The 72,089-nt window shown below is 37.7% G+C and overlaps 1 protein-coding gene across 1 annotated transcript; it reads left to right on the top strand.

The window, feature by feature from the left end:
- Positions 1–15,261: 15,261 nt before the first annotated feature.
- On the top strand, positions 15,262–71,182 carry LOC149814984 (lysine-specific demethylase JMJ27-like). Its single transcript, XM_089989728.1, has 13 exons — positions 15,262–15,968; positions 16,153–16,292; positions 18,318–18,423; positions 18,517–18,649; positions 18,718–18,781; positions 18,907–19,684; positions 20,291–20,620; positions 49,941–51,149; positions 51,227–51,299; positions 51,395–51,480; positions 68,778–68,897; positions 69,058–69,140; positions 70,683–71,182. The coding sequence occupies exons 1-13, from the start codon at positions 15,447–15,449 to the stop codon at positions 70,798–70,800; spliced, it is 3,762 nt and encodes a 1,253-aa protein (XP_089845854.1). The 5' UTR covers positions 15,262–15,446; the 3' UTR covers positions 70,801–71,182.
- The last annotated feature ends 907 nt before the right edge of the window (positions 71,183–72,089 follow it).

Raw genomic sequence — 72,089 nt, 5'->3', positions numbered from 1 at the left:
GAGCCGCTTGTCCATTCTAGCCACCTGAAGATCAGTCAGTCTTTACATTAATCAAAATGGTACAAATATCAAATCAAGACAAACTTGCAATTTCACACTACAAAATATGAACCATTCAAAGTTTCAAACCCAGAACAAAAAGCTGCCAAACTATCAGCATGATGCACAATATCCTTCATACATCCACAACTCAGAAACATGAAGCTAATCAAGAGTTGTGCTGGTCAACCATTATCTAACAAAAATTAACAAGGCAAGTTACCTTCTTGCAGAAAGTCTGTGAACGCAATAAAGAGGACACATAATAATAGCCATAACAACAAGCAATATCAAGTTGCCTTGCACTGTTTATCACTTGAAATAGTATTTTACAGGAACTAATATTTCAAATTTCCAAACTAGAGTTGAAAGGATGAGAGAGAGTAATCCATGACATGAATACTGGCATGTAGGATTCTGCTGGGAAGATCACCAAAATTCATCGGGTTCACATAGCAGGGGTACATGCTAGTTACCACGAAGTCTACTACGTGATTGCACCAAACTTCAAAATAGAGTTCGAATCAGAAGGCTACGACTGGACGATGCACTACTATCAAAATACACTAAAGACAACAGAAGAGAGAAACAAGAAGCCGGATGGCTGACATGAAGATAGACACCTTATTCACTGGCTCCCTTTCAATCAGGTCAAGCAACAAAAGATGGTTAAATGGATCAAGGTTGAAGCTTGGAACATAGATCCTGGGAAAACCCATGGGTAGGTCCGGAAACTAAATGAGCTGCTTGTGCTCAGCTTGTAATAAGCTTGTTCAAACAAGTAAAATATGTTTGGCAGGCCAAACATGAAAAATAGGTGTTACGCTCATAGAAGCTCATCAAGTATTAATAGATACTTTATAGATATATTTTATATCACATAATGTACTATAAAAGACAAAGTGTTTAGCTTGTAAGCAATAGGTTTAGGTTTCAAATTAATTCTATTGCTTTCAACATTGAAACAATGCTCTTTCTGTAAATGAGTCAGCTTGTGTTACAGCCTGATTTTCTAGGAGACGTTTCGGGATCCATGCTCCAAATCCCAGACGCTATCTCATGCTCATAGGATGAGATAAAAAACCAGGAACCGCCGACTGTGCCGGGTGGTGCTGCATGAGGAAATCGACTGCAGAGGAGAGAGGACTTCCTTCGGAAGGCCATCCCCATCGGACAACCGTTCCCAGTGGAGATGCAAATGCAGAAAAACCCATGAACCGCCGAGCTCGATCGATGGTGCTGCATGAGGAAAGAGGCTGCAGTGGAGATTGAAGCCCTCCATCGTGCGACTACGAAGAGAGGCCACTGCAGAGAGGATCCCTTCATCGGGCGGCTGCCAGAGAGAGGCAGCCAGAGAGGGTTGACCGTAGCCGACAGCCTTTGCTGCTGGTGTGAGGCTGCGAGAAAAAAAAAGGTGCAAACTCTGCCGGACGACCGAGCCTCCCGATCGGCTGGGTCCGGCAGAGCCACCAGAGAGGCAGGGGCTGCATAGGAGGTTGAAGAAAAAAATCAAATGTAAAAAGGGGAGGAGGAGAACCCCCTTTACGGATTCAGGCGGTCAGCCGCCTGCGTCAGGGGCAGAGCAAAACCCCCCTCTCCGTCAAGTTTTTTGCCTGTCTCAGGGGCAACAGCCCCCTGCTTCAAGAGCAGAGGAGTTGCAGGAGGTCAGCACCGGTGCTGGCATCAGGGGCGGAGGAGACTCGCTTCGTCGGGTTGTCATGGCCAGAGGAAGACTGCCCTCTCATTGTCAGAGCAAGAGGAAGCGGAGGAAACCCCTCTATAGGTTGCAAGCCAATTGGTATCGAGCAAATTGACACTTATAAATAATTAAAGCCTTTTATCAATTATTACTTAAATCGCTATAGAAATATAGCTCGTAAAAATAAATCATAATTTTTATAATACACTATGTTAAATGCTTTTTCAAATTTTTTTTATGAAGATGGAACATTACAACGATTAGTTGAGTAATACTTGTGTGTTACACTTATTAAAAAAAAAATTATACATTTAAAAAATGTCATGTTACAAAAAAAATTTATAAAATTACAACAAAAAAATTTAAAATTATAGTAAATAATTATAGGGATATAAAAATTACATAATGTTTATTCAGTGACACTTGACGACTTAAATGAACTATGCCATACAAATCGTATCTTTCTTTTTTCTTTGGACTCTCTTTCCTCGGTGGCCTCTTGGTTCTCTTGATCTTATTAAAACCATTGGTAATCTTCTCTACCAGTGTACCATTTTGTGACCACATTTATCTTTCCAAATTCTGCACCTACTTTCGTAACTCCTTATTCTTCCTCTCCAACATCTTTAACCTTGTGGTGGAGACTACCTTCTTTTTTGTGAGTTGTGTTGGCTCCTCATTGTGTACTATAACTGAGAGAATCGTAGTTGTAGCCGGAGGGACACAATGGATAATTTTTCTATGCTGAGAGACAATATACTAGGGGTAAGGAGGGACGCAGGGGTTTCCAATATTTTCATGTTGCTTCTTCTCAATCTCTAGATTTGGACGCATGGGTTTCTAATATTTTTTGAAATAGTTGGGGTCATATTGTCGTTCTTTATAATCATATGTTATGGCAAGAACACCTCCTTTGTTCCAGCTATCCAATTATTTTCTAAAGTGTTTGTGCTAATTCGCGTTCCTGGCCCTACCACTATTCATCTTCATTCTCACTTTCATAGACTGCTTTGGAGTAGATTGTTCCAAGCTAGCTTATAGGAGAACTCGACTACCATGCTGCAACTCGGCTTCAAACTTGCTAAACAGCCAAATATCACAATCAGACAGTCTCGCAGCCTCAACAACATCTTAGTCATTGTCCTCCTCATCTCCATGTGGTCTCCACACAACCTGTACATTGGAGATTGTAGTTTAGGTATAGACATAATTATTCATGCTAATAAATGCTAAATATTAAAATGATTTATAATAACGAGTGCTAAATATATTACAATGATTGTTATTAATGAGTGCTTTGTATTAAAATGATTTACACTAATGAATGTTATATATTACAACAATTTATAATAATGAAAGCTAAATACTAAAGCGATAACACTTTGTACTAACAAAGACAAAATCCTACAACGATCATTACTTAAGAATGCTAAAGATTACAATGGTTTACACTAATGAAAGTTAAATGTTAAAGCGATAATGATTTGTACTAAGGAATATAAAATCCTGCAACGATCATTACTTAAAAATGTTAACCATTAAAACGATTCATACTAATGAATGTTAAATGCTAATGCAATAACGATTTATATAAAAAAAAATCCTGCAGCAATGATTACTTAACAATGTTAAACATTTCAAAGATTTACACTAATGAAAGTTAAATACTAAAGCGATAACAATTTGTACTAAGAAATACAAAATCCTGCAACGATCATTACTTTAGAATGCTAAACATTAGAACGATTTATACTAATGAATGCTAAATATTAATGCTATGATGATTTATACTAATGAAGACAAAATTCTGCAATGATGATTACTTAAAAATGCTAAACATTTCAACGATTTATACTAATGAATGATAAATGCTAAAATGATTGTAAACGATTTAAAACTATTTACCTTGTTTAATTGCAGACCATCTAAAATGAACTTAGCATTATCCTCCTTGATATTTATTGTAGCCTAGAGGCCGATTTTGAGAAAACCATGAATTGTAGGGTCACACTGAAGATGCAAGGCGACAATATGCTCTCACGCATGGGCTTACAAAAATAATATATTAGTAAGAGTATAACCTTCAACGATCTTAGTCTATAACTACTAAATATGTAATAAACAATTACTAAGACAAATAGCCAAAATTCTCTGACGGTTTTTATACCCTTACTCGCACAATAAAATTGATTATACAAGTGTGTGAACATATCAACACCCCATGCATAGTTGTCGACTTCATCTAAGTCTTCTAAGAATCGCAACCATAGGTAACTTAACCTCGAACCAGACAAATCTGAAAATAAAGTGAGTCCAAAAAAATAAAAAGGAAGCCGTGAAACTCTTGGTCAGCTCTTTCATATACACATGTAGTGGACCAGCCTTTCTATTTATTACGGAAGGAAGAAACTTTTATCAATATAGAATTTCTTTCACCAGAAATACATTGACCTTAGTCCTCCATCGATATTCCTAGAAGGGTCGTGCACTTGTCCCTTTCGTTATAGTTTGAATCCCGTGCTAAGACAATACTTTCATGGCACTTAAGACCCATAATCCGTGCCACATCTTTTAGGGTTATGGTGATCTCAAAACAATCAAACTGAAATGTGTTCGTCTTATGATTCAACTTAGTGACTAGGTGGGTCATGGTGTTCCAGCACGTTTCAAAAAATGTTGGTCCAGAAGGCCGCCGAAGTGCATATTTTGTAATTGATTCTTCTGATATTCACTCAGTTGTCCATACCACGACTGAACTATATGCAACTGACACTGCCCTCTAAGTTTTTCACCTGGTGCTCTACTTCTCTTCTGACCTTCCTATAATACAAAATTATGATATTATTCGTATCAAATCAAAATTAGTCTCAGTTGTACTTCTACACATCGTTGTACACAGTAATCGCTATATATAATAATCATTGAATACTCATTATTACTGTAATCGTATACACAATAATCGATATCAAAGTAATCAATATCAAATTAATTGTTATACGTACTAATCGCTATACATAGGTCACAGTAATCGCTATGTATAATAATCGCTATCACAGTAATCGATATACATAGTAATCGCTATCATAGTAATCGTTATACATAATAATACATATCACAGTAAATCATTACATAATCGCTATATGTACTAATCGATATATATAGGTCACAATAATCGCTATACATAGTAATCAGTATCACAATAACCACTATATATAGTAATCGTTATCATAGTAATAATTATACATAGTAATCGCTATCACGGTAATCGTTATACATAATAATACCTATTAGAGTAAATCATGATAGACATGATCGATTTACGTACCTTGATCACACTTTTCTCCTCTTCATCCCCTCCCTCCCTCCTCTGCCTTTCCTGATGCTCCATCATTCGCTCCTCCTCCTCCCTCCTCTGCCTATCTTGTTCCCTATTCATTCTCTCTGCCTCTACCTTTCTTGTTGCTTATTCGCTATGTCGCCTCCCTCCTCTGTTTTTCTACTTCTTCATTCCTTCGCTCCTTTGCCTCCCTCCTCTACTTTTCTATTACTTCCTTCTCTTTCTCATCCTGTTTTTTCCTTTTCCTTTCCTTCTTTTCTTCCTCCTGCTTCTTCCTTTCCTTTTCTTTATCTTTCTCATCCTCCTTCTCCTTCATTTGTCTTTCCTTCTCTTCCCTATCATCTTTCTCCTTCCTTTGTCTTTCATTCTCTTATTCTTCCTCGTCCTCATTCTCCTTCCTTTGCCTTCCATTCTCTTCCTTCCTCCTTCTTCTTTATTTGCCTTTACTTCTCTTCCTCATCCTGATTCTTCTTCTTTTGCCTTTCCTCTTCCATCTTCATTTTCTTCCTCCTCCTCCTTCTTCTTCTTTGATTATCTTTCCTTCTCTTCTTTCTTATTCTTCATTTGCCTTTCCCTCTTCCCTTCCTCCTCCTCCTCCTCCTCCTTCTCTTTCTTATTCAATTGCCTTTCCTTCTCTTTCTCATTTTTCTCCTTCTTCATTTGCCTTTCTCTCTCCTCCTCCTCCTTCTTCATTTACCTTTTCATTCTCCTCCTCCTTCTTTCTTCACCTTTCTCTCTCCTCCTCCTCCTCCTTCTTTATTTGTCTTTTCTTCCTTTGCTTTTCAATCTCCTCCTCCGCTTTTCCTTCTCTTCGTTATTATTCTTCTTCTTTATCTTTAGTTTTTCTTCATCCGTCTTCCTTTGCTCTTCATCTTTAATATCTGATAGATAATGCCCTGCATTATACAATTCCAATGCTTTGTCCATGTCTTTATCATTCTCAATTTTTATTATATTTTGGTATATTTTATAACGCTCATATATATCGGATTGACTGATAATTTCTCCAATAGTCATCCCATCGAATGTCGGGGGCTTTCTTGTCTTATGAATTTTAGTTATTGCTAACCTGCACAATACATAAATTTGTGACAAATTATATTCTGCCACTAATCTGTTGCTAAAATAGCGACGGTATTAGCGATGGAATATAATCTGTCACAAAACATAAAAAATTCATCGCTGAATATTAGCGATAGATATTATCTATCTCTAATCCATCACAAAATTTAAAATAAAAAATAAAAAAGAGCCCCGAGGCGTGTGCCTTGAGGCGAGGCGCGCCTCATACGCCTTAAGGCGCGCCTCAAGCCGAGTCCTACACGCCTTGAATTTTTAGTCAAATAAGAGTCAAAGTCCTTATTTGACCAAAAAATAGGGTTTTTTATGCCGTTTTAACTAAACTGCTAGAAAAAAATCGAATCTGATCCATAAGACACCGGGTCTCAAACATAAGCCCAAAAAAATCTTTCGGCCATGGCCCCCCGTTCGCTGAATGTGCAGTAGGACCCACGTCGGGAGGGGGGAGCCCCCGGACCCCCTTTACTACAAGGGCAAAAACTCTGAATCAGGCTAATGGCACATAACATGAATGCATCATAAATTATGTGTGCTTCTCCCAGTTGCTATGTGACAGTTAACACCAAAAAACAAAACGACTAACCAGTCCACCATCAACAAGATGATCAAGCATGCCAGGAAAAGTGGGCTTCAGGTTGCTTCTTTTTCCAATCCAAAGGAACTTTTCTCCTTCTCTACATAGCCATTCCTATGGACACCATAGGCCTTCAGAATCGCAAAAATTGAAGCAACCAGCGTTACAACTGAGTACAAGTTGCTCTAGAGAATAATCCAAAAGTGACGTAGAACTAAATAAAAAACTGGACAGGAAAAATGGTGTATAGTTAAGAAATATTTATAAGTGTGACATGTATCTGTGGCAACGCACATATCTTTTTCAATGATCTGTCACAGACACTAATGATGGGTAACATGTATATTGTTCAGCTCTATCTATGTCCAGAAACAACAATTTTCTTTGAGCGATGTCCGAGCATTAGTGTTTAAAAGGATATCCCAGCAATCGTTGCTAATTTCCATAAGAAACAAAAAGATGATGAATAACCAACCATAATTTCCCTTTTCTTCTGTAAGCCAATGGCACTATCACAATTTGAAATTACAAACCTTAACGCCAAATAAAGGGGCAGCAGCGTGCTCCAGAGAGAAGAAGATTGTCATCCCAAATGCTGAAGTTACAGGGTATAACTGATTGGCAATAGTGACAACACAATAAGCACTAAATGGAGAATCCAAATCGGACACATGATATATTTTCAGAATATCAACATAAATGCCACATTTTGTATTTATTATACAGTAATGACTAATGATGATTAAGTTTAAGGCACATAGATTCGCTTAAGACCTTAATCACTAGTCAAAATACGTGATAATGGCATGAAAAAAAAACTGTTAAGAGATTTCACACATTCAAAACCTTATCTAAACAAGCTCACAAATCCAAATGATCTCAGAAAATATTACTCCCATATGTAAATTGGGGATCCTGATTTCAGGTAGACAGAGTCCATTTCAAAACTGGGGATACAATGTGCAATTGTTTGGCCACCGGCTGCAATTGATCAAACAATCAAGAGGCCTGGGTAAAATGAATCATTATCACAGTCAACTTGCAACCTGGATAAGTTAAGAATAAGGACCCACGGTCACAAGTTAACTGGCCAATTCTTCAAATCATGTTTAAACATCTTAAACATTTTTTTACTTTAAAGAAAACAAAATCATTTAGGCCGACAAAATGGATGACGAGCAATGCACCAAGACCTGCAAAACATGTCCCCTTCATATACCAGGAAAAGTAACATCAATTATACAAGGATGCTGACGGAGAAAGGGGGGCAGCTTTCTCGCCGACGACCATTGGGTTGTCGGACCGTCGAAGACGGCAGCGACGCTTTCTGAGGAAGGGAGAGAGAGGAAGACAAAAGACCGAGAAATAGGGTTTCTGAAATCCTATTTCGTAAATTGGGTTTCTTATTGATTCAGGTCGGGTCCATTTTTAGATCCAGACCTGCCCCACCCGAACCGATCCATAAGGCTCATTTGGATCGGATCTAGGATTCGGGTGGGGGACCCAGTTGTGTTAGGATCCATGACCCGTAGATATTTGGGTCTAGATCGGGTCCATAACTGCATCTGATCCATATTACCCGATCTCATCCATAAAAGCCTCTTTGGATCAGTTCTGGTTCTCAGGTAATGGATCCTAAATCTTTTTGACCTCGACCCGTTATGTTTTTGGATTCAGGTCAGGTCTGTGAGATCAGTTTTGGATTTCTGGAATCCTACCCAATCCACTAAGTTCTTTTTGGATCAGGTTGCAGTTCATACCCATATCTGATGACCTGTACTGACCCATGATATCGATCCAGGTCGGATCCGGATATAGATCTTCAGATCTTAGATCCTGAATCCGAAGATCACTCTCTGGATCAAATCTGGGTAAGTCGAACCTGGTTCTTTCAGTGGCAGATCCAGAATCCGATTTTAAAACTGGATTATACGGTTTTGGATCTGTCAGCCTAACAAAATCATATACAAATAGTCTGTAACATAGCCCGAACCGGCTAAGCCAGTTCAGCCTATTTCTGAACTGATCTGGGTCTCTCTGGAAGCGGTTCTCAGACAACTGAGATCGGTTCACTATAGCAAAGACCGATTCAAAGTATTACGGACCCGATTTAGTGTATTCCGAACTGATTCAGAGCTTGTTTTGACCGGTTCATTTTGGATTTGGGACCGGTTCATGGGTCTTGAGACCGATTCATTCGGTTTTGAGACCGGTTCAGGGGTCCTTTTGACCGATTCTTTGCGTTTTGAGACCGATTCAAGGGATTATGTCACCAGTTCGAAGGTTTTATACTCGATTCATAAGGATTGAGAACCAAATTAATAAATTGGTGATTGGTTCAAGCTATCATTTAATCGGTTTATCAATTTTTTATATGGATATTGATTTTTTCTTTGGTCTATGGGCATAAGCATTAAGTTACAACATGTTTAAAGTGTTATTTCATTATTTTATGAATATTCAATATTGGCATTAAGGATAGTTAGATGATTTAGTGTATTCACGTCACCAAAGTGACTGAATACACGTATGTTGTCGAAAATTTTTTATTACTATCATACAGTTTTAGCCAATATAAATATTGCACTTAGATTCGTGAAATGATAAATGACGCAAAGAAAGTTTTATCGTGTTTGGAATTTAAGTAGGGTAAAATAAGGTAAATGTGTCAAGATACATCACACATGTGTATCCAAAGGTACCTTGTGTTAATGTTCTAACTTCACAAGAACCTTAGTTTTATCAAATATGGTCAGTAGGCAAAGTGGTTTCGCGTGTTGGAGCTCTTATTAAAGTAAGGCTTCAATGACCCTCTAGACTCGCCTGAAAATAAGCATATTAAGGGCCTTTATTCATTTGCTTTTTCTATTAAGTCTTGTCCCATACGAATATTTTTTGATACATATCTTTTGTCGTGCAGTTTCTAGTCCTATGATTTTAGATGAATCTAGTTGTATTCCCTTTCTAGAGGGATCAAACTTTAGTAATTGAAAAAAGATTGTTCTCTTTACATTATGGTATATGAATTTAGATCTGGTCCTAAGGATAGATGAACCTGCTGCCCTGACTGATCAAAGTACTGCTGAACAAAAGAGTGCTTTTGAGAAGTGAAAGCGCTCGAATAGACTTAGCCTATTGCTTCTGCAATCTAAGGTGGCTAAGAATATTTAAAGTGTCATCCCGCAATGCAGAACATTGAGAGAATTCCTTAGTGCTATTGAAGCACAATTCGTGAGTTCAAACAAGGCCAAAGCCAGTACCCTGATGTCAAAGCTCATATCTATGAAATATATTGGATGGAGAAACATTCACCAACACATTTTGGAGATGAGAAACATAGCGTCTCAACTGAATGATATGAAGCTGACAATTTTTTATTCTTTCCCAGTGCATTTAGTTCTAGCATCCTTACTCTTGGAATACAGACCTTTCAAAATCTCTTATAACACACATAATGATGAATGACCGTTTAATGAACTTATGTTCAAGTGTGTTAAAGAAGAAGATAGATTGAAAAGAGTGAAGGTGCAGAGTGCACATATGACTTCTCATGCACTCAAGATAAGACTGAAGAATAATGTATTTAAGATAAATGTTAGGAAGAAGCCAACAGAGAATAAGACATCCCAAGGCAAGCAATCTGGCTTTGCTCCCATAAAGTGCTTCTTTTGCAAGAAGAATGGATATAGGAAGGCGGATTGCATAAAGTACAAGAAATGATTGAAAAAAAAGATAATTTGTTATTTATTTCTTATGAATGTAATTTATTACAAATTTTTAAAAATAACTAGTGAATTGATTTCGATGCTACTGTTTATATTTCCAACTGTCTATAGTTGTTCTTGAGCAGAAGGGAACAATCAATGTATGAGAAGAGCATCTATTCGAGAAACAAAACGTGTTCGCATGTGAAGGGTGTTAGGACCTGCTGGATTACTTTAGATACAAGCATACATTTGGATCTTCATAATATCTTTTATATTTCATCATATAGTAAAAACTTAATTCCAATTTCAAAATTGGATAAAATTGGATATTGTTTTAAGATTGAAAATTCTAAATTGTTCATTTATAGAAATTCTGTTGAAATTGGTTCTACATCAGTTTATGATGGTTGGTATAAATTGAACGTGAAGATTCAAACTCAAGAGTCTTTGATTTCTGAATACGCATTGGTTGAGAATAAATATATCATGATTAATGATAAATCCTACATGCTTTGACATTGAAGGTTGGGTCATATATCTGAAAAAAGAATAAAGAGACTCGTAAATGAAGGGATATTGAAATCTCTAGATTTTATCGACAATGACCCATGTGTTGATTGCATAAAGGCTAAGCATACAAACACATATAAAGAGGGTGCCAAACGTAGTAGTGAGATTTTGAAGATAGTCCATACGGATATATGTGGATCTTTTTCTCCCTGTTACACAGGCAAAAAATATTTTATCACTTTTATTGATGACTATTCACGGTATATGTATCTCTACTTGATCTTTGAAAAATCTGATATTTTCAGATGTTCAAAAATTTTAAGAAAGAAGTAAATAAATAAACTGATAAAGTTATTAAAATAGTCAGGTCTAATAGAGGTAATGAATATTATGATAGGTATACATAGATGAGGCAAAGGGAATGACCATTAGCATAATTTCTAAAAGAGGAAGGCATCGTACCTCAGTATACCATGCCTGGTAGTGCCTACCAAAATGGTGTAGCTGAAAGAAGAAATCGTACGCTTAAAGAAATGATTAGAACCATGTTGAATTATTCAACGCTTCACATTAAGTTGTGGGGTGAAGCCTTAAGAACAATTGTGTATATTTTAAATAAGGTACCTACAAAATCTATGCCTAAAACTCTCTACGAGTTATGGACAGGTAGAAAACCATCATTGTCTTATATGCACATATAGGGATGTCCTGTAGAGGCTAAGTTGTATACCCCCCACATTAAAGCCTTTGATCCAAGAACAACTAGTGGATATTTCATTGGTTATCTAGAGAGATTAAAATGATACAAGTTTTATTACCCATCTCATTCACCATAAATTGTTAAAACAGATAAGGAGAAATTCCTAAAAGATGGTTCAGTAGGATTAAGTGCACTTCAAAACCTTGGTTTTGAGGAAATACATGATCTAATTTTACCACTTGTTAAAGAAAACACCGAAAGATACCACATTATTATTTTAAATGATGATGTGGTTGATCACCCGGTTATTGATGCATAAATCCAAAGTGAACCTATTGTGGGCAATGCGGAAGAACACAAGCAGAGTGATCAGGTTTAATCTGAGCCTGAAGAATGACCTATTTGGAGATCCACAAGAATTAGAAGATCTGCCATATATCTTGATTATGTGATGTACCTTTAGGAACCTAGTGATTTCATAGATATAAATGATAACCCGTTGACTTTTATGAAAGTTGTTGAAAACAAATAATCTTTGCACTGGATAAAAGCCATGAAAGAAGAGTTGGACTTTATGGCTAAGAATCAAGTGTGGGATCTTATCAAATTACCTAAGAGAGTAAAACCAGTAAGGTGTAAATGGGTCTTTAAGACCAAGAAGAACTTCAAAGATAACATAGAGAGACAAAAGGCAAGATTGATTGCTAAATGATTTACCTAGATGGAGAGCATTGATTATAATGATAGATTTTCTCCTATCTCAACTAAAGAGTCAATGAGAATAATTTTAGCCCTCGTAGCTCATTATGACTTGGAGCTACATCAGATGGATGTGAAAACAACGTTTCCCAATGGGGATCCGAATGAAGAGGTATCCATGAGTTTGTCTGAAGATGATTGCTTGGTTTACAAGCTTAACAAATCAATATATGGACTTAAATAGGCTTCCTGATAGTGGTATATTAAAATTTTCTAAGTCATTGTGACTTTCAGGTTTAAAGAAAATATTATTGATCAATATATATACCATAAGAAAAGTGACAGTTTGTGCATTATATTGATGTTGTATGTGGATGACATTTTGCTTGCAACCAACGATATAAAATTACTTTCAGAGACAAAACAGTTTCTTGCATCACATTTTGATATGAAATATATGAGTGAGACTGCTTATGTACTTGGCATTGAGATCCGCCAAGACAGAACAAAAGGTTTTCTAGGCATCTCCCAAAGATCCTACATAAATAAGGTGTTAAAGCGATATGGAAGAATTATTCTCCTAGTTCAACACCCATATCAAAAAGTGACAAGCTGAGCATAAAGGTTTATCCACAGGACGATATTGACAAAGCACAGATGAGTGCTTATCCATATGCATTAGTTGTTGGTAGCTTGAAATACGCGCATACTTTTTTCTCGTCCAGATATCTCTTTTGCAGTAGATGTGCTTGGTTGATTTCAGTCTAACTGAAGCATACCCTATTGAAAGGTTGTCAAGAAAGTCTTGTGGTTGATTTCAGTCTATCTGAGACATACCCTATTGGCTACTAGCTCACCAGTAACCCCTCTTTATTTCAAGCAGTCAGAACAGGGTAGGATGGCCCTTTTTCTGCCAGCTCGCTAATCTGGCTGTTCTTCTTTGGCCGCTGTTCCTTTCTCTACTTTAACATGTGTTACGTTTTGATTGATAAGTAATATTTTTAATTAATTTTTGTACAATTCAAAAGGATTCACTTTGAGAATCAGTATATGCCGATTCATTATTTGGGCAAGCACAATTTGGGTCTTGGGGTTGGTCCGGCTGTCATATGTGCATCGCGGTCGGTCAATCCATCATTTTTAATGGTATTTTCATCGCACTTTACATATGTCTAAGCATCCGTTGCCAATATTGTACTGCACCACGTTTGTGAACGTGCCACACACTTTGCACAGCCAGTGTTGAACCTAAGCATAAGGCATACTCCTTGGCTTGCACCTTTCTCTTTCACACCATACATGGTGCCAAGTCCCATATCATAACACTACAAGGCTCTTTAAGGTTTTTTGTGCAACAATCACAATGCTTTTTTTAATTAAACAGTCAAAATTTTTCTTATTTGTACCAGTTTTGAGTTGCTGTTCGATGCTTGAGGAAGGCCGATGAGAGGGGGTTTTGTATGAGTATGTTTGATAGCTTGTCCAGGGTTGGACGAAATGGACAAAAAAAAGAAACAAAACATTAGTTCTGTTCATTTTGTAACAACTTTTTCAAGTCCAACGTTTGTTTGGACTGTACTTAGATGTTATGTTCCAAATGTTCGTTGTTTGATGACGATGAGCAAACAACTTGGACATAGATAATTCCGGCCGATTTGGTGAAGCACTCGGCTGCCGCCGACCCGCGCGAACATCATTGACGATGAAATCCTGATAATCCTCCAAGTTTGGGCAAAAAACTAGAAACTTCAAAAATGGCCGAGACCATCGCCACTCGACGATGAGACCACCACTCAAAGTTTGGAAAAGGAAATCCATCTGCAAAATGCAATACCGAAGAAAAAAAAAATTCATCACACCAAACTAAACACCAAGAGAAATAGAGATGGGGACTTCATAGTTTTAATGCTCACATTGGTTCATCTGTGGTGTGTGGCCGTTGCTCCAGTTGTTTGTCTCAAGAAAGTAGCTCTGCTGCCACACGCTATTGCTCAGAGGACGGGGCACGAGAGGAAACGGATGCCGACATCGCTCTGGTGCCCACCCGCCATTGTTCTGAGGATGAAGTGCTGCCAGCAGAACCCGAATCTGTGAACCTCTCTGCCCTGAAAATTCAAAGTTGGGATTCCACTGACCCCATTCTCTCCTGAACAGGACAAGCCCCCTCCTCCAAGGTCGATCACTAAACTGAAGAACTCGTCTAATGCCCAAGTTTGTAATTTTCCATCATCAGAAGATCTTTAGCTTATATCATTTCCTTTAAAATCACAATAACTTTTCTATCATCGTAATTGTTTCTCCCTTTCTTTCCAAAAAAACAAAAGAATACGAGATACCCACAAATTAAAAACCGAAAATACAGAAAATCAAACCAGTTGACCCCAAACACAACTCAACAAAAGTCAGATCAACTGCCGTGGAGACTGTGGGAATTGCAAAGGCAACTGAATTTGCTGAAAGCTTGATCCGATCAAACAGAGAAAACGCGAAAAAAACCGTGCAAGATAACAAAGAGAAAGAAGAAGAAAAAAATCTTGGCCGGTGAGTTTCTTCGATCTGCGAAAACTTTGAGATGACTTCATGCTTGTGGGGGTGTGAAGACTCGAGCAGTGTCATCCTCTTTCTCCTCCTGAGGCGTATGGGGAAGAGAACAAGGGAAGGAGAGGGAGATAACAAAGAGAAAGAAGAAAAAAATCTTGGCCGGTGAGCTTCTTCGATCTGCGAAAACGCCGTCAGCAGCGTGTCCTATCTTTCCCGACCTATCTTAAAGAGCCAAAATCATAGGACAGCGCTTCAGATTCGGTCGGAGTTCAATCCGGATCTGATCCGTTTCACCGAATTCAGGACGCCAATACGGGTCCGGTTCAACAAATACCCGATTAATAAGACGACCCACGCCCACGGGAAACCACCTCTCCGCATGGAAACAAGTTGCTGCCATTTTTCGTGCAAAATTTCCCTCTTTCCGACTCTCTTCCCGCCGGTTTAAAAAAACCGCCCTACACCCACAGGAAATAACAAGGGTTCCCGCCGGTGCAGACCTCCAGAGGAAGGAGCGAAAAAACGAGAGGTTCTCCGGCACCATTACCCGGATTTGCATCATGGAGGACGACGACCACTCTTTCATCTTCCCGCCGGAGGAGCTCCGCTGCAGGAGGAGCGACGGTAAAGCGTGGCGATGCCAAAACTGGCGGATCCACGGGAAAACGTACTGCCAGGATCACTACCTATACGCGAAGAAGAAGTCGGCGAAGTTGAGGGTTCGGGATTTGGAGACGAAGGAGATGGAGCAAAGGGCGGGGAAGAAGCGGAAGCGGGGGAGGAAGGCTAGGGCTAGAGAAGAAGGCGTCTATGCGGCCGAGGATTCCACCGGTAAAGAGGCCAGGCGCCCGAGGAAGGAGGGCGATTCGGACGGCAATGCGAAGAAGGGTGAGGACCGGAAGAATGCAAAGAGAAGGGGCAGGAAACGGAAGAGAGGGAAGGTTGCTGCTGATGAGGGTTCGAAGGTGGAAATAGGCGTCGTCTCCGCCCCGGGTTCGAATGCAGGGAATGAGATGGATTGTAGCGACGACGGGACGAGAGTTGCTCGGTCTCAGGTGAAGAAGGTTTCCGAAGTGCCCCAGGTAACCTTCTGTTTCCTTCATCATGGATATCTTCTTGCAGTCTTTTTTTCTGCTGATCAGTGTTTTGTTAACCGTGTTTCTTGATTTTCCTTATTGCTCCTTTTTATCTTTTCTTTTGTATTGTTGTTATTTATTTTTTAATTGGTTTGGATAGGTGATGATTATGCACTTTTTCTTGGTTTAGGTTTCTGGAGTGAAGCGTGTGAAGGCGAAACCGGGAGAGAGTAACATGTGCCATCAGTGCCAAAGGAGCGACAAGGAGAGGGTCGTCCATTGCAAGAAATGTAAACGAAAGCGCTACTGCATACATTGTGTACGATCCTGGTACGTGTATTTTCTGTGACCCGAATTCTCTAATCTAGAAATATAAAATTGGACATTTTCACTATTTATTTAATGTACCAGAAAAGATGGTTCTTTCTTTGCCTTTCCTTTCCTTTTATTCCTTTTTTTTTGGTTAAAATTCATATCGTTCTTTCTTGTTTTCTTTTTGGTTGATTAATTTAAATATGGTGGTAAAAGTGTTCCTCTTGAGTTCATGCGGTTACCAACCTACTCTTAGAAGTTACTTGTTTGGTAACTTTTTCCATAGTTACCGGAAGCTTCTTGCTTCATGGGGAAGTTTGCTTCCTTGGAAGCTCGCTTCGAGTTCCTCCCTTTCCGAAAGGAGGGGAAACTCTGGGGAACCCGCTTCCGAATTATGGTAAACTTGATTTCCTTTAGTGGGAAGTTTGCTTCCTTTTCATTTCCCAAATCGGTTCCTTTTCATTTTCTTAATGTTTCCTTCTCGCTTCTTGTCATTTCTCACTTGTTTCCCCTTCACTTTGTATGTTTTTTATTTTAGAAAATTATAAATTTTAATAACATGCTTTCATGTTGGTTTTATATCATTTTATATTTGTATTCACGTCACATCTTAATTGCTTTTGCTTGTGCTTCATGTTGCTCTCTCTGTGTTTCCTTTTTATTTTTTCATGCACTTGTATAATCACTTCATAACCGTATCCCGTATCCTGCTTCTGCCATTTTTTAACACTAGCTTCCTTGCTTTCGCTTAAGGTATCTCTTCTCGTATCCATTTCATTTCTTGGTATGTCCTTGGTGTTCGGGGAGTTACTTTTGTTGGGGATCTTGCTCTGCACGTGATTGCATCCCCCCACTGTTTGATGCATTTTTTAACCTGATCAAGAGAATATGTTTTATCTGTTGCATGAAAACATTATTTGTTAAACAGTCTTATGTGGAAGTTCCTAATGGATACTGGTCCTTCCATTTTTGTCCATGCTTATATGAATGTTTCTCCTCTCAATGCTTGAGCGGAAGCTTGCTGATCTTACTTGGTCCCTGGTTACCACGTATATCTTACATTTCTCATAGAAACTATCACTCGGTATCTGATTGCTTTTGTACTTGCCAATTATCCCTGCATTTATCACTAGACAGCTTCCCTTAAACCCAGCCTATTTGGTGCAGTCCGGGGCATGGGTTGTTGGGACTTTTTTGTTGAAACCCATCATATGATAGATTGGTGTGCCCTGTTGATTGGGCAGCCTTTCACCTATTTAACTATTCCGGTCCTTTAGGTTCCTAGGCTTATCCAGTCATCCCAAATGTATTTATATAATGGTTAAGTAGGTAACTGAACTGTTTAGGTGGTTGAAACTTGAAAGACTGGATAGGTATGATCAGTACCAGCGTCGTTGAGAAAGCCTGGTCTCTAACATTACAGGTGAGTCGACTTTATCATCTTTATTGCCAACCAAATACTGAATTTTACAAGCCACCTATGGGCCTTTGCAAATAATGCACGATGCCTTTCTTTGTTGATAGCTTTATTATTTGTTCCTAAGGCCTTTAGATAGTTGAAAATTTATGTAATGACAGTCTTGAAATGGGAATTTTAAACAGCACTTTTCTTGCTCAATTTTTCTTTCACAAAGTAATGATTTGCTGAGAATTCATGCTTCTGTGTGCTGTAAAGCCATTGAAATTTCTACAGCCTCTATGAGTTTATTAAATTCATATTTTTGTGGTTCTCTATTTTTTCCCTGTTGATGCCTTCATTTATTTGTATGTATTTTTTTCATCTCATTTTTTACATTCGAAGTAGCCATTTCTTTCTTGAAGCTGTGAAAATTAAGTAACTTTTGGTGAAACCAGCTTTTTCTCAAGCACTTAACAGTTATCTTAGTTGTGCTATAAATTAAGTCAAATTTGAAACTAACTTGTATTTTTGCCCCTCTATGCATTCTTTATTATCGAGAAATCAATGGCTTACAATTTTAGTTCCATCTTCTCGCCATTAGATTTTCTGATCTCACAGCCTTTCTTTTTGGTTGTCAACTACAGGTATCCTAAGATGTCAGAGGATGAGATTGCAATGTGCTGTCCTTTCTGTCGTGGGAACTGCAACTGCAAAGCATGCTTGCGCGCTGATGGAAAGCTGAATTGCATGGTAATTGATACATAGTCCCATTATATGCACTTTAATGGGGATGTCTGAATACGTTGTCTTATCTCATCTGACTCATCTCTTATTTGTCTGCAGGCTTCTCTCAGAGAGCAGAGGCCTGATGATAAATCTCTGCATATTCGCTACTTTTTAAGTGTGGTTCTTCCATTGCTGAGGCAAATGAAGTGGGAACAGAATGTTGAGAAAGAGGTTGAAGCAAAAATTCAAGGTATGAGTTATTTTTTTTTTTAGTTTTGTTCAATATATATTTTTAACACTTTTACTCTGTTACAACAGGTGTTGCATCGTATGAGGTGCAGCTACAAGAGGCAGTTTGTTCCTATGATGAACGTTTGTACTGGTGGTTATTCTTCCTTCTTATCTTTACCTCCTTTGGAGCAGTTCATTGATTTGCTGCTTAGATTTTAATGAAGTCTTGTAATTGGTTGATTAACCTGACTAGTTTTTTTTATGGGTTTGGTGCAGTGACAACTGCAGTACTTCTATAATGGATTTTCACAGGAACTGTCCAAAGTGCTCCTATGATCTCTGTTTAAGTTGTTGCAGAGAGATTCGTGAAGGGCGGTTGCTTGGTAAAGGTGAAGTAGCATCATTGAACCGTTCCAAAATGCAAGAATCTAGTGCACACAATGAAGACCTTTCAGGGATTCTCGTGGAGGAGGAAAATCCAGATATAACAAAATCCTGTTCTGACAAAACAGGTGTCATTGATGCCCGTGCAATTGATGGTACCATTCAACTGCCTGAATGGAAGGCTAACAATGAAGGTGGAATTCCTTGCCCACCAAAGGAAATGGGTGGTTGTGGTGATTGTCTTTTGGAGTTGAAGCATATTCTCCCAGAAACAGAGGTTGCTGAGCTGTTAAGAGAAGCTGAAAAAATATCTGATGGCAATGGATTTTCTTTGCTGTCAGGTGCTTCTTCTCGGTGCCATGTTTGTGATGAAATGGATAGTCTAGCTGGTGATGGGTGGAAAATATTAAGAAAAGCAGCTGAGAGAGATGGTTCTGATGACAACTATTTATATTGCCCTGATGCAAGAGACCTTCAACCTGAAGATCTCAAGCATTTCCAGTGGCATTGGTTGAAAGGTGAGCCAGTGATAGTACACAATGTTCTCAATATGGCATCTGGTTTGAGCTGGGAACCAATGGTTATGTGGCGTGCCCTTCGTGAAGTGCATAATTCTAAGGGTACTGATTATAGAGAAGTGAAGGCTATTGATTGTCTTGATTGGTGTGAGGTTAGTTTTTCAATTGGCTTGGAAGTTTATTATGGCTGGGGTGTGGTATTGCTGTTGGCTTCAATTCCTGGATTTTATAGTCTGTGGCCAATGCTTTGTTTTCTCTCTTTTTATTCCCTACCTGGTGTAGTTTTTCCTGCCAATTTTTATTAAGGACTACTGTTGTATGTGGAGAAGATGCCTTATGTATTATGATTGCTTTGACACCAGAAAAGAAATTGCTGACTGTTGCAGTGATTTTCTAATAATCCTTCTAAACAGGTCAATTTTGAAGTTTATTCACAAACAAGTGGTGAACTTCTTGAAAATTCTCTGTGTGCGTCATAGTTGCATAATTATCCTTCTCAAGTCATTATAGGTTCTCCTCTTGTTTTTTTAACAATATTTTCCCAAATGTTTGCTTTTTTTTGGTTGGAGTGTTCCTTCAAGTTCCTCGAGTTTGTAACTTAAAGCCCTGTTCTAGATGTTTTTATTTGTTTGTATTGTGTATTTTTCTTTCAAGGTCTATGTGTGTGTGTGCACATCTTAACCTGTTACTTGTTTTCAGTTGTTAGGCTTTATTTGATTATTTGTTTTTGATATAATGGTTTGTCATATAATCTGCAGGTTGAGATCAACATTCACCAATTTTTTAAAGGTTATACAGATGGAAGAACACACAGGAATTTATGGCCAGAAATGCTGAAGTTGAAAGATTGGCCGCCTTCAAATTTCTTTGAAGAACGCCTCCCTCGTCATGGTGCTGAGTTCATTAGTTCCTTGCCTTTTCAGGAGTACACTAACCCAAGAAGTGGTATTCTTAATCTTGCTGCAAGTCTTCCAGAGGGGATCTTGAGGCCAGACCTGGGACCAAAGACATATATTGCTTATGGGCTTGCTGGAGAGCTTGGCAGGGGTGATTCTGTAACTAAGCTTCATTGCGACATGTCTGATGCGGTATGCTTTCTTGTTTCAGTATGCCTTCACACTTCCACATTTGAGGATGTGTAACATGGGTACTTCTGGAAGGGTTCCGTACACGTGGACTCGTATCGACATGAGTACGTGTACTGGTACTTGATGGGCATGGGTTAGACAAATTTTGGATATGACTTGATCCAGACCAAACTCCTTGTTATCTGGGATCATTTACATCCATTTTTATGGTGCATAAAGTGTTGTTTTCATCCATTCTTGTATGGTGATTGATACACAAATGCATATTACATACTTTTCTTAAAAAAAGCTAAAATATATTCATGTGTGTGTGAAAATATGGTACATTCTAGGCCATTGGTTATATCCCACTAAACAAAACATGTAGATCACATTTGTAATGTTAGATTAATGAGAAACCAAAAAAAATGAAACAAATGAGGCGTTTCTACTTCATGGTGACATTGGTGAGATGTCCAGAGATGGCCCTACCCTTATATGGGTAATTTTAGAAATTTTGTCATAGCTTATGTACCTGCTCTCATGCCTATGTGACATATTTGAGGATGAAAATTTTATTAAATCTGGTCAATTGATGGTTTGAAACACGGTTGTAAGCATAGTGACAAAAGCTAAAAACGGGAAAATATCGGTAGTAAAAAACTCTGGAGATGTTGAAAATTTTCATAAATCACACATTTTTTGGCAAAATCTTGACAATAAAAAATAAATTAAAAAATAAATTAAAAAATAAATTAAAAAATATTTTTATAAGAAAATATAAATAAAACACATTTAAAAATAAAAATATTGGGGGTTTTCACGATAATATATGCTAAAAACGTAAATATCACGATATTTGTCATGGTTTGAAAATCTAGCGAGAAATTATCGTTTTAAACTTTCAGACAATTTCTCACGATATAATTGCGAGATTTATTTTAAATCTCGTGATATTTGTCACATGGGTTGTAACTGGCGTATCGTTACCCGTATTGGTCGACCCAATAGTAATACCGTATCGTATCGCAAAATTTAAAAAAAAATAATAAAAAAATTTAAAAAAAATCAGAAAAATTTAGCAAAAATTCTAAAAGAATCATATAACATGAAATAATGATGAATTGCACAAACTACATACATAAAATCACATATTAAGCATTTATATCTCTATTACATACCACAAGAGTCATACTTTCATATTACATAAACAAAAACATCTCACAAGAACAAGTTTTTTAAAAAAATATTCATCTACCTCTTGTGCTCTTTTCATGTTAATCCACTGAATGTTTTCTTCTTTCAAACGAGTCTCTGCTTTTTCTTCAACCCATGCGTCTAATTCATGGAAATGTTTCAAATTGATGGGATCAAATTGCTCTTTATGCCTTCTTACTAATAACTTTTTGATTTGCCTAAAAAGATGACATAAAAAAATTAAAAGTAGTTGAGTTTTGAAAGAAAATGACAAATAAACTTCATAATTTTTGTACCTCTGCCTCAGTCGTAAGTTGTAGTGAACGTAAACGAGGTCATTGAGCCTTTTGTACTCCAATCCGTTTCTTCTTTTGGTATGGATTTGCTCAAAGATGCTTCAGTTTCTCCCGCATCTACTTGTACTACATGTTTGACTTAAAATGCAAATGACAAAAGCTCTTAGATTTGGAACATCACTTCCAAATTTGGTCCACCACGAGTCTGAAAAAAATAAGAAAATGAGAAATCAATTATAACACAATAACATATATACAACCATACAAAACATAATAACCAAATAACAATTTGAAATTAAAATTGAATAGACAAAATAAATTACCTAGACGTATTGTGACACGATTTTGCATTGCTGCAGGTCTCCCTGAATCATACAATGCATTATCATAAGTTTCCATTTCTTTATGAATTTGATCTTGAATGCTATTATCAAGTTTCATTTTAAGCATAAGAAAGTATCTAAATGCAAAATTTAAATAATATGTTGCAACATGAAGATGTTAATGAAGTTGCCAGGTCCACCTATGATCAATGACATTCCATATAAGTATTTAGATTTTTTTCTTCTCCTTCAAATTATCTCTAATGACCTCTTTTGCCTTATCTATGGCCTCATAGAGATAACCCATAGCTGGTCTGTTTTTACTGCCAACTAATCGAAGCACCTTCACCAAAGGTATAGTTATTCTCAATAACTTCACGCATGAATCTCAAAATTCACTTTTGAATACAATATCTACAATTTTTTTGGGCTTTCTTTTGTGTGCATGGCGATATGCATTTCACTCATTTGATGAAAACATATTTTTTAGTGTAGCTTTATTTTTTACTAAACCTTGCACTGTAAAAAAAATTTGTAGCAAATCTAGTAACTGTACTATGAATCAACTCGGCACCACCAATGTACTTTTTCATTAGGCTCAAAATCTATGCATGATTGTAAATAAATTTAGTAATTTCTTGGCAACATTCAATTGTCTGATGAACGTTATCGATGCTGTCAATGTCCTCAAGCATAAGGTCTATTCAATGGGCAACACACCGGGTCCAAAAGAATGACCCAATTTTTTTTGCTAATTCTTTACTTGCTGCCTTATAATTTGGTGTATTATCATTAATAAACTGTAAAATATTTTGAATCTAAACATCTTTCACAATCTGATAAAAAACCCTTCAGAATATATCAGGTCTCTTGAGAATATTAGTCAAATCAATTGATTTAAAAAATGTGGTTCTTTTGAGGCAATAGACAAAGAAATTTATCAAGGTCCTCGACTTTATATTTGTCCACTCATTTGCCATGATGCTATACTCAGTCTCTCTCCATGACTGCTTCATCTCATCACAATAAATCTTCACTTTATTCACATTAACATCTAAAATCTTTTCTCTTAAAGCATTATATAAAGCCATCTTGTATCTAGGCTCGATACTGGTTATGACATCTGCCATGACTTGAAAATGAAAGGAATTTACTGCATTGAAAGGAATGCAAGCATCATAAAACCATCTCGCAATGGTGACATCTGGCTACTCAACTAAATGCTAAGGAATCATAGCAGCAGAGACAGTCCTAGGAAGGAAAAACACTCCTAATAAAGCTTCTAGCTCCACTTCTTGGTCCTCCTCTCTAAGAACTCCTTAACGTTCCCAAACATAACCTAAATGTTTATGCTCTTCGTAGCTATTTTGTTACATGGTTGTTTTGCTAATGAGTATTGTATTTTCCCTCTCATTATGTCTCATAATTGTGTATTTCTTTATTGTTGCAACATGTTACTGATTTGCAGCTTGGGATTATGTTAGGGTGTTTTTGGCATGCTAGAGTCTAGACAAAACTTGCCGTGGGGACCAAGTGGGCCCACAATGGGAGTCCTATGTTTGATATGTGCAGGACAGTGTGGGACGCATGGGACAACACGTGTTCCATGCAACAAATTATAACGTGCCGGTGCGGGACACACCGGTTGCACCCACTCCTATTGGTATGACCGGTGCATTCTGGACAACCACCACCCATTCGATCCGTGTGGTGTTTTTCCAGCCAATCAAACACATCTTTACTGTTCTATTCTTTCCATGTTATCCCTGAATGGTGCACTTTAAAGTGTTCATATTTATTTTATAGAATGGATTGGTTATATACGAATTTGTGTGGATGTTATGTTTTTTGTCATAATTGTTGGTCTATTGAACAATGAAACTGCATCTTCAGGTTTTTAAGTTTTCTTAATTGTGAACTCTTTTTAGGAAGGTTTTTTGTGGCACCATAGAAATTATTGTATCGAATATTTCATTTATTTTCTTAATTGCTTGCCACATGATGTTGCCATTTTTTATGCTGCTAGCGTTAGTTCTCAGTTCTGTGGTGTGATAAGTTTGGACTGATTTTACTGTAATTGCTATAGAACTTATAGTCCCAGGTATCTTTTGAGATCAGCGACCATCTCAAACCCAAAGAATTAATAAGTTAAGCTGAAATTTGTAGTTTTGATTGAGAGCTTATGACCCTGGCTGATCCGATCAGCTTTTGCTTGAGTCTCATTAGCATTTGTGGGTGTATGGATGTATGAGTTCACTTTGTGTCAGCCATTGTATTACATTACTCCTTATCTTTTTCCTTCTAATAAAACTTTAGCAAATGGAGGAAATGTAGTCCACTATTTGAAGCAACATCGTTGTTTATTGAGAGCAATGAGAGAAAACCAGGTAAAAGGCCCTTGTTGTTACCACAAACTGTTAACCTTAGACCTTCAGTTCCCAATTTCAAACTTTTAGGTTCATTCCCTATTACATTACACTTAATTTCCTAGATGATTTGGTCATTTGACTATACTAGCTTCCAAGACACCCGAAGTATGGGGTTTTCTAGGTTTTCTGAATTTTGATTCCATCTCTATAACTATCAGTACATCTACCAATTTCGATAAAACAATGAAACATCATTCATAGCCTTAAGAAAATCAACTTTGTCTTGGTGAAGGGAGGATTGAGGATTATTTACTCTCACCTACCCTTGCTATTTTGGTTTCTCTTAGGAAATTGTTTTCGAATTTCAAATATTTGCAAATTCTTGGTCTTGAGCTCCTACCTTCCTAAGTGGTAGCTCTGGTTCCAAGAAATTGGCAAGGCCTGATTTTTCCAAAAGCAAACCAAATTCCTACCTTTTTCTCTCTTATCAACATTTGCTCTCATCTCTTCATTATGGTCTCTAGCCAGTTCTTTCCAACACCCAAAAGAAGGAAGACTGCTGACAACCGAAATTGCCATTATTTGGCTAGACTAATATTTCGTTTTCTAGCATTGTTATGCATCACAAGCTAGGGTCTTGGGGGATAATGAGTGACAAGTGCCTTCTTGAGAATAGCAAGGCACACACTTAGACTCCTTTGTGCAGGGTTCATTAGAGGGAGAGTTCCCGAAAGTCTTTAAGCCTTCCATCATCAGCCCTCCAAGGACGCCCACCAAAACATGAGGAGGATTGATGATAAGAGGGCCACCAAGGTTTGTGGCTTGCGACCGTCACCCACACTCTTTTGAAACAAGTTCTGACACTAAAGGTAAAAGAGAGTTTTTCACCCTTTGTTCCTTTTTTAACTCTGCTTTTTGTGATAAGAATTTCCATAAAAACGAATGCTTCTAATCTTTAGACGTGTTTCTTTATGTTTTTAGTCATTTGGGTTTTTCTCTTCTTTGGTTTGATTTTTATTTGTTGATTATTTGTTTAATTGCGGTTTTTTTTATATGAGAATTTAATATCATTTTTTAGATGTCTATTGTGAAGCTGTCCTTGCAGTTTTTGTGGTTTTGGGCAAGATTATATGTAGATTTTTCTTTGGTTGGGAATTTCAGATGATTGTAAATTTGTTTTAAACTTTTAATGCTCTAACATGTATATTGTTAAGGGATATTTTCATGGACTCTAATGTGGTTTTTTAGGGTATGTTTGATGGCTTGCTCATAGTTGGATGAAATGAACAAAAAGAACGGAACAAAACATTGGTTCTGTAACAATTGTTCCAAGTCTAACGTTTGTTTGGACCTTACTCAAATGCTATGTTTCAAATGTCCGTTGTTTGATAATGATGTGCAGACAACTTGGACAGTCATGGATAATGGGTTGAATTACTTCATTTTTTATCGTATGACCCGATCCATCCACCATTTTACATGTTTTAACAAGTTTATTATGGTTTTTTTGCCCGGATATGGATCCAATTGCAAAATTATATCTAAATCATGAATTTTTGTCTTGAATATGGATTTGAAATTAGATTTTTGCCCCAAACATGGATCTCGAATGAAAATTTTGCCCTGAATATGGATTTTTGCTCCAAATAAGGATCTCAAATTGGAATTTTGTCCTGAATATGAATCTCGAATTGGATTTTTGCCCCAAATATGGTTTTTTGCCTTGAATATGGTCTTGAATTGGATATTTGCCATGAATAGGTATTTTTGCCTCGAATATGGATCTCAAATTGGATTTTTGCCTTGAATATGGATCTCTAATTGGATCTTGCCCCAAATATGGATATCAAATTGGTTTATAGCAGCACAAGATTGTCATCAACAACATTTAGTCTTCAGGCGGGTGGCAGAAGAAAACACATGTATTCATGTGCTTTGCTTCACATAGACTGGTGCATACAAACCCCCGAAAAAATTATGGAAAGTAGTTAGCCATGTCATGTTAAAATATTTTGTTATACAAGAAAAAAAAGGTAAGATATGGATGCAGGTTATGTATTGACTGAAGGCTTTCCATTTGTTAAGTATCACTTGAAAAGAGTTCAAAATAAAGACCTCTTAGAGCATCTAACAAAGATGACACAGATAGCAGCTTCCCATCATGTCTAATAATCACATTTACTGCCCCAATGGCCTGCAAATCAAAGAATATGAATGAGACTGCAGCAAATACTGGATCTTCAAATTTTGAGGCATTGTCTCACAACAATGGCTCTTAGCAAGTAGAGCTTTACAGTTTGTTATACTTGTGTTAAATAACTGTATCCTCATAGCATTCTATTAAACCTATTAGAGGCATTGCTTCTATGCAATTCCAATCAGCTTGAACTGTCCTTATCACTGATATTGAGCATTCTTCTACTGTGAATTGCTAATAAGTTTTTATTGACCGTACTTAATCAACAACTCCCTGACAAGTATGACAAACTAGAGAATTAACGAATCTAAGCAGAGTGTTGCAACTTTCTAGCCCATGATCAATGAGTCATGCCGTGAACCATTTAGGTAAATTCTAGTTTCAGATGAGGTGGGAGGTCTGGCCGATTCTAGAAAAACTAGATTAGATATTTGCTTCTTTAAGCATTGGAGTTTGAATTTGGTCTCAAATAGGTATTGATTGCAACTGATAATTGAACAAAGAAATGGCGGTTGGTACTTGGTAAACATGAACATCAATGGAATTCTGCACCAAATGAAGGTTAGTTTCGAACATCAGTATTGATGAGAAAATGGGGGAGGTTGTAGCTGATTGGAGTAACATCTCTATTCAACTTTTTTGTGGCAATCGCCAACCCATCTTTTTCATTGAAAAGCTTTATCAACATGCCTAGAAATCTCTCGTTAATCGTCAATACAACAAACAAGAGTGGTGGTGACAATGATGACGTTAATGGTGTTCACAAAAAAACTGTTCTGAAGATACACAACTATGAATGAAGGCAATAGATTTCTCTAATAAAAAATGATTTAGGAGAATGAAATCCATAAATGAAACCCCCAAAAAATCAATCATTTTTAGAAGCGAAGAAGGAAAGGTGTAATGCCCCAAATTTCAAACTTGCGAACCCTTTCAGAAAAACAATCAAGAGACTAGAAATATCTCTTTCCTTCAGAGTTTGTTTATGAAATCAGCGAAACATTTTTCTTTTGTTAAATCAGAAGGCAAACTGACAACTTTGGACACGTTAGCTAAAAGAACCAAAACTCACAAAACTAGGATATCCCAAGGAAAATCCGTTACAAACCCAAAGCGTCTAAGACGCAGGCTAAGAGCAGGAAGAAGAAGTCTTGAAGCCATCTTGCAATCGCGCCATCGCCCGTAGTGTACCTAATCATCACCTGTACCCATAGAATGGGTTAGTTTCGCGAAAAACTAGTATGTGCACAAGAGAGACTACATGAAACTGAATTAAGTACATTTAATTCAGTAGGTTACGCAGTTTAAAGCAAATATGCAGTTAAACAGGTAAGCAATGCAAGCAGGTGAATAGTGCAAACACGTAAGTAGTACAAGCGAATAAGTAGTGCGAGCGAATAAGCATTGCAAGTGAGTAAGCAGTGCAAGCGAGTAAGCAGTGCAAAGCAAATAAGCAGTGCAAAGCAAATAAGCAGTTCAAAGCAAGTAATCAGTGCAACTGACAAACGCAACACACAATTCAATTGATCGTAGGCTGTGAACCACCACGCAACTAGCCTGTTCTCGTTCCTAGAATGAGGTCTCTGCATCTAATCATCATCAGGACATCGTTTGTCGCTCACTACTTCTAACAAACGCTTTGTCCTGAACAACCTTAATCTATTCTCATCTCTCAAAGCCTTACGCGGCCAACTATCACTGGTTATGACTCACTAAGGCATCATACTTTCTCAGAAAAGCCCACCCTTCCGTAGAAGGTCCAAAACATGATCACTAACTCAAATTGCTAACGATCTGATTCTCACATCTGAGTCCTGCATGTAATCATGCTAAAACAGAAAGCCGAAACTATGAATTCATAGTTGGCTATCACAAACAATATCAGAAGATCATCACAACTCACAGTAACTTTTTATGGTAAGCAAAAACACAAGATCCACGTCGGATCGCTCGGTCCGGGAGATATACGACCTGACAAAGAATTATCGCCCTAGAGGGTATACTTGGTCTTGGACCATACACTTCCTCACAGGAGTTCACCATCTTCGCGGCTACCCGTTCGTGGATAGTGTACATCCTCACAGAGATTTTACCGCTCTAGCCGGATTACCCGATCTGGGAAATGTACAACCTCACAAGGAATTACTGCCCTAGAGGGTATACCTGGTCTTGGACCATACACTTCCTCACAGGAGTTCACCGTCTTCGCGGCTACCCATTCGTGGACAGTGTACATCCTCATAGAGAATCTCCCACTCTAGCCGGGTCACCTGATCTTGATCATACATACCCCCACAGCGAAACCTTTGGGAAGTCGGTCCCCAACAAATGCCATATTCAATGAAAATCATTGCGATACACGCATCAATGCAAATGACCGCTTTCAGGGTCGATAGCCACTATTACAATCAACAAGATCAACGCCGGATCACCTGGTCTGGGAAATGTATAACCTCACAAGGAATTCTGCCCTAGAGGGTATACCTGGTCTTGGACCATACACTTCATCACAGGAGTTCACCATCATTGCGGCTATCCGTTCGTGGACAGTGTACATCCTCACAGAGAATCTACCACTCTAGCCGGTTACCTGTCCTGATCATACACGCCCTTGCAGATAATCCTTTGGAGATAAGGTCCTCGACAGACACCCCACTCAGTGATACATGCATCAATAATCGACTGCTCCGAACCATTGACCGCCTCGAGGTCAGTAGCCACAATACGGGCACAAGCATGTATATCAACAATATGCATTGTATCACTCCACACAGAAGCATATAATCCTACGTATCGTATTATTGCCACAAGGAATATTGCAATCCTCAAATAGGACCTCAAAGCATGCGTAAATGACACATAAGAACACGTAGATATGGCAATCCGGTTGATTCTATAGGCGAAGAGTAACTAACCCTATCTGACAGCCAAACAAAACAACTGAATAAGACAAGCACTCGTAACAATGCTCGTAAAACATACAATTATCATAATATGGCTCAGTCCATCAACAAGTAATTAAATTAATCGTAAGGATAAACCATTGCATCACAAGCCATTCATAAGCTATACACGATAAGCAATCATACGACAACAGTTATATCACAATATTTAAGCAGCTTATAAGACATGCGGCTATATCAATCCTAGTTGCCACCAGTTCGTAGATTACGAGCTGTATGCAATCACATCAATCATAAGAGATGCAAGCCAACAAGTGCTACGCTACAATAAGCACCAAACAATTCGACCGAGGGGTAAAGCAAGTCACATGCTAATATGTAACAATTGGCATAATGCTATTATTATAAGCATTTAATTAGTATGAGAAGCTCCTTATTACTCCGCAAAGAACTGCGTAAGCAGTTTAACCAACTAGAGTAATGCCTTGACAGGCGTGCACAACTCAACGAGTAACATACTGAACTACTGAGCAAGCAAACGATCGACCAGTGTGAACAAACTTTATGTTTCGATATTACTGGCCTGCGGGTAAGTGTAGGCAAAACGTAGAAACAACTGAGACTAGTTCGGGCGTCTGTTATTCTATGTATTTTCAATAACCCGAATAGCTAGTTGAGTCCGCTCCTAAAGGGCCGACTTTAGCTGAGAAAGGATTCCCCAAAGGAAGCAGTGCCACGGATGCATCCAACTTCTGCAGAAGTGTTGAGCTAACTAATGTAGCCCCTTTCTCCTTAACTCCAACGACTGGGGAGGTCAGATCATTGTCCGTGGGGTGGTTGTTAACAACCTGTCCATTGGAGTTTTGTACCACTCTGTCCTCTCACTTGATAGAACAACAAGAAGCGGATGGGTGCGTTAGGGGTTGTTTAACTAACGACCCATCCTATGCTGTGGTCTTTAAACCACTCGAGCATCTTGCCTTTGAAGGCGAATGTAAAGCCATTTATGTGATTACAACATTGTGTATTTAGCACTGTTCGAGGTCACACGATCGTCTCATCCGATCATAGCAGTACTAGACGTGTCGTGCACGACTACAGGTACTCTAGGATGAAGGGGGTATAGCTTCTCAATAGAAGCCTCAACAGGAGTGTTTCACAAAGATGTAAAGTTTATCAACTTTACTTTATCTTTTGAAACAACATTATGCATGTGATTATCTCGAATCTCATTCGCTATCGGGGTATCTACATGTCTCGCATGACTCGATACCGGCCTTGATAGACGGGATACAAGTTTCTCAACAGAACACCCGCTAAGAAGTTCGCTCGAACCCCCAATTCGGGATTACCCAAGATATGCCGAAAAGGCGAACAGAACCAACCAATAACATCCTTCCAAATGCTTCGATTTGGGGCAGTTTTTGATGCTTTTGCGCAACTCCCTAAAATCCCAAGTCGACTCTGCAGGACTGCGCACACGAAGAGCCAGGATCCTTGCGAGGTATCCCTCTCCTTAGACGAAGGTGTATCGCCAGCTCTCGACTGAACTCTTGTAGCAAGACAGAGTGATGTCTCTTGTATCCTCTACGAGGATGCCTCAAACGCGTATGCAATGAGCGAAAACCTGAGCGTCAGCTGCAATAACAAGGCAGTAACAACACATATGCAAACACAAGAGCCTGACACAAAGCGCGACGACAAAGTAAAGACTGTAAGCAGGAGTGCAACGCAGAACTTTTGCGCGATGCACGACGGCAAGGTAAAGGACTGTAAGCAGGAGTGCAACACAAAACCTTTGCGCGATGCGCAACGACAAAGTAAAGACTGTAAGCGGGAGTGCAACACAAAACCCTTGCGCAACACGCGAAGGTAAGGTAAAAACTGCTAGCAAGTAAAGGACAAGGATCGCGGAACCACGTCCTTGAGTTAAATGCGTACTCGTATAAATATATATATTTATTTAATGGTCCCTTTTTAGTTAATTAAACTTAATTCAATTGTCCAAGTCTTCTGTGCAATCTTCTCCTACCTTGAGGGGTTGCGGTGCTCGTATGCCAGCGACGTAGGTAAGCACGTGCACAAGCCACGAAAGGCGAGCATGACCCACCGTTTAACCTGTGATGCAAGAAAGGTTAACATGCCAAAATACAAATGAGAAGTGGGTCCGGTAAGACCTGCAGCAGTACCGGACCCCGATACGAGGGTAGGCAGGGAGCTCAACTCCCTGCAGAATGCAGAAGAGCAACAGAGGCAGCAAGATCAATGCAGAGGGGCGAAACCTGTTAAAATATAGCTTGCGTATGGATCTGGATCTAGATCCATACGCATGGTATGTTAATATAACACATGCTTTATATTTCTCATTAATGGCATCCTTGTAATATCTCTGATATTACAAGGATAGTTGTATATCTGCTGATTTATTTATATATTGGTTAGGGCCTGGAGGTCGAGTATTCTTTTGCCGCCCCAGCCATTGTGTTCTCTCTCTCTCTGTTTCCTGTAGATGCTGTACCAGATCTCAAAATTGATATGGTATCAGAGCCTGCGTGAAGAAACTCTGAAATAGGAGATCGTCAACAACAACAATCAGCAGATCGAGAACAGTGTGTTCATCCCAAATCTCATCAGCACCCATCTCCCGATCGTGAACAGCAACAATCAGCAGATCGAGAACAGCGTGTTCAGCGTGAACAGCGTGTTCATCCCAAATCTCATCAGCACCCATCTCCCGATCGTGAACAGCAGCAATCAGCAGATCGAGAACAACGTGTTCAGCGTGAACAACGTGTTCATCCCAAATCTAATCCTCTGAAATCTCCCCTTCTAAAAGTGGTTTCCTTTATTTTCCTTTCAGCGTGAACAGCGTGTTCATCGACTGTGTTCATCTCAAGATCCTTCTTTTCTGTTACTCTATCGTCTGTGCTGGTTCCAATTTTTTTTCTCTTTCCTAAACATCACCAACTGCTGTTCCCTTTCCTCTTTGCTGTTTTAGTGTTCTTTGTGCAACATTTTTGGTCGTACAGGTATATGCCCTATTACAGTTTTTTACTGATTGATTAAGTGATCTCAAATCTGTTTATTTCTTTTCATTCATCTTGTTTGCTTATTCATTATTCCACTGATATGGATTACTCTTCATCTTCGTCATCCGGTCCCTTTGCCAATTTCTTGAGTCAACTCGTTACAGAAAAACTTACTCATTCTAATTTTTTGACCTGGAAAAGGCAAATCCTTCCTTTTATACGGAGTCAGGATCTCGATGAACATTTGGATGATTTAGTTCCTATACCACCACAGCTTATTTTGCAGGAAACCAAGGATGAGAAGGGTGACACAATTACCATTTCCATTAAGCATCCAGAGTATACAGCTTGAAGGAAGCGAGATCAGTCTTTGGTTGCTTATATTACGTCAACACTCTCTCAAGAAGTGTTGGTTACTCTGTCAGATGATTGCACTGCGGCGGATTTGTGGAGTAAGTTGTCACAGACTTACTCTCAGATATCAGAATCCCGAGTTATGTTCTTAAAAAATGAATTTCAAAGTTTGAAGAAGGGCTCCATGACAGTCATGGAATACATAGGCCGCTTGAAGAGTATTACTGATCAATTGGCTGTTGTTGGAAGTGCTATTGCATATAAAGATAAAGTTCAACAACTTCTCAATGGATTGGGTTCTGATTTTGATATGTTTACCACAACTTTATCATGCCTTCCTCACTTGCCCACTTTTGACGACCTCCAAGTGAAACTTCTCCAGCATGAGATGATTATGAAGCAAAGGGCAGAAGGAAATGAATCAGCTCGTCCTCATTCAGTTTTGGCTATGGACACTTCTGTAGGTTTTGGACGATGGAATGGCAGGCATCAAGGAAGCAGAGGCCGCGGACGTTTTGGGCAGGGAGGACGTGGTATCTTGCCTACACCTAATATTTCAGGGGTTTTTAATACAGGGAATCAGAGGAGAGTGCCCACCTGTTTCTTATGTAACAAAAGAGGACATGTGAAAGCTGATTGTTGGTTCAATCTATAGAACAGAGGAAAAATAAACAAAATTGAAAATAAATCAACTACTGCTGTGGACACAAAAGTGCCATTCACAGATGTGCAACAACTTTTGTTATCAGCATTGTCACAGATGACGATCAAGCAAAATGAACAAGGCGAATGGTATGTTGATTCAGGTGCCGCCACACATGTTACGGGTAATGCGGGTAAGTTATCTCACTTATTGCCTTACTTTGAAAAAGGTAGTATAGTTACGGGAGATGGAACTTATCACTCCATTAGTCATACTGACAATGCACATATCCCTATGTCAAAGTTTTCACTTCACTTGTCCAATGTCCTTCTTGCTCCTAATATTAAAAAGAACATTGTTTCTGTAGCTAAACTTGTTGACGATATGAATTCTTCCGTCGAATTTACTCCCTCTTCTGTTTATGTTAAGGATCCACGAACGATCGAGACGTTCGCTAAGGGAGAGCGACAAGGAAACATGTACGTCTTTAAGGAGATTCCTTCAGTGTCTTCGTCTTCAGTCCCAGTCCTCCAGTTGCAGTCGTCCAAGCATTCTTCAGTGTCTTCGCCTTCAGAGTCTTTGTTTTTTCCTTCATTGGAAGTTTTTAATTCATCTCATTGTAATAAGCCAGATATTTGGCATAGTCGTTTGGGACATTGTAGTCGAGGTTTTGTTAAAAATCTTGTATCTGATGGTCTCCTTCCAGAGTCTAGTTTATGTTCATTTTTTGATGATAATAATAAATGTTCTTCATGCGAACTCTGCAAAAGTCATGTTCTTCCTTTTCATATTAGAAATAAAAGAGCTTCAAAGCCATTTGAGATTATTTGTTCTGATGTTTGGGGACCCACACCTATTCCCTCTCTTTCTGGCAGTCGTTACTATGTTATCTTTATTGATTCCTATTCCCGTTATACTTGGATATATTTCTTAAAACACAAGCATGAAGTTTTTCAAATATTTCGGGAATTCCATTCGATGGTCAAAACAAAGTTTGCTTGTGATATTGTGCATTTAGAATGTGATGGTGGAGGAGAGTATTCATCGAACGAGTTTATTGCCTTTCTTCGGGATAAAGGAATAAGTCGACAGGTTTCTTGCCTTCATACTCCTCAACAAAATGGGGTTGCAGAGAGGAAACACAGGCATATTGTCGAGAGCGCGATGAGCATGTTACATGATAGCAATGTGCCCGTTAGTCTCTGGACAGAAGTTTTTCACACATCTGTTCATATCATAAATCGTCTTCCTATGGCATTTTTGGATCAGAAATCTCCCTATTATACTTTATTCGGGCAACATCCCTCTTACTATGAGCTGCGTGTTTTTGGTTGTGTATGTTATGTACATGTTGATTCATCTCTGCGAAATAAGTTTCAGGACAAGGCTGTCAAGTGCAGATTTGTTGGGTATGCAGATGAATACAAAGGTTATCGATGCTATGATCCTACTACAAAACGTATTAGGACCTCCAGAAATGTTGTTTTTGACGAACGAAATTTTCAGGTTAATGACTCTGCAGCGTTGCCATCTCGAGAATTAGAAGTATATGATCCATGGATGAGCGCAAATCTTTTTGCTAATACCGGAGAAACATGTCAGACAAATTGTCCTCCCTTCAGCTTGAGTAGGGAATTGAATGAGTCACAGATGCATGTTGAATTATCTCCAGTTGAGTCTCCAGTTGAGGCACCCCCAGTAGAACGCTTCTCTGGACAGATATATACTAGACGGGACAAAAATACAGAGCCGAAGAATATGGAAAGCATCGCCAATGATTCGGCTCAAAGGCCTTCACGCATTAAGCATCCTATTCAACGATGGGTGAGTTATGAGACCTCCCTTGATTTCCAGTTGTTTATGTCTCAGCTCACAAAACAGGATGAACCCACTTGTTTTAATCAAGCTCTTCAATCCCGTCATTGGATTGAAGCTATGAATGAAGAAATGGAAGCTCTTCATGAATGCCAGACTTGGGAAATAGTCCCTCGGCCAGAAGGAAAGAATGTAGTTGGCTCCAAATGGGTTTATAAAACAAAGTATAAGCCTGAAGGAAGTATTGACAGATATAAGGCGCGACTTGTTGCTCGAGGATTCACACAACAATATGGTGAAGACTACGATGAAACTTTTAGTCCGGTAGTCAAAATGGGTACTATTCGTGTCATCATATCCCTAGCAGTCGATCAAGGTTGGAGCCTTAGCCAGATGGATGTTAAAAATGCATTTTTGCATGGAATTTTAAAGGAAGAAGTGTATATGGAGCAACCTCCTGGTTATGTCGAGAATGATCCTACTGTCTGGGTGTGCAAACTAAGGAAATCTTTGTATGGGTTGAAACAGGCGTCTCGTTCCTGGTTTAAAAGTTTCTCTATGCAAATTCAGAGTTATGGTTTTAGAAGATGCTCTCTGAATCACTCACTCTTTATTTACCAAAAGGCAGACATTGTATACTTCTTATATATGTTGATGACATTGTGATCACTGGGAGTTCAGATAATCATGTGCAAAACGTGAAGCAGTTTTTAATGAAAACTTTCAAGATGAAAGATTTAGGGGAGTTGAGGTACTTTCTTGGTGTGGAAGTTGACAGACAACAAGACACATTGACACTCATGCAACACAAGTACACTTTTGACCTTCTGGAAAGAGCCGGCATGATGAATTGCAAACCGGTCAGTACTCCTAGTGTTTTACATCAAAGGATGAGCTCTGAAGATGGTCATCTTTGTGTCAACCCTACAATGTATAGAAGTCTCGTGGGAATGTTACAGTACTTGACCTTTACCAGACCTGATATAGTTTATGCTGTCAATCAGGTATCCTAGTTTATGCATGCTCCAACGGAGGGTCATATGGAAGCTGTGAAGCGCATTCTACGCTATTTAAAAGGAACTATAGGAGACAAACTTGTTTATCGCAAGAACGATAATCTGCATAGAGGACATGAACTCATCACTTATACAGACGCAGATTGGGCAGGGGATCCAGATGAGAGACGATCTGTCTCTAGATATTGTGTTTGTATTGGACACAATTTAGTGTCCTGGAGCAGCAAAAAACAAAAGGCAGTGGCACGATCGAGTACAGAGGCTGAATACAGATCGATGGCTGCAGGCACGACAGAAGCCACATGGATTAGACACTTATTGAGTGATCTTGGGGAGACAATTATTCAATCTTTTTTTCTATGTGACAATAAAAGAGCAATAAACATTGCATGTAATCATATCCAGCATAGCAGAACGAAGCACATTGAGATTGATCAACATTTCATACGGCAGAAAGTCGAGATGAAGGAGATAGAACTACATCATGTTCGAACAGAAGATCAAGTGACAGACTTGTTTACCAAGGGGTTAACAGGACATCAATTTTGGCTATTGAAGAGCAAGTTGTACATGATCCAAAATCACGTACAACTTGAGGGAGGGTGTTAAAATATAGTTTGCGTATGGATCTGGATCCAGATCCATACACATGGTATGTTAATATAACACATGCTGTATATTTCTCATTAATGGCATCCTTGTAATATCTCTGATATTACAAGGATAGTTGTATATCTGCTGATTTATTTATATATTGGTTAGGGCTTGGAGGTCGAGTATTCTTTTGCCGCCCCAGCCATTGTGTTCTCTCTCTCTCTCTCTTTCTCTCTCTCTCTTTGTTTCCTGTAGATGTTGTACTGATACCCCTACCGGAAAACAAACAAGGTGCAGGTGGCAACGGTCCCCGCCAACCTTGAAGAAATGCGAGGCAGGGTCCAATGACCCTTACTGCCGAAGAACAGATGCAGGCGACAGGGGGCGTCACCCCTGTCGACAAAGGACAGGCAGGGCTGCAGCCCCTGTCGACCTACCAGAAACGACAAGCAGGGGCTTTAGCCCCTGCTGATCCAAAAGTTTCCGGTGACAGGGGCGATGCCCCTGTCGTCCTGCCAAAAGATGATAGGTAGGGGCCACAACCCCTACCGGCCAAAGTAAGAGAGAGAGAGAGAGAGAGAGAGAGAGAGAGAGAGAGAGAGAGAGAGAGAGAGAGAGAGAGAGAGAGAGGGGCTGAAAACCCCTACCAGTCGATCAACAACAGGCGGCAGGGGGCGTCGCCCCTGCCATTCTGCCGACTGAAAAGGAGGAGAGAAGAAGAAAACGATGGTGCAGGGAGGGGGCTCGACCCCTCCCCTGACCAAAAGAGTCTGCAGGGAGGGCTCGGCCCTCCCATGCCGGAAGAACCACGAAGAGGCAGGGGCTCTGCCCCTGTCGAGAAATCCACAAAAGGCACGGGGGCGGAAGCCATTGCCGAAAAGGTGGGCCGACACAGGGAGCTCCGCTCCCTGTCGGCAAAACAAGAGGGACAGGGGGAGCAGAGCCCCCTGTCGACACAGCAAGTGACAGGGGGCGGAGCCCCCTGTTGATGAAAAGAAAGGAAAAGGAGAAGGGGAGAGGGAAAACGAAGAAAAAGAAGTAGGAGGGGAAGAAGAAGAAAGACGAAAGAAAAAGAGCGTACCTGGAGATCATCAACAACGACGTCGGGGGGAGGTCGCAGGTGGCGGCGTCGGAGAGAGAACGAGAGAGCAGGAGAGGGGAATCGGGAGAGAGACGATGAAGGGGGGGGGGTTCGTGTTTGAAACCCCCTGCCTCGCTGTCTATAGAAGACCCGAGGGAGGCGGTGCCTCAATTGGGTCTGGGTCCGGATTCGACCCGAATCCAAGCTATTTTTTTCGTTTATTACAGAAGGTCTTACAACAGATACATTCTCATCGAGGGTGACACAAAGACCAACATCTGTTTCTGTGTCTTTGTCTTGGAGCTCGTAAATCAGTCGGTCCTTCTCGGAGATCTTCTGCTTCAGCCTCCCCATCTTCGATTCAATTTTCAAATTAAAGATTAGGTCAAAAGTTAAAGAGCAAAATCCTAATTTCCATGAAGCAGAGAGTTGGGCAAGAGAGGGGCGCACCATCGCTGCACAGGGCAAGAGAGGGGCTCTCCTTCACTGCACAGGAGAGAGGGAGAGAGTCGGGCAAGAGAGGGGCACACCCATCGCTGCACAGGGCAAGTGAGGGGCTCCCCTTCGCTACACATGAGCGAAAGGGAGGGTGTCGGGCAAGAGAGGGGCGCACTCGTCGAGGCAAAACTTTTTTTAAACTTCGTTCCCCTCGTCCTGTTCTTTTCGTAACAGGGGAGGGGGTGGAACAAAAATAACAATGTTTAAAGGACGCAGTGGACGGCGTTCCGCACATCTGCCACGTCCAATGTTTGTTAAAAATAGTGTATTTTTTGTGATTTTTGTCCCACATGACACGTGGAACGCTCCATCAAACGTGCCCTTAAGGAAAATTTCATGAACTTTAAAAATGTATCCATAAATAGGCCAAGAATTCTCTAAATTCTTGCATGATAGCAACAAGTCGAGAGTTCTTAGCGGAATTCCAAGAGAACCCATATCCAAAATACTTGAAGTTAGCTCAACAATTCAAAAAATTTAATAGGCAACAAAATTTCAGCATATATTATTTGATAACAGAAAAGGAAAAAAATCAAAAAGAAATTTAGAAGAGAATTGGTTGGCACCTGGTCCTTATTTCAAAGTGCTTTGTTCTAGGTTCTGACTTAACTAGTTGTAGCATGACCCAACCTATGTAGGTCAGGCAGACATGGTCATTAAAAATGCCAAAAATGGTTGGCAACCCTGAATTGAATGTTTAATTATAAAAACAAATAATCAAATCCTTATAAACCCAAAAGATCTTGTAGAATGTAAACTTTGTAATGAAACAGAGATCTTCAAATGTCACCACCAAAGTCCACCAAATAGATACACAAGTGGACGATCAACAATCAAATCCTATATATTATAATGTAACTAGGTTAGAACTAGGATTTTCTTTTTCTTTTTTTCTAGTTTCTTTTGGACTAGTCAACATAATGTTGACTAGTCAAAATAGACATTGGGACCTGCTCCAATGTCTCTTTAGAGACTCCCTCTTTGTATTATAAATAGGGAATGACTCCCCTTGTAATGAAATGCTTCTTGCATTTTTGTTGATGAATAAAATAATATTTTTTATTCCTTGTGCTTGCCCCTTTAGTGCGTATTTTATGTGAGCCCATTTTGTGGCTTGTGCATGTTCTTTTGGTGCTTTGGTGAAAATGTTGGAGTGTCCACTTTATTGATTTGGTGAACATCTTCAGAGGACCTTTGTTTTCTTTCATGGTACTTGGAAGGCCAAGTTGATTTTTGGTGCATTGGAAAGCATGCCACTCATGATTTGAAAGAGATAAAGTCTCTTTTGCAAGACCCATTTAAGTACTTGTGAGATTGTGGTACTCACTTTGTGGAGGAGTGTTTGTGCTCTTCATTGGAGGTGCTCTCTTGATGGAGGAGTGCTCGTGGGTTCATGCTCTTCATTAGGAGTGCTCTCTTGGTGGTGAAGTGCTTGTGACATTTCTTGTTTTCTTTTCTCTCTTTTTCTCCTTCCTCTCTATCTTCTTTTTACTCCTTTTAGCCTTTGTAAACATGATTGACAATTATTGTGTCACCGTAAAACCCATTAAGCTCAATGACACTAACTATGTAAAATGAGCTTTAATCACGAAGCACCTAACATGAAAGAAGGGGTTGTGGGGATTAGTGGATGGGTCCGATTCGGAACATAAACTAATTTTTACTAATGTAGGAGGAAAAGAAGTACCTTTTACGTTGGTAGATAAGACCAACACTATGACCACTTATGAGAAAAAATGGAAAGAATGGAGAGTGAGGCACCCCTAGATTATGTCTTGGCTCATTAGTAGTATTGACATAAAAAAATGCTCGAGTTTAGCGAAATTTGAACATGTAAAAAAAGTATGAGACTATCTTAAGAGAATGTACCCTCTTAAAGACATTGCACACACATGCAATCTACAAGACAACATACGAACTATGACTCAAGGAGAAAAAAGTATTAGAGAATACTTTAATGAGTTATCGGATCTTTGAAACGAGTTGTCTCTTCTTAGGCCTAGATGGCATTGTTCCAAAGACATAGAACTCCGCCAAAGACAAATTGATGCAGAGCATTTCTATCAAATTATTAATGGTCTAAGACCGAAGTTTGAGTCTACTAAATCGGCTCTTCTTCATAGAGGAAAATCCCCTCTATTGAAGATACCATTGAAGAGCTAAGTATGAAATAAAATAGACTAAAAAAGGGACATCTAAAAATGATGATGACTCCGTCCTAGCCGTATCTAAGCTGAGAAACCATGTTTATGCTTACAAATCACCATATTATGGGAGACCAAACAACGATCACTATGGAAAAAAGGCAATGAGTTTGAGAAGAAAAAATTATTTTCTATTATTGTCGAGACCTGGGACATGTCAAGACATATTGTCTTAAATTAAAGAGGCCCTATGAGAAAAAGGTAGCCTCGGTTACACAAAAATCAAGTGAGCTCAAAGCTACACAAGAATCAAACATTGGGAGCATGTCTTTGACTCAACTTGTAGATGCTCTTTAACCTCTACTCAAAGGAGCTTCATCAATCAGAGCCCCAGTCTCTTCTGTTGACATCTCTGAACCCGGTAAATCTCTTTGGCTTCTTGACTCAGGTGCCTCATTTCATATGACGCCAAATGGTAATATTTTGTCCGAATGTCGTAACTCAAGTGGGTCAAATGTTTTTACTGATGATGATACATCTCTTGAAATAAAAGGAATAGGAAATTTCAAAACTATTAAAAAAAATTCTATTCTAAAAATCAGATATATTCTCAAATTAAACCTAAATATTTTATATGTTTCTCAATTATCTGACCATGGGTATAATGTTTCCTTTTCTTCTATTGGTTGTCGAGTGCAAAATTGCTAGTTAGGGAAGCTGATGTTACATAGGAGACGTATACTACATGGATTTTTTGGAAATACCCATAAATACTTTTTGTTGTAATGTTCAAAAACTGGATTTAAATCTATGCCATAAAATACTTGGCCATCCTAATGTATCCAAAATCCAACACTTTCCAACTATGAAAAAATTTTGCAATCTTGAAAATTTTACATGTGAAGATTGTATGCTTGGTAAAATGAAAATGTTGCATTTCAAAGAAAGAACTTTTGTCTTTACACGACCGCTTGAGTTAGTACATTCAGAGGTTTGGGCTCCATCACCTGTTGTATCTAAGGTTGGGTTTGCATATTATGTAATCTTTGTTGATGATTTTATTAGACACACATGGATTTGTTTTCTTAAACACAAATATGAAGTTTTTTTATATTTTCAAATATTTCACAATTTGGTAAAAAATAAATTTCAAAAAGATGTCTCTATCTTTCACCCTGATTTAGGAGGGAGATTTTTTTATCAAAAGATTTTGAAGATTACCTAGAAGCAAATGGTATTACACATCAAAAATCTTGTCCTTACACACCACAACAAAACGGTTTAGCGAAAAGAAAACTAGGCACATCATAGAAACCACAAAGAACTTTGCTTATTTCAAATAAAGTACCTAAAGAATTTTGGGCCGAAGCCACATTAACTGCAATTTACCTTATTAACAGAATACCATTTGTCATTTTAAAAAATATATCACTTGTGGAAAAACTTTTTAAACTTACTCCTGATTATTCTCGATTAAGAGTCTTTGGGTGCAAATGTTTTGCTTTTATTGATAAAAATGATAAACTTTTCCCTCATGCTATTCATTGTATTTTTTTGGGATATGCAAATAACCATAAAAGGTTATATATGCTTTGCTGTTAAAAGTAAAAAATTATATATTTCAAGAAATGTGTCTTTCATAGAAAAATAAAAAAAATTGAATTTGAAAATCCCAAAGAAATAACTACGTATTCTTTCCTGTTTGATCTCATTCCAAGGTTTGGTGATTGTGATGTTGATCTTGATGAGATTCAGGATAGTAGAAATGTTATGGTGAATGAAGAAGAATCTCATGATAATGGAAAAAGTGCAGAACAACCTCGAGATCCAAACTGTATTCTATATTCCAGGCGTAGTAGTTCTTAACATTCATGTGCCTTTAAAAAATATAATAAAGTATAAACTAGGTCATCTAGAGTATCAAAACTCCCAGGAAAATTTGTGCCCTATGAGTCTTTTTCACCCAAGTATCAAGCTTACATTGCATTGATATATTCCTATATAGAACCCTCAAACTATGCTGAAGTAGAGAGACATCCTGAATTGGTAGAAGCCATGAGGGTAGAATTAGATGCTTAGAAAAGGCGAGTACTTATACGGTCAAAGATATTCCTCTATGAAAGAAACCCATAGGTTGTTGATGAGTATATAAGGTAAAGACCAAGAGTGATGGAACTTTTGAAAGGTACAAAACTAGGTTAGTTGCCAAAGAATACTCCCAAGAATATGAAATAGATTATGAGGAAGCCTTTGCCCCTGTTGCTAGGATGATTATAATTAAAACCGTAGTAGCCCTTGCCTTTGTGAAGAAATGATCTATATATCAATGGATGTTAAGAATACGTTTCTCAATGAAAAATTGGTTGAAGAAGTCTATATGGAGGCACCACCTGTGATAACTATTCATAAAAGAAAGACTCTTCCTTTAGATAAGGCCTTGTGTGACCTTAAACAAGCTCTAAAGGCTTGGTATTATAGGTTTAGTCAAGTTATACTTAATGTTGGATTTCAATCTTGTCTAACTAACACAACTCTATTTGTTAAAATTGCTGATGCAGGTATTCTTCTTCTTCTTCTTCTTTATGTGGACGACTTGATCATGACAGGAAGTGACAAACAAGGATTTTAACACATTAAAAGACTTCTCAAAACACATTTCGAAATGACCGATTTGGGATTTTTAAAATATTTTCTTGGTATAGAAGTTGCTTATACTTTTATAGGTTATTTGCTGGTTCAATTTAAGTTTGCATTAGATATTGTGGTCAGGTATGGTATCTCAGATGATAAGAAGGTTGATACTCTCAAAGTTGTAAATGTCAAAATAAAGATTGATGATGAAAAACCATTTGAAAATCCAACACCATACAGACAACTTGTCGGGACACTGTCATATCTTTCAATTATTAGACCTTACATTGCGTATGCAGTTCACGCAGCGAGCCAGTTTCAACGTGCTCCCACCAATGTTCATAACTTCATATGGGAGTAGTTTTGCGCATTATTAGATATATTAAAACTTCTATTTTTCAAGGACTTTTCTTGTCTGCTTCATCATTAAATTTTATTGCTTATATTGATACTGATTGGGAAGGCGATTCCAATAACAGACATCCAAATACTGATTTTTGTGTATTTTTAGGTGACTTGTTGATTTCGTAGAGATGTAAGAAGCAACAAAAGGACTCTCTTTCTTCAACTGAAGCAGAATATCGAGCCATGATTACAACCACTATGAAAGTGGTCTGGCTACGAAGATTGTTGGTTGACATGAGAGTCCAGATTAAAGGAGCATCACAGATGTGTTGTGACAACAAAAGTTTCATCAACCGGCCATTTCATGGATGCACCAAGCATATTGAGATTGACTGTTATTATGTACGAGATGAGTATTTATAGGGCACTCAATCTTTCCTATGTCACCTCAAAATATCAATTGGCAGATTTCTTCACCAAACCTCTCGTTGCTCTTAGATTTCACTTCCTATAGGACAAACTTTCAGTTATCCAACCATAAGTTTGAGGGGGAGTGTTAAAAATGTATATATATTAATATGTAACTAGGTTAGAAATATGATTTTTTTTTTAGTTTCTTTTGGACTAGTCAAAATAGACGTTGGGACAGGCCAAACTGCTCCAAATGGAGGTGTTGGACATGCTCCAATGTCTCTTTAAAGACTCCTTGTGTATTATAAATAGGGGATAACTCTCCTTGTAATGGAATGCTTCTTGCATCTTTGTTGATGAATAAAATAATATTTTTTATTTCTTATGATTGCCCCTTTAGTGGGTGTTTTGTGTGAGCCTATTTTGTGGCTTGTGTATGCTCTTTTGGTGCTTTGGTGGAACTCTTTAAGTGTTCACTTTGTTGATTTGGTGAACATCTTCGAAGGGCTTTTGTTTCCTTTCAAAAAGGAGGTCTCACTCTTGTAAAAACATGTTTATCTCAAGCATTTCAAGTTCAAATATATTTAAATTTTTTTATACTTGTTTCTATTCTAGCCCTTTGAGGCCTTGTGCTTGTGCTCTTGTACTTGACCCATAAGTGGTTCTTGTGTGTACACACTTTAGTGTGTTTGTAACAACTCATAAGAGGCATTCTATTGTTCGATTTGTATTTCATTACAGTGTTCTAATCTTTGTATTGGTTTATTTAGATGACATTCTTATTGCATAAAAAATTCCCGAGAAGATTGATACATTAGAAAGGATATTGAATAATATGTTTCAGATGAAAGATCTTGGGGTGGTGCATTGCTTTTTGAGACTTGAAATGGATCAACAACCAGGTCTTATAGAAGTATGCACTTAATCTCTTCAATGTAGTCCTTTACCTCTAAACATGCATCTTGTTGTGGAAAAGCAAGGAAATAAGTTGATTAATGTTCTAGCAAGGTACCACAACATAGTTAGAGCATTACAGTTCCTTTTACACAGCCAAATCAGTCTATGCAGTGAAATGGGTTTCACAATTTGCTTATACACCTTGAATGTGCCATATGGAGGAACTTCTGTGAATTTTGAGGTACATTAAGGGGGACCCTGATCAATGGTCTAGTGTATGGAAGGCTGGTTGGAAGAGTTGGTTTTGGTTGATAACCTGATTGGGTCGCAAACCCTGTGTGGGTTTGAAAGTTGTTAATATAAGGAAACTTTGGAGTTATTGATTATACCATTTTTCTTTGAGATATACTATACAAGCTCTATGCATATCTTCCAAAATTTGGATTTTTTTATACTAATTAGCATTTTGGGGATGGAAGACTATGGTAAATTGTAATTTATTTTCATGGCTTTTTCGATTACATAAAGTCTAGTGCAAGGGCAGAATTACTGTGATGTCATAAGTTTTATGGATTTGGCACTTGCTTATGCTTAGGGGCGGATCCAGGGGTGCCAAGGAGGGGCTTGAGCCCCTCCTCAAGTTTTGTAAAATTTCATTATTTTTTATAAAACTTTATGTTGCCCCCTTTATATTTTATTTTATTATAAAAAATTTTGCCTCCATTTAAGCAAAATATAAAAATTTATATTGCCCCCTTTATATTTTAGTTTTATATTTTATTTTATTATAATTTTTTTTGCCCCTAAACCAAATATAAAAATTTATATTGCCTCCCTTTATATTTTAGTTTTATATTTTATTTTATTATAAAAGTTTTTTGCCCCTTCAAGGAAAATTCTGGATCCACCACTGCTTATGCTATTACGTGAGAATATTGGGCAATCACTTCTATTTTGTGATAATAAGTGTGCTGGTCATAGCCACAAACGGTGCACCATGGAAAATGGAGCATGTGGAGATTGATGGGCATTTTGTGTGCAAGAAGGTGGGAAACAAAGAAATGCAACCATATTTATTCAGTGGATCACTCAAAGCAATTGATTTGTTTATGAAACTTTTGTCAATAACTCGGTAGCCAATGGTCTTAAACCATTCACAGTTTGAGTGAATGTGATAAAAATATGATTTAATTTTGTTAATGTAAAAGGTGTATTTGTCTTTTTAATTATATATGTGTGTGTGTGTGTGTGTGTGTGTGTGTGTGTGTGTGTGTGTGTGTGTGTGTGTGTGTGTGTGTGCGTTCACAACTATCGGGCATCTTTCAAAAGATCTCATGATTTATGATGAGATTTTCAAAAACTGGTATAATATTGAAAATGTGATACTGTCAAAATATTGCCTATTTTGAAAGTATCGAGTTTTGTCACGGTATTCTTGTGTTATTGACACAATCATTGAATTCGTTAGATATTTTATATACTTTGTGTTTTTATTATATTTTATTTTGGGAAATTTTCAAAAACACACCTAAGTTATTAGTGTTAATAAAAACACACCTAAGTTTTGAAAAATGTTAAAAACACACCTAAATTTATGTTCTGTTAAAGATCTCTGGTTCTGTTCCTTTAAGTTGGGTTAACATTAACCCAAGACGAGTTTTGAACATAAATTTACTAATTTAATGCTCACCTGCTCTCTCTCTCTCTCTGCCACCACTATAGCTGTCTATATCTTCTCCTTTATGCAGCCTCTACCATCACCACCACCTCTTCTCCCCTTTCCCACTACCACCACCACCATCACCACCACCATTAACCACCTTTTTTTAATTTTTTGTTGCTGCCCACCACCAGCACATTTTTTTCAACGCCAACCATCCTTACTTTCTTCTCCTCCTACAACCATCACCATTTATCCCTTCTCTCACGATTTGCTATCCATCCACCACCATGTTTTCATTTCTTCCACCATGCTTATTTGCTTATTTTCTTTCCTTGCTATTGCCCACCACATCTATCTTCTTTCACCCCAGTCCACAGTGGACTCCTTTTCTGTTTTTTTTTTGAGTGAGTGAAGGAACAAATAGTTGAAGAAAGAAAGGTCCTTATGAAGAGATAAAGCAATACTGAACAAATTAAATGGCAAGTTTACTTCCAAAAATTGGATGGAGATTAACTGAATCACCCAATCGGTTATTGAAGGTCAAAATGATAATTACAGCATACAATCTAATGGCCACTTTGATGGAAGTAAAGCCTGGGCCTTTTTAATTAACCATAGAAAATTTTAGGTGTGTTTTTAACATTTTTTAAAACTTAGGTGTGTTTTTATTAACACTAATAACTTACATGTGTTTTTGAAAATTTTCCTTTTATTTTCTTATATATATTTTAAGATTTATATGTATTGAGGTTTGCCTGAATTTTCCTGAGAAAACAAGTTTTTTAATTTATCTTGAGATTTTCCTTTGCCGTGAAAATCCTGATAATGAGATTTGTGACTATGATATCTTCAGATTCCACTTGGATGTCCCCTTGGCTGCTCCTTCGTCTTCTTTGTGCTTCCTTCCTATATCTGGCACACATATCAAGGTTTGGGGAAACTAATAGTTATGACTGATTGTGTGTATAAATCTTTTTCTAATATTATAATATTATGTAAAACAGAAATTAATGGAACATTGAAACTTAATTGCATTACTAGGTTGTTTCTTGAGTTGGGACATAACAAGTCTAGTCATCACGACATAAGTATGTCTTCAAGCTATATAAAAAACATTGAATTTAATGTAGATGGTATTATTATTGGGCTTAATCAGAATTTCCTTCTTTACCGAAAATGAAAGTATGTGCTGGTGACATGCTTTAAGTGGGCGATAAGTACCATCTGGAGAATGTGGAGGTGGTGGCAGTATCACTCATATTGGTATGATTGGGGAGGGAAAAGGAGTAAATATGGGTTGTGTCTGTTCTGGATGTTGTCAGCCAAAAAAGTTTCCCCTAACTGGATCTGGACCAGAGTTACCGGAAGCGCCTAGGTAAAAGGGGAAGCGCGAAACGTCGCGCTTCCGAAATGTGTGGGGAAGCATCCCCTTTTTTGGGAAGTGTGCTTCCCTTTTATGGGAAGCGCATTTCCCTTTTATGGGAAACACACTTCCCCATGCTTCCCCATTTTTTTCATTTTTTCGCTTCCCCCTCGCTTCCGGTTCGCTTCCTAGGTCGCTTCCGGTTCGCTTCTGAGACGGTTCATAATTTTCTTCTAAGTGGTCCCACGCTTCCCCGCTTCCTAAATTTTTGAAAGTGCCTCGCTTCCCTCTCCCGATTCCTTGACTGGTAACTCTGATCTGGACCAAGGTTGCCAGACTAGGAAGCGGAAGCGAGAAGCGATGCATTTTAAAATGTATAGGAAGCGGGAAGCGAGGAATAAAAAAAAGAAATATAATAATTGAATGAGAATCATAATGAAACACAAATAAAAACTAAAATAAAAGTGACTAATATTAAATTTCATGATTTTTTAGTGGAAGAATTAAATTTTTAACAAAATCTAAAAATGATGATTACCAATTTAGAGAAAGCACATGGAAGTGAGTGAGAAGAGTGAGAGAAAACACAAAAAACATGAAAAGTTGAGCAAGAGAACATATAAGATGAATAAATGAAGTGTGTGGAAAGCATAGGAGAAGCGTGGGGGAATCAATGTTCTCATCAAGTTTCGCAAGCGAGGAGTATCGCGCTTTCGAAGCGAGTTTCCGGGAAGCGAGCTTCCCACCTATCTAAGAAGCTTCCGGTAACTCTGATCTGGACCCAGAAATGCCTCATGAGGCCTCAAAAGTCTATGCATCTAGCCTCAGTTCTCTTCACTGTTTACCAAATGTTTTTTTCCTCACATGGATCTGAACACAAAATGCTTCCATTTAAGGGTATGGTTGCACACAAAAGCACTGGGCTTCATAAATTTGGCCTCTCTACATCTAAGAGAAGCCTGACTGAACGAAATGGATTGGTGGCTTGTAGTGGGTTTTGGGTGATAAAGACCTTCCTACATTTAGTGTGAAAACCTTGGGGACTTGTTGGCACTACCTGTGGCTTTTTTACCAGAGCGATTTGTTCTACTATTATTCAGTGGTTCAGGTCTTCAATATATCCACTGCTACCACTTACTGTTCTCTTATTCTTGATAGATAGTCAAACTTGATACTTACAAGCAGCTTGATAGTTTCACTGCTGAGTGCCATCAGACGACATTTCCATTTGGATAATGATCAGTTTTAGGTAGCCAGGGGAAATATACGTGCTGATTGTCTAGGAAGTGAATTGGAATGAAAGCTTTGTAGTTTTGAAATCAGTGATTCTGAGATTTTGTTCACGCCATGCACATGTTCAACTGAACTTTCCCTCTCTAATATTTGATTATATGTTCCCCATTGTTTGTGTTTGATTCCACACAATTTTCTTGTTTTCCTATTGTAAATAGTTATTTCTGTTCCATTTATTTCCTTTAATTCCACACAATTTGCTTGAGTGCTGCTTGAATTCTCTGTAGGCTTTTAAGATTTCTACCTTCATTGTTTTACGAGATTCTGTTTTTTTCTCAGGTGAATGTGTTGACACATACTGCAGAAATTGCACTTAGTAAGCGACAGCTTTCCAAAATTGAAAAACTCAAGAAGAAATATGCAAATGAAGATAAAAGAGATAAAGTAAATAGTGGAAAACCTTCCATTGCTGATGGCATGTTGGCATCAAACATTACTGAGTCACATTTTGTCACTGATGAGAAACTGTTAGAAGGTCAACCTTCCACAGAGGAAATTCCTTTCTCAGATAATATTTCTGCAATAACTGAACTACTCAATGCCTACAGCAACATTGTCGGACAAAAGGGATCTATGGGTGTCAATGGCATCAAAACTAAAACAATTATTGGACCTTTTGTGAAGCAAGAAACGGAAAATGGAGAATCTCATCTGGTTTCTTTAGAAAGTGGATGTAATGGTCAAGCCATGGTTGACCAACATCTGGAGGCTACACATGTACCCAGTGTTGACACAGCGGAATCACATTTCATGGCCGATGGGAATTCATTCGTATCTCAACCTTCTGGAGACCAAAATATTTTATCTGACAATGCACCTGCAGTAAAGGAAGTTCTCATTGGTGCTGAAGAACAGATGTATGGAAAAGTTGACCACAAGCAAATGGGAGATATTGATATTGGTGACCTCAAAAATAAGATGATGGGTACTTGCTGCAACATGAAGGAAAGAAACGATGTGGAGTCTCTTTCTGTTGCTTCCACAACTGGTAGTTGTGTTTCTGGCAAGGTGTTCGGGAAGAAACTATCTAGGTCAACTGCTGCTTATGAGATTGGAAAAGAAAATGGCGAGCATGATGAAGCTGGAGTAGAACAAACTAATGAGTTGAAAAATTCCAGTTGTCCTGATCGAAAGGCTAGTGTTGAAGTTGGGGAACAATTGTTCAAGGCCACTGCTACTGTTGCTGATGTAGGAAAAGTCCAAAATGATAAGCATGCGATTGATCTGCCCAAAGCGAATGCTAGTGAGGGACACAATTACTTTGGAAGCATTTCTGAAGTTTCAGGAAAATTTACCAAAAAAGGTGAGCTTAGTTGTGCTTTGGAATGTGGTAGCCCTGAAAGCTCTGAAAGCAAAGGGGATGGTAAGCACAAAGTGGGTGGTGCCCTGTGGGACATATTTCGTAGAGAAGATGTTCCAAGGTTGGAGGCATACCTGAGGCGCCACTCAAAGGAGTTTCGACATATCCATGCTTCTCCAGTCAAAAAGGTAATAACAGTTTTTTATTTTGGTGGGTCAAAGTTGTTAATTGCAACTATCACTCATTAACAATTATTAATTTTCAGGTTGTTCATCCCATTCACGACCAAAGTTTCTACTTGAATCTAGCTCACAAGCAGAAGCTGAAGGAGGAATTTGGTTCGTATATTTCAAATCTGCATTCTCATAAGTGTGTTATTCCAGTTGATTGAATTTGAAGCACATAACTGTGAAATTTTGGTTGTTTCATGAAGGGATTGAGCCGTGGACTTTTGAGCAAAATCTTGGAGAGGCAGTCTTTATTCCTGCTGGTTGCCCGCATCAAGTTAGAAACCTGCAGGTACTTTTGTTTTAGCTTGCTGACTTTTCCATGAATAGAGATTTACATCTGCTGCCTATTCTACCTGCTTGTTTGATAACAAATGCCATACTACCATACTTGTATCAGATCCTCTGAGAGTCTGACACAGATGCACACTTGGCGACTTCACTGTAGCAATCTCTTGTCAACTGTAAATTCTTAAAAAGTGTTGGCATATTTTCCAAATGTAAACTGCTAAGGTGATCCCGTATGGGCAATAGTGAAGGCCAACTTGTAAGCTAAACCATCCAGGAAGTTGGACCCTGTCCATACCTAAGCTTTTGCGGTCATGACCTGCTTTGTTGAAAGAGTGGCTTAGCAAATGACCCTGGAATTGCCTGGGACCTTGGTTTACCAACCCCAGTCTAAATGTCAAATAATTTCTAACAATGATGCACCCTGTTTTCTAAGACATTGTTTTAGTGCAGCTTATTTGCATCCACAGTTGTTATTCATTTACTTAATGCTCGAAATTTAGTGTAAATGAAGTTGGCTTGATTGGTGATATTCTGAAATTTGAATGTCTTTATTTTTCAGAATTGTATCTAATATTGACATTTTTAAAGTATAGCCAAAGTTTGTGACAGATAAAATTACTAAAATATCATGCCTGTAGGATATAGCTAAATATGTTGGCTTTGCCGTAACTTCTAGTGGTTGGCTGCACAACTTTTTAAAGTGGTGAAATTATGCTTAGACTGCATTGTATTCCTGTTTCGCAAGGGTTCTGTTCTGCACAAGGTTACCGGAAGCGCCCTTAGTGGCGGGGAAGCACATTTCAGAAGCACGAAACGTGCTGGGAAGCACACCCCAAAAATGGGAAGCACGCTTCTCCTAAATGAGAAGCTTGCTTCCCCCTCACTTTTCCCCCTTTTTATTATTTATTTATTTATTTTTCTTTTTTTTCGCTTCCCCCTCGCTTCCGGTTCGCTTCTCCCTCGCTTCCTTGGTCGCTTCCGGTTCTCTTCCTAGGTCGGTTCCGAGACGACTCTTGGTTCACTTCTAAGCCGTCTCATGCTTCCCACTTCTTAAAATTTTCCTATATTTGCATCCACAGTTGTTAAGGTTGTTTCACAACTAAATTTAAATATCTTTTCTGATTATCAAATTTCTGATCATGAGTGTGAAATCTCCTTCTCATCTAAGGGTTGCTTCGTGTAAGATCTCTAGGGCAAGGCTATAGGAGATGAGATCTCTACTTCATGAATTATTTAATTTTTTTCTTTAATTTTTTTTTTGTAATTATGTCGAAGAAAAAAAATATTGAAACTTGGCATAAAAGACTTGGACATCAAAGTTTCTCAAAAATGTATATTCTTCTTTTGAGAAAAAATTTTGTAACGAAAAAGATTTAATTTGCAAAGATTGTATCTTTGGAAAAATGAAATCCACCCCTTTTCCTAATAGAACTTGTCTCTAAGAGGTCTTTTGAATTAGTGCATTCGGATGTTTGAGGACCTTCTCCCGTCATATCAAAAGGAGGATATTCATATTATGTTTACTTTTATCGATGATTTTACTAGATAAGCGTGGATTTACTTCCTTAATTTCAAATCCGATGTGGTCTCCTTGTTCAAAAGATTTCATATGATTGTCAAAAATCCATTTCAAAGCAACATTTATATTCTTAGATTCGATTCTTTATCTTTCACAAAAGTCGAATATAGGGCGATAGCTACAACAACAACCGAGGTCATGTGAATGAGATCATTACTTTCAGATATCGGTGTTGATGTTTCAGAACCTTCAAAATTATGCTGTGATAACAAAAGTGCCATATATATTGCCAACAATCACACATTTCATGAACAAATGAAACATATTGAGATGAATTGCCACTATGTTCAAGAAGAATACTTGAAGGGGACGATTACTTTACCATATGTGTCCGAGTTTCAGATTGTGGACTTCTTCACCAAAGCTCTTCCTCTACTAAGATTTTTGTATCTTCTTAGCAAACTTTTGGTGATCTCATCGTAAGTTTGAGAGGGTGTGTTAAAATATAGTGTATATATTTTTAGACCTAATTGATATACGTATATTTATACAATATACATATATCAAGGGTATTTTGGTTATTTTATGACATATAATATAATACAGTCCAATAGGGACTGTAGAGTCTTTTTTTAATTTTTTTATTTTCTGTTTTTTATGTCAGTCAATATGACTGTTGGAGAGGTAGTCCAACTAGTTGGATTGCCTCCCTTTCATTGTACTACTCTATGTAACATATGCTTTTCTAAGCATATTGGTTGTTATACTAAAATCTGTTTTTTTACATTGTGTTGTGAAATTCGTGCTTTTGTGTATCTCTTTTATGAGATTGTTATCAGTCTATTATAGACTATGTCACATGGGTGCGTGTAACGCCTCAAAATCTTAACCCAAATTTTTGAGAAGTTTTTTTTTATACAGCGGAAACCAGTAATACCATAGAGCAAAGCATTTTAGAACATTTCAGGTGGAGAAAAACCAAAACATTCTTTTCATTTCAATATCAATGAAAATTAAGATCAGAGTTCTCACACTATCCTTGGAACAATAAATCCAAAATCTCGATCGAAGCCTCTTCCCGCAACCGCTCCTAACTCCGACTCTTTACCTGAAAATTTATAGGGATTAGACTACAACTTTCTAAGTAGGAAATCTGTAACTTTTAATGTGGTACAACATGAATCCAGTATGTGATATGAGTGTCATGTATGATTTTTGACACATACAAGGATAAATAAAGATCTATGTTATGACTGTCAACAATTTATCAGAAGTTAACTGACAGGTAACATTAATAGCAACATTTATATATCCCACAACCACGATACGAATCCACACAATTATTCAGAGAAATGCAATTATGACAATTCATAATTCAGGTACGCATTCATACCACAAGGTACATCCATTATGCATGAAGAAACATTAAACCATACCATGATGCATAATTTTAGTACAACAAGACATTTAACATACATTGAAAATTAAACATCACGCATCCACCAAACATATAACAATTAAGGAAATAGACAACATATGCATGTTCTAATGCATAGCAGAAAAATGCATGACTTATGTGTAATGTATGAATCTTATTATTATTTTTCCTTAAGTCTTCCTTCCATATGTATGCCCTATTAAATGCATACAATTTAAATTCCTCTTTTTAATTACCGTTGCCCGCGGATACACCAAACGGGTACAATCCCCGAGGTCAAGTAAGTTCTCAGGATAGCTTAACACACAATTTGTATTTTATTACTAGGTTCCAACTTAGCCCTCGACCGAATTACCTTCGGAACATTAGACCTCCACATCTAATGTCGGGGACACCAGGGACACCCACGCTCACAAATGCCACTTCATTGGTACCAAACAAACTCACAACTGTGACCAACACACCACTTCCGGGTAAAGTGACGGACTCTCCCTAAAACCGTGGTCAGAAGAAAGAACCTCAATATCGGGTTCAGGGGACCAAATTGCAGCACACAGAATTTTTGTATCCTCACAGAATTTTTGTATCCTCATGGTGGAATGAGGATGTCAAATTAGCTATTAAGGTTAAAAGAGAGTGTTATAGAAATCTAAGTAAGAGTCGTGATAATGAGAATTTGGAGAAGTATATGATAGCAAAGAAGGAAGCTAAAAAAGTTGTTCGAAACGCGAGGGCTAAGGTATATAAGGAGGTTTATGACAAGTTGGATACCAAAGAAGGCGAGAAGGATATTTATAGGCTTGCAAAGATGAGAGATAGGAAATCGAAGGATTTGGGTATGGTTAGATGTATCAAAGATGAAACGCAAAGGGTTTTAGTCAAAGATGAGGAGATTAAGGAGAGATGGAAAGATTATTTTGATAAGCTATTTAATGATAGTCATGCTCAAGATCTTGGAGACTTCTCCATTCCTTTTCATGAGATAAATCGTGACTTCATGCGCAAGATTCAAAAGAAAGAAATTGCAGAGGCTTTGAAGAAAATGAAATCAAGAAGGGCAGTTGGCCCAGATGGTATACCTATCGAGGCTTGGAAATGCTTGGGAGAGAAAGGTTTAGAATGGTTGACAAATCTTTTTAACTTGATTTGGCGAACAAATAAGATGCCTAATGAGTGGAGGAAGAGTACTTTGGTGCCTTTATATAAGAATAAGGGTGATATACAAGATTGCACAAACTATCGTGGTATAAAACTCATGAGTCATACTATGAAACTTTGGGAGAGGGTGATTGAGTCTAGGTTGAGGAAGGTTGTCATGATATCGGAGAATCAATTTGGTTTTATGCCTGGAAGATCAACTATGGAAGCTATACATCTTCTTAGACAACTTATTGAAAGATATAGAGAGAGGAACAAAGATTTGCATATGGTTTTTATTGATTTAGAGAAGGCATACGATAGAGTACCTAGGGACGTTCTCTGGTGGACAATGATGAAGAAAGGTGTTTCTCTCAAGTACATTAGTATAATTAAAGATATGTATGAAGGAGTAGTAACCAATGTCCGCACTTGTGGAGGGGTGTCAACCAATTTTCCGATAACGGTTGGGTTACATCAAGGATCTGCTTTAAGCCCTTTCCTATTTGCGATAGTGATGGATGAGCTTACGAGATCAATTCAAGAAAATGTACCGTGGTGTATGTTGTTTGCTGATGATATTGTTTTGATTGATGAGTCTAGAGCTGGGGTTAATGCTAAGTTAGAATTATGGAGACAGACATTGGAAGCTAGAGGTTTTAAGTTGAGTAAGAGTAAGACTGAATATATGGAATGTCGGTTTAGTAAGCAACGAAGTAGTGATGGGAGTGTAGTGAAGCTTGGTGAGCAAGATATACCGGTGAATGATTATTTCAAATATTTGGGATCCATCATTCAAAAGTATGGAGAAATTGATGGAGATGTAAATCATAGGATAAAGGTTGGGTGGATGAAATGGAAAAGTGCTACTGGAGTGCTGTGCGATCGTAGAATGCCATTGCGGTTGAAGGGAAAGTTTTATAGGACGACTATTAGACCCGCTTTACTATATGGTACGGAATGTTGGGCTGCCAAGAGACATCATATTCAAAAAATGAGTGTAGCTGAGATGCGGATGCTTAGATGGATGTGTGGAAATACAATAAAAGATAAGATTCAGAACGAAGAGATACGTAAGAAGGTAGGTGTTGCACCCATTGAAAATAAGATGCGAGAGAATCGTTTACGGTGGTTTGGACATATTCGGCGAAGGCCTAATGATGCTCCAGTTAGAAGGTTGGAGAAATGGGAAAATATATTAGTTAAAAGAGGTCGGGGTAGGCCTAGGAAGACTTGGATGGAGATGATAGGAAAGGATATGAATGCTTTGAACCTCACCGAGGACATGGCGTGGATAGAAATGATTGGAGGAAAAGGATTCATGTGGAAGACCCAAAATGAATTTCTTTTTTGGTTCATATCGCTGACCCCAATTGTTTTGGGATGAAGGCGTAGTTGTTGTTGTTGTTGTTGTACAGTCTCCCCAAGACCGGAACTCTAAGATCCTCATTCTCCAGATGAGATATCCCAGAACGTATATTACACTGTTCTTATTCATTATCTTTTTATTAAGAGTCAATTATTGAGTCTTGCAATTCCATATGCAAAAACAAGGCAAAAGTTCACATCAACCTCTGCGAGAACCATCACGAGACTCTAGCCCGTGGAAACATATCGAACAGTGCAATATAGAGCAATAAAATTACATTTGCGAACCAACATGCAAAGTTAATCATAGGCTTGCAAATCAACATGCAACATAAGCTCGCAAATCACCAATGCGTAGCTCTTCACGGCCTCCCACCCGTGGCAACAATAGAACAACACAATTAAAACCATCATGTAAATATGATTATTGCGATGCATTTAAACAATTAAAGAAAGAGCAAACCAAAGCTCACGGCTCTCCAGGCCTGTGATGATTCATTTAGACCATCGATGCATCATATACAAAAATCATAACAACTTGCAATTTATGCAATGGGGTCAGCATGCCTCCAAATACACATCCATCCAAACCAATTTAACAATGTGCATGAGTTACCATACTCATATGCATGTGTTCACAATCTATGTGCACGTGCTTTCATGTAATCACTTAACACACATGCATTCATCCATCATCCATAAGCACATAAGAACATTTATACCTGATTTTACATGCTAAACACATATCGATTTCGTGTATGCACATGTATTCAAAACAAATTCATAAATGCATGATAAATAAACATGTCCCATCAATGCAGGCACAAGAAACCTTTTCATGTGTTAACATCACACACATGAACATAACCCAGATTTAGCAATTGAAATTTCAGGTCTGCACACATTTATATCATGTATGCGCCTATATCAAAACAACTTTGCCATGACATATTAACAGACATCAAATACCTCACATGTTATAAACTATAAAGCATGCTAACATGTGCCAAATGCATGTGCACTCATGCAACCCTAACACAATCATAAGCATGTCATATCTCAATCATATGCATCTTCACTATATGTGTCACCTACATCACATACAGGTATTAACCAATGCATATCTCTTTTGAGTGTGGGAGTGTACATGTAAAATTTTACATACACCTCAAGCATACATGCTCAAAGAAAAATGTTAATAACTGAACCATGATCACCTTCATGATTGCACAATCAGTATATTGAAAAGCTAAAATAACATTTTTCATATACATCCGACAGAAGGATGAGTTTCTGCATATGCTAGGGACGATGGTCGGCTTTACCAATCCCGGACCCGCTATCCTCCTAGCTAAACATCCAACTAAGTCCCAAAATTTTCTTGTCATATGTTATGTTCATTGCTCCTCATATACTAAACATGAGTACCCATTAAATATGACCCAGTTGCTCTGTTAACAAAAATATCATATAACTTAAGATTTTGTTCTAACCGATTTATTTCCAGCTAAATATCTTTTCAAAAATAGCAATTAAGCTATCCTGAAATTTGTGGTAAACTATTTTTTTGCTGACAACTGTCCAATATAGAATGCAGTTAAACACAGAATCAATTTAGAAACACACCTCGGTGGAATTTAAAAGAAATATAACATTTCATGCATAAGAGTGTAGTATCTCATCGAACGAATTTTAAAGAAAACAGACATGTTGGTAAGAGTTACTTCTTCAGCCAGATTCAATAATCAGTCAACCAAAATAAGATGAGATCCGATAACAGCTCCAAATGTGCCAATATTCGGGTCATTCATGAACTGAAATAATCTCTTACATATAGCTAATGTCCACTATTAGAATTAACTGCTAATAAGGTATATAAGAGAAATAACACTGATCTTAAGGATACTCTTTCGTGTTAACATGAAGTCGCCATCTATGGCTAATCCAAAAATAATAAAAGATCCAAAACCATCATGTATAGTTTTAAAGATGTTGATTACAGTGTCAAACATTCTGCACACACACCACTCATCAACCAAGAAGGTAGGCTTAATAATGTATCTTTTTTATTCTCAAACGAGATTAGATAAGCAATAAAACATATACAGATTTGCTTAAAGATTAAAATCAGATGTGGAATTTGCCCATGCAGTTCATCAAGAAACAAGGTTTGATCAAGAAAACTAATCTGATCAAGAAAACGCAAGTTAGGGTAAAGTTCAATATATCAATTCTAACAAAAACCACAGACTTCATTTCTATTTGTTTCAGTAGAGATTCAGGTTTAAGGCCTATCAAAATCAAATCAATGAAATGGGTACATGAATAAGCACATGATCAGTTTTGTATGTACAATTCTCAAACACCTATCCATAAACATTGATTCACATGGAACCAACAATGCATGTGAACCATCTCAAATCAATCGATGACTAGCATGAACCAACAACTCAGGAAACTATAACAAATTTATTACCCAAGTAAAATCCAAGATTTCTGTAGCAAATAAAGTTGAAACTGGAAAAATTTAATTGAACCAAAATACCGATTCTTTTATATGGTTTAACATCCCCCACTTGAACCCAAAATAAACAGATTTCGTTTACCTCTTTCCCTTCCGTATTTAGTTTATCGCGTCCCAAAATAGGACCCCCCCCCAAACCTGGGATTATCCATTTCAAGAAATCGGAAACCCCACGACTGGGGTTATCCAATACCTCAGCAGAACCCCAGATCGATTTGATTTGGGGATTTTGCAGGTTAGGGTTTAGACAAGAAAATCCCCAAATCGATTGGGTTTGAGATTTCCGGTTCAGGGTTAGGCAAAGGAACCCCCAATTCCAAGTCACTGCTACCGAAAAACCCCGACTCACAGAGTTGGGTTTTCCAGCATCCAAGAAATGCATTGACAGGCTTGTAATGTAAAACAAAAATCGAGATTCCCCCATGATCGACCCAATCACAGGCGGATTCAGTCCATACTCCACAAAAAGAGGCAGAAAACCTACCTTTTCCGGTGCTTTTTCCGACGATCGAAGACTCCTATCGCGAGACAATGGTCGGCCGACTCCGGTTGCGCCTGCCGCCGTGAAGGGCGCGATCTGGAGGCTGCTGTCGATGGTCGGCCTGCTGTTTCCACATTCGCGATGCTGGTCGAGAGGGTGATGAGAGAGCGTGAGAGAAAGAGACCGAGTCAAGAGGGCGAGACCCCCTCTCCACTCCCCCTTTATCGCCAAAACCCCCCTCCCCTCTTGCCGAGAGGCGCGGGGTTTGGTTACGCTCTGCGTAATCCCCCTGCCCCTCTTTCTATCTGGTTCTTGAAAGCAAGAATCGTGCCCTAGGCACGATTCCTGTTTAACGTCCCTTTAAAAACTGAACTCGGGTCCGGCTCCGAGCTCGTGACCCGCAGCTTAGAATCCAGCATTCGCCCGGATCTGGATTGCCTGCACTTGTGGATCCACAGTTGGATCCTCGTGGGTCCAACTGTGGGTCTGACCTTGTACCAGATTTATTTTTTTTCTTATAAATACTATTAATTATTTATTAAATTAAAAATTAATATTATAAGTATAAGTTAACACCCCATTGTGGGTTATTTACGGATTCTTTTATGGATCCGATAACGGTAACAGATCCGAGTCAGAAAAAGGATGTGGATCCAAAATGTCGGATCTGTTTGGGTTCAATTGTAGATCCAATCCCACATAAAGTAATTCTTTTATTATAATATTTTTTTAATTATTTATTTATTAAACATTATTATTACATTTATGCCTTTAATACTCATGTATATTTCTTTTGGATCAAGGTAACAGATCTGGGCCCAATATGCATAAAACCACCCATGCAATACGGATTCTTTACGGATCTTGGATCCGAAATGCGGTTCTCATGCCCACTTTTTAGAAAAAAAAGCTTATTATTTTCAAATAAATTTAAACAGCTAAAGCCAACAATCCGGGTTATTACATCCTTTTGGATCCGGGTAACGGATCCCGAACCCAAAACCTTAAAATTCGTAGATATTACAGTGCGGGTGCGGGTGCGGGGGTGCGGCACTTTCAAAAACCTAGGGTGCGGGGTTGCGGCAGGGACAAAAATGTAAATTATATATATATATATATATATAATTTTGAAGTTTTAACAGTTAACAACAGTAACACTATTATATATATATATATATATATATATATATATATATATAAGAGAAATCTTGACAGTTTCAAGGTTGGCATAGTCATGGCATAGTCAGATAGACCATTTTCTTAGTCAACTATATGTCTTGGACTGGTCAAAACAGGGGTACATTAACCAGGTTATATGAACATATACATGCTTGAGTGATTCAATGTAACTTCATATTTCTAACATTAAACCTTCCGCAGCATGTGTCATTAAATGAGTTATGAAACGAACTGCAGCAGAATTATGACCACGCAACAGAAACTAAAATCGAGTACAAACACATATAAGCATACACCTGTACGAAGAGCAACCAACAAAAGAACTTGAATGAAGAGAATACCTTGTGTTTCTTGAAACAGGAAAGTGAGCAACTGCACCTTAAAATATTGACACATCAATAACTTCTGTAACTTGGTAGATCTTATAATCCTATGAACTGAACTTAGATAATGAATCAATCCAAAAAAATAAATAAATTAAACCCATTACATGTCCATAACATAGCAACACATTTTAAGCAATGGTTGATAGAATGACTTTTCAAAAAAGATGAAAGTAACATTTGCCCTTAAGTCATCAAGCATAAGCAACTAATAAAATAGATTGTAAACGAAATAAAAAATCAAGAAGCTCCACAAAACCCATTTTAGCATAGAATCAAAAGCCCCAAAATCAAATAGTCAAAGATCCCCAAAAAATAAATACAAATTTCATTAACTATATACCTCTATAGCATCATCAATTCATCAAAAAATTTCGGAATGCCCATGTAAAGAGTCTTTCACACAATCAAGTCTACAAACAACTTGACAAAACATACATTCACCCAATATGGTAAACCAAAATAGCATACAAAATGCTCCACAGCACAAACATAAGAATAGTGCATAAATGCACTTGAATCTGAATATGTGAGAGGTAAAACCCTCTACCTTTGTATATGAATTACAATGGGCAGCATGCCCTTATTTATAGAGAGGTTACATGAGAGGAGCTATTAAAATAGCTGTTGGGATAGCTGTTGGGCTACTCCCAACAGCTCTAATTAGAGCCGTTGGGAGTAGCCCAACAGCTTTATTCAAACAGTCAACATTTTGACTGTTTGACAGAACCTGACAAAAAGGCTGTTGGCTGTTTTGACAGTCCAACAGCTCTAGTCAATTATGACTGTTTGACAAAAAGACAAAAAATAAGAAAGAAATAAAATTACAAAAATAAATAAATAAAAAAGTATTACAAGAATATAAGTATATACTTTAAATATATAGTTATATACATATATATATACATATACATACTCTTGTATTACGAAAAGTATGTATATATATATATATAAATATATATATATATATAAATATATATATATATATATATATATATATATATATATATATATATATATATATTCAAGTATATACATATATATGTCATTTTCTAACAGTCTCCCTCAAACTTATGGTGAAATCACCGAAAGTTTGTCAAGTAAAAAGTTGAATCTTGGTGAGCATAGTGCCTTGGTGAAGAAGTCAGCAAGTTGATATTCTGATGTCACATAGGGAAGATCAATAGTCTTCTTCAAATATTCTTCACGAACAAAATGGCAATCCATCTCTATATGCTTAGTTCTTTCATGAAATGTATGATTTCGAGCAATGTATATCGAACTCTTATTGTCACAGCACAATCTTGTAGGATTCTGAAGGTGAATCCCCATATCTGAAATCAGTTGTTTGAGCCACACGACTTCCATAGTAGTAGTTGCCATTGCTCTATATTCAGCTTCTGTAGATGATAATGACATCTTTTGTTGTTTCTTGCACCTCCATGAAATCAAAGATTCACCTAGAAATATACAAAAACCAGTTGTTGAGCGCCTGTTATTTGGATCTCCTCCCCAATCAGCATCAGAATATGCAATAAGATCTAAGGAGGAAGAAGAGGACAAAAAGACTCCCTTATTTATAGTGCCTCTGATGTATTTAATAATTCTCATGACTGCACTCATATGAGCTGATGTTGGAGCATGTTGAAATTGACTGGCTATATGTACATCATGGGCTATGTTTGGTCTTGTAATACTTAAATACATAAGAGATCCCACTAGCTGTCTGAAGGGAGTTGGATTGTCCAAAGGAACTCCATCATCGGCTCGCATTTTCATTCCAACAATCTCTGGAGTATCAACAACTTTATCATCTGAAAGTCCTGACCTGTCAATAATATCTGAAGCAAACTTTGTTTGTGACAATATGTATCCTCGGTTAGAGTATGAAACTTCTATACCAAGAAAGTATGTTAGAAACCCAAGATCTGTCATTTCAAAAGAATTTTTCAAAAATTGTTTTACTTTCTTGATTCCCTCCTTGTCACTACCTGTAATTAACATATCATCAACATATAAAAGTAAAATTATAATACCAGCAGAAGAGTTCTTGATAAACAAAGCTGTATCAGTATAGCATGGTTTAAAACCATACCTTGTAATAACATTGTTAAAAGTATCAAACCAAGCTTTAGGTGCTTGTTTGAGGCCATATAATGCCTTTTTTAATTTAAGCACTTTACCTGAAGGAATTATTAATCCAGGTGGAATATCCATATATACTTCCTCCTTGAGATTCCCATTTAAAAATGCATTTTTAACATCCATTTGAAATATATTCCAATTTTTAATAGCTGAAATAGCTACAAGCATTCGAACAGTGGTCATCCTGGCAACAGGAGCAAAAGTTTCTTCGTAATCTACTCCGTATTCTTGAGAATATCCTTTGGCAACTAATCTGGCTTTATGCCTTTCCAAGGATCCATCACTTTTGGTTTTTACTTTAAAAACCCATCTACAACCTATTGTCTTTTTTCCTATAGGTAAATCCAGAATTTCCCAAGTATTAGCATCTTTAAGAACTTCTAATTCTACGTGCATAGCTTTTATCCATTCAGGTAAATTTTTTGCTTCAGTGTAACATGAGGGTTCAAAATATGAGTGGATAGCTATAAGACATGCTCTATGTTTAGGAGAGAATGAATCATAAGACACAAATTTATTTGGGATTCTTGAGGTTCGTTCTGATCTACGAATAGTGGTTTGTTCTGAAGGAATTTCTGATGCTTCATGATTACTTTGATTTACACCTTCATTGAATGCATTTCGATTTCTTCTAGTGTATACTATTTGTTCAACTATTGTTCTATTTTCAATAAGAGGTTCTACATAAATATTTTCATCATTAGACAATAGTTTGAACAAGAAAGAATAATCAGAGTTTATGTCTTCCGACATGTTTTCTTCAAATCCACTTTCATTTTCAACAAAATTAACATTCCTTGAAATGAGAAGTTTATCATTTTTGGTATCATAACATTTAAATCCTTTTTGTGTTTCTGAATAACCAATGAACACACAGGAAATAGCTTTAGAAGATAGTTTATCTCCTTTATCATTCAAAACATAACATTTGCAACCAAAGATTCTCAGTCTTTGATAGTCAGGTTGATATTTGAATAATTTTTCAAAAGGAATTTCATTAGATAAAGTTTTGGAAGGCATCCTATTTATAAGATATACTGAGGTTAATGCAACTTCAGCCCAAAGATTTTTTGGAACATTTTTAGCAATAAGAAGAGTTCTTGTAGTTTCCATAATATGTCTGTGTTTCCTTTCTGAAACTCCATTTTGTTGTGGGGTTCTAGGACATGATCTTTGATGTAAAATTCCTTCATTTTCTAAAAATTGTTTAAACTCATTTGACAAGTATTCTCCTCCAGAGTCAGTTCTGAGAATTTTGAGTTTACTTTCAAATTGATTTTTAATCATGTTATGGAATGTTTTGAAGGTTGCAAATACATCTGATTTATACTTAAGAAAGTAAATCCAACAATATCTAGTGAAATCATCAATAAACACAACATAGTAGGATAATCCGCCTTTAGAGGTTACAGGAGCAGGACCCCATACATCCGAATGAACTAATTCAAAAGGCATTGAGGAGTAAAAAGTTCTTTGACCATAAGGCAAGACTTTCATTTTACCAAGTAAACATTCTTTGCATTCAAAATTATCTTTACAAAGATTCTTGGTAATAGGTACAAAATTTGATTTTCTTATATTTGGATGCCCAAGTCTATGATGCCAAGTCCGTATGTCTTTTGTTTGGGCAGTGTTGCAAAATGATTCCTTTGGAATACAAAGGAAATCCATATAATAGAGATCTCCTTGCCTAGAACCTTCCCCAATCAATTTCCCGGACTGGCGATCCTGCACCCAACATTTACTTGATGAGAAAATGACATCACATCCATGATCCGAGATTTGAGAAACAGAAAGTAGATTAAGATGAAGTTTTGGTATAAGTCTTATTTTCGGAATATAAAAGTTGCTATGTTTTGACAAATCATTTTTAAAAATTCCAACACCCTCTATTTCCAAGGCAGTACCATCGGCAGTGGAAACAAATGATGCATTTGAATTAGGTTGACATTCGGATAGTATAGATCTATGTGGGGTCATATGAAAAGAAGCTCCTAAATCAAGAAGCCAAGAGCACATACCAGGAGTAGAAGAGGTTGCAATGGCCGCTCCTGAGGTAGATCCTTTAAGCAGTGGTTGTAATGCCTCCGTCAGTTGAGATAATGATTTGGTGAGGTCTTTGAGATTCAAAGTATCTTCATCTTGTTTTGATGGTGCAGCCGCAACACGCTTTTCTTGAGGCCTATATTTGTATCTAGGACATTGAGGCCTAATATGACCGGGCTCATTACAATTATGGCAAATGATTTTTGATTCTCCTCGATTCTTATTAAAATGAGGAGGTTTATATGGCTTGATATAGTGTCCTGGTTTTGATGCGGCAAGTGCGCAATACTCTTCTTGACCATTGCTAGAAGTAGCAAGCACACTAACATTTTTACTCATGTTTAGCCTAGTCTCTTCTCCACTAAGTTTAGTGAGAATCTCATGAATAGGAGGAGGTGATGAAGATGATAGCAAGGAGGCTCTTGTTTGTTCAAACTCGGTTCTCAAACCATAGAGAAAAGCGAAAAGTCTCTCTTCTTCAACTTGAACTCTCCGCATTTCTATACACTTTCCTTCCCATTTGGGTTCAAATTGGGCAAGTTGGGTCCAAATGGAAGATAACTCCATAAAATAATCTCTTATATTCTTATCTCCTTGTTTAATGTTTCTAACTTTTTCTTGGAGATAATACTTGTGAGCCATATCTTTTTCGGTAAACATACCTCTAAGATATTCCCATGCTTCATTTGCCTTTTTGTAACACAAAAGGTTTGAGGCAATTTTTGTCTCAACTCCACTAAGCATCCATGAAAGAATTTTGGCATTTTTCATTTCCCATTCATCTAATTTTTTGTAGTATTCTTCCATGGCTTTGTTTTTTTCTTCAAGACTAGTCTCAACGTCATTTTCACCTAATGTAATTTTGGGAGTGGGTTCAAGAATAGTACCTCTTACAAATCCCCACAAACCTTGACCCTTGATGAATGTCTCCAAGTGTCCCGCCCAAATGTTATAGTTGCTTCCTTCAAGTTTGAATGGCGGAATGAAGTTGGAGTTGCTTGTATTGTGCGGAAAAAATTCACCCATGATGAATCCAAAGAAAAAAAGGAACCACCAATCACGAAAGAAAGAAGGCACGCTTTACGAGGCAGCTCACCAATGCACGGTTGATCATACACCAAGCTTTGATACCATGTAAAGAGTCTTTCACACAATCAAGTCTACAAACAACTTGACAAAACATACATTCACCCAATATGGTAAACCAAAATAGCATACAAAATGCTCCACAGCACAAACATAAGAATAGTGCATAAATGCACTTGAATCTGAATATGTGAGAGGTAAAACCCTCTACCTTTGTATATGAATTACAATGGGCAGCATGCCCTTATTTATAGAGAGGTTACATGAGAGGAGCTATTAAAATAGCTGTTGGGATAGCTGTTGGGCTACTCCCAACAGCTCTAATTAGAGCCGTTGGGAGTAGCCCAACAGCTCTATTCAAACAGTCAACATTTTGACTGTTTGACAGAACCTGACAAAAAGGCTGTTGGCTGTTTTGACAGTCCAACAGCTCTAGTCAATTATGACTGTTTGACAAAAAGACAAAAAATAAGAAAGAAATAAAATTACAAAAATAAATAAATAAAAAAGTATTACAAGAATATAAGTATATACTTTAAATATATAGTTATATACATATATATATACATATACATACTCTTGTATTACGAAAAGTATGTATATATATATATATATAAATATATATATATATATATATATATATTCAAGTATATACATATATATGTCATTTTCTAACAGCCCAAACCCCCCAAATAACATTATTGAAAAAAATTCGGAATGCCCAAAACCCCCAAATAATATTATTGAAAAAATTTTGAAATGTCCAAAAATCCTATAAATAAAAAGTTAAAAACCCTAGATGCTAATGACCCACATATAATACAATCAGAGAGAAGAGAGACAATGAGAGTGACTAAGAGCGAGTGAGAGTGAGAGTGAGAGTGAGAGTGATGGAGAGAAGAGAGACTATGAGAGAGACAGTGAGAGTGACGGAGAGAAGAGAGACCGTGAGAGTGAGAGAGAGAGAAAGTTGGAAAGAGACATACCTGAGAACTGAGGAGGAGCGGCCGGAAGGAGTCAGAGATCGTCGGCATCAGCTTCGGGCTTCAGGAGGATTTTGCCCTAATCCTCCTCTCACTCGCTTTTCATTGGGCGAAAAAAAAAGTCTAAAAATTGAACCTAAATGACCCTGGGTCCGATGACCGCACCCAGGGTCGTGTTGACCGCACCGGGTGCCGCACCCGCCCACGCACCTGCGTCGCGTCGCGTCGACGCGGGTGCGGCACCTGCTTTGCCGAGTCCTTGAGACTTAGATTATAGACCATATTGTATTTGTGCACTTGTGTAACCCTTCATTGGCATTGTGATTGTGTACAATATATATAAATATATATATCTATTTATTTATTTATTTTTGTCTTGTAATAGTTAAATGCCCTAAAAGGACATTTTTGTATTTTCACATGTATATAAATACTGTTTATTAAAACAATAATTTTTTCCTTATTTTTTCCTTTTTTTTATTTCATGTAATTAAGGAAGACCAATGGTCTCGCTGGGAGCTCCCAAGGGTCTCTCTCCTTTGTTGTTGTTGTAGTGTATAAATAGGTGTCTTCTCCCCCTGTTATTCTTATGCTTTTCTAAGTATATATTCAATAAATAATATATTTTTAGTTGCTGCCTTTTGTTGGCTCTTTGTATTGTCCCATAGTTGACTTGTGTTATTTTGTGCTTGTTGTGCATTCATGCCCTTGTCCACTATTGGACTTGTATGTGCTTACAATTCCGCATACTTTGTTACAATACTTACCTAACAACCATATTTATGGGGCTAACTTTAAGTTATGACCCATGATCCATCCTTCAAAACATTACTGGTCTCCTTTTTACTTCAAGGGTTCTTACTGTATTATGCCAATGGTCTCAAGCATCTAGCTCGCCGGTGTGCTTAGCCTATTTTCGTATTTGTTGTGTTTGAGACTAATCTCTCTCTCTCTCTCTCTCTGTGTGTATATATCTCATATTAATATCATGCTCTCTGGCTTTGTGTAGTCATGTATCAAGGTTGCACTGGACTTTGTCTCACCAGAAAATCTGAATGAGTGCATCCGTTTGACTAATGAGTTTCGATCACTTCCAACAAGCCACAGAGCAAAAGAAGACAAATTAGAGGTATGCATTTGCAGTTTCATTTGGTTTCCTTTTGTCTTTATTCTTTTTTTACCAAACTGTGACAAATTAAAGGTACACTTTTGCAGCTGCATTTGGTTGTTTTCTGTCTTTGCTCTTTTTCATCAATCTTTTTTAATCTGTAACTCCTTTTTTCTACCAGGTAAAGAAGATGATTTTGCATGCGGTTAGGAAAGCAGTGAAGGATATGAAGGAGACATGTGACAACCAAGCTGTGTGCCCCACGTGAGTTGCTGTTGCCATTGTGTTCCTTTTCTGGCTAGGGCTTTTGTAAAACTGGTTGGCATATTGCAATTTGCATTTTCTTTTTCGTTTCATGTCCTTAAATTTCAAATATTATTTACTATTCTTGTGGTCATTTATCTATTCTTTTTTGAATTTGGTCCGATTGGGCGTTTATGTGATTGATGTTTTAACAAGAACTGCAGTTTTGGACATATTTTGGTTTCACGGAGAGATGATTTTTAGAAGTAATTCCTAGTTGGTGATTGGGGCATTTATATTTACTTTTTTGCTATACTACAAGGACAGACCATTTTTTGCGACGTGACACAACCATGACACACACAGTCGATATTTTATTATTAATAAATTTTAATAGTTTTAATAATATTTTAATAAATATTTTTATGCTTTAAAATATCAAAAAAGGAATTTTTGTAGATTAAATAATGAAAAAATCCGTGTCCTTTTGTTCTATTTCTCAACAAATTTGTGAATTTGCATCTCAGACTTCTATTTGCTCGTGGTTTGTGTCCATGTCTCTGCACATGGCTTTTTTGTGGTTTACAAATTAAGTGACTGGAAAATGATTTGCTTGACCGTTCATTCATGTTGGAAAAAGGTCCTGGGATCTTATGTTGTAATGTGCTAACACATTAAATTTAAATCTATTTTTAGTCTCTCAAATTTTCGATTATGGTTGCAAAATTTTCTTCTCATCTAAAGATTGCACCGTGCAAGATCATCAGTTAGAAGCTGATTGGGCAAAGTCATAAGAGAGGTGATCTTTACCTTATGAATTTTTTTGACACTTCCAACCAAGTTATTTTGTAATTATGTACAATACAAAGATATTGATACTTGACATAAGAGACTTGGGCATTCTAGTTTTTCGAAGATGTATCTCTTTCCTTTTTAAAAAAATATTTGTAATGAAAAATATATATCTTAAAAATTGTATTTTTGAAAAAATGAAAGTTATTCTCTTTTCTCATAGATCTTTTGTTTCTGTTCGACATTTTGAATTAGTGCATTAGGATGAATGGGGTCCTTCACCGGTCATATCAAAAAAAGGAGGTTACTCTTATTATGTTATTTTTGTTGATGATTTCACTAGATACACGTGGGTGTATTTTCTAAATCTCAAATCCGATGTGTTTTCTTTCTTTAAAGAGTTTCGTATAAAAATCAATTTCTTAGTAGCATATTTATACTTAGGTCGGATTCAGGAGGATCGGTCCACATTGGGGCCCCACTCTTAGTGGTAAACCCTGGGAGTGAAATTGGCTCATGGACATGCTCTCTGGTGGATTGACCTTGGATTGAGTTTGATCAATTCTGGTTCGATGAACCTAAACTTTGGGCACAAATTGAAGTTGAGCCTTTCCTTTTTCTACTTGTGATAAAACACCATCTAGGGGGTTTGAGTGGGTAGACTAGGCCTTTACAAAGATTCTCCATTGTCAAAAGAGAGCTTTATCAGAGTCCCAAGATTGTCTGGTTTTGGCTGAGGTTTCTTTTGCCTGAGTAATTAATTTGTATCAGGACTGAGATCAAGGATGAACGAGTTTCACCCGTGGAAATGCCTTTGCATTCTGTAGCCAGTGGTCCACAATCTCCAGCTGGGAAAGAGTCTCCATCGTGGCCTCCTGGTTCTTCATAGCCTTCATCTCCATCGTCAGGAAACAGTCGATCTCAGCCTCGGCCCACAGAAATCAGAATGTCCAGGCGGGTTCATCATGTTTTGCTTCTGTCAATGGAGAAATTTTGTTCATAGTCTATATACATGCTATCTATAACATTGTAAGGCAAATTATCAGACTTCTACCAAGTTTTGTTTTCCAGCTTATTCCTCCTAAATTTGATTTTGTGCCTTTGGATGCTGTGGCCATTGTGTGCCATACCAAAGGGAAACCATTTCATTGGTTTGAAATTTAGGGGATTTTTGTTGGTTGCTACGTGCTAGCTTTCTGTGGTAGATGTTGCTAATTTGTCCAATTGTTTGTCGGATTGCTTAAGAGAGAGAGAGAGAGAGAGAGAGAGAGAGAGAGAGAGAGAGAGAGAGAGAGAGAGAGAGAGATTACTTTTTTGTTATCTCCATGCAATGGAATGTATCACGTTGACCCTTCATGTAATGAAACACAGTTTTTTTGTATGTATGCATCCAAGTATGTCTAAAAATCGTGGCCTGCTGTTTATTACCTCTCATCATAGGTTGGCAATTCGATTGTTGAAATGGACAACCAAAAACTGAATAGGAGAGGCCTCTACAGCAGATCATCTCTGAAAAAGGTACCTCAATCATGCAAAGATTCAATAATAGCATGGATTCATTTCCATTCCTAATGTGAATAAAGAAACATATTCAAATAATGTAATTATCAATTGGATGTTATTTTGCTCTATGGAACTGATTAAATGGATTCACTAATTTAATTACAAAATGCAAGAGAATCAGCTTTCTTTCTCGTGTTTCTCAAAACTACCAGAGAACCTTGGTAGCTTAACTTTGAAATTTACTCTGCTCACACCATCAAGACCTTCCCATTCTTGTTCCTCAATAGATGAACTGGACCTTCTCAATTGCCGTCATTGCCTCACAATCGCTTTTCTTTGTCAGACTCAATGGCAACCGACTTCTCCCGGGAATTATCACCATCTTCAGACATGGACTTCAAAACAGGGGAATTCACCTTAAGGAATAAAAAGATGACTGCACAATCATCCATCCTTGAACATTCACCTTAAGGAACAAATGACCAGCGATCGAGGGGCCATCGACCGATTGTGCACCGATGATACAATCTTCACAACCTCTGCGTTTGATAGAACATCCCATACCTAACAAACAATGCACAATCAGTGTTATTGATGCACAAGCGGTATATTCTTGACACTAATTGATCAATATTTTCTTCAAAACACAAGCTATAGAGCCTTGACACAAAAAGT

This window comes from Nuphar pumila, chromosome 15 (assembly GCF_984573655.1).
Source record: "Nuphar pumila chromosome 15, dmNupPumi1.hap1.1, whole genome shotgun sequence".
Classification (NCBI taxonomy): Eukaryota; Viridiplantae; Streptophyta; class Magnoliopsida; order Nymphaeales; family Nymphaeaceae; genus Nuphar; species Nuphar pumila.
This window is presented reverse-complemented; position numbering and strand designations above follow the sequence as displayed.

What these genes read in the sequence shown, in the direction of transcription:
- LOC149814984 (XM_089989728.1), top strand. Translation starts at nt 15,447, where the DNA reads ATGGAGGACGACGACCACTCTTTCATCTTCCCGCCGGAGGAGCTCCGC. An exon ending in ATTGTCTTGATTGGTGTGAG is followed by an intron (nt 19,685 to 20,290) that starts GTTAGTTTTTCA and finishes TATAATCTGCAG; the next exon opens with GTTGAGATCAACATTCACCA. An exon ending in ATTGCGACATGTCTGATGCG is followed by an intron (nt 20,621 to 49,940) that starts GTATGCTTTCTT and finishes TTTTTTTCTCAG; the next exon opens with GTGAATGTGTTGACACATAC.